Source organism: Chrysemys picta, chromosome 13 (assembly GCF_011386835.1).
Source record: "Chrysemys picta bellii isolate R12L10 chromosome 13, ASM1138683v2, whole genome shotgun sequence".
In the NCBI taxonomy this organism is placed as follows: domain Eukaryota; kingdom Metazoa; phylum Chordata; order Testudines; family Emydidae; genus Chrysemys; species Chrysemys picta.
The window spans coordinates 1,937,621-2,009,282 of record NC_088803.1 but is presented as its reverse complement, the minus strand read 5'-3'; the positions used below and the strand labels follow the sequence as shown (position 1 = coordinate 2,009,282).

Sequence of the window (71,662 nt, the reverse complement as noted above, 5' to 3'; positions counted from 1 at the left end):
AAAAACTGTAGAACCCTGTAATCTTCCTAGATTATAACTGTATGTATGTAACCAATGTTCAGGCAAGCATGTCCTGTAGTGAGTTTCTGATACCATATAAACCAGTAGTTCTCTAAATTGTGTACGGTTGGTCCCTTTCACATAGCAAGCCTCTGAGTGCGACCCCCACCCCCTTATAAATTAAAAACACTTTTAAATATATTTAGCACCATTATACATGCTGGATGCAAAGCGTGGCTGACAGCTCGTGACCCCCCGTGTAATACACTTTTGACCCCCTGAGGGGTCTCAACCCCCAGTTTGAGAACCCCTGATATAAACTTTAATTATTACTGCAATAATATCAGTTGTCTTGACTTGGTGTTGCTTATCTTTGGATAGAAGTTTATTCTCTCGTCTTTTCTAGTCGTGGCCTCCAAGATAATACTATTCGCAATCTTCTATTGGAACAATAGGCTAACCTTTCCATTTCATGTGGTAAAGAGAATGTCATTTCGGCTCCTCTCAATATCCAGAAATTCATACAAAAACACGTATAACGCACATACAGAGGCTCAAGTCTTGTTGATCTAAAACACTGATTTAGCAACACTGAAAGGTTTTGGAAATTTCATGTTGGTTTCACTGAATTGGGTCAACCACTTTTTTTTTCTTTTGAAAAAATCAAAATATTTAATTGCAGCATTTTCCACATGAAATGTTTCAGGTTTTTTGAGCAAAACAATGTTGTCTGACTTTTATTTTTTTAAAATAGAAATAATTTTAAAGGGTCAAAATGGAAACAATGCATTTCAGTTGTGTCATTTGATGCAAAAGAATTTGTTGTTTTTTTTTACTTTTGCATTCACCAAAAAAATATATTAATTTTTGGTTCAACCTCAAACCATTTTTATTTGTTTTCAATTGCAAGCTAACTGAAAGTCACTATTCACTCAGCTACACTCACAAACACACACTAATTTGCTATTCCACCTACAATCTGTTTGTTTAAGAATAGAACCAATAGAAGTGCTTTCAAAATGGGTAAAGAATTTGTGAATATTTAAGAGAAATATTTTTCAGTTTGTTTTGATAGCATCATTCCAAACTTTGATGGAAAAAATCATGAAAAAATCAAAATTTGGGAAATTCAAAAAACCTGAATTAATCACCCAGTTCTGCTTTAAAATTTTATAGTAGGATTTTCAAAGATTCCTAAGGGATTTGAGCACCTGAATCCCATGGGAGCTCTGCACCTAACTTCCTTAGGCTTTTTTGAAAATGTGAGCCATAAAAAGATGACCATTTTTGTATTCAAGTTAGGCACATATCTTATGGTGTCCTATGAGATTTCTTGCATCTGGTAATTTCCCACTGGTAATGCTGGAGCTCAGATGAAGTCGTAGCACTTTCAAAACCTTTATTTATAGAGTGGCTGAAGGCAAAGTTTATTTCCCAGATGGACGGAGGCAACATGCTGAGAAGAGCAACAGAGACAGACAGAGAGAGAACAATACAGTGAAAGAGAGAGCGAGGTGTTTATTTCATTCCTAAATGACAGCATCCATTCCTCAGCCAGTCTGAAAAGATACAGATATGTAACTGAGGTACACCTCTTCCTATTTTTTGATGTTCCACAGTTCAGAAATTCATAGATGAGAAGGGACTACTTTGATCATTTTGTCTGAAATCCTGTGTAACACGGGCCAAGAACTTCACAGGAAAAACTCCTAGAGCAGATCTTTTAGAAAAAAAAATCCAATCTTGATTTAGAAATTGTCCGTTATGAACAATCCACCACAACCCTTGGTAAATTGTTACATGGTTAAATTATCCTCACTGTTAAAATTTGCACCATATTTCCAGTTTGAATTTCAACTTCCATCCAATGGCTCATGTTATGTGCTTCTCTGCTACATAGAAGAGTCCATTTGCTCCTCATGTCGGTACTTTGGACTCCAACCAAGTCACCAGGATCTTAAATTGCTCTTTGCCAAACTGAACAGATTGAGTTCCTTGAGTCTATCACTAGAAGGTATATATAAGTGGAACTTTAGCTACTGCATTTATGTCACTGCTCTACAAAAGGGGTAAAAAAAGAATTTAGCAAGGAATATAGAGTGCTGGAGCAACACAATATAGTAGTGAAAATCAGTCTGCTTTTAGATTATTGATAAAAACGGTCAGAGATGACTTTGTGGTGTACAAGTGCCTACATGGGGAAAAGATAGTAGAAGATTCCTTAATCTGGCAGAATAAAATATCCCCTGGTTGGAAGCTGAAGTTAGACACATTCAAACAAGAAGTAAGGTGCAAATTTTTAAGGGTGAGAGCTATTAAGTATTGGGGCAATTTACCTAGAGATGTGGTGGATATTCCATCACACAAAGTCTTTAAACTGAGTTTGGATGTCTTCCTAGAAGATAGCCTCTACTTCAACCACAAGTTGTGGGCTAACTGGCGAAATTACTAGATACAATTGTATGGTTTATGGGATGCTGAGGGCAGATTAGAACTTTGTTTGGCAACTGATGAGTTGTGTGCTCTGGGGGTGGTGACATGAAAGGCAATCGGGGGTAAATGTGAGGCATTGAGTTTTTTTATTATAATTCTGACGCAAAGAAAATAAAATTTCCCAAATAAATAAGAGGTCATTAAAAGCTTAAAAGTTTCTGAGCGCAAATGTAGCAGCTGTATTAAATAGGCTTATCATTGTTATCATTGATAAATATTTTACTCTTTATAGTAAATATAATGGGGTTTCGAATAAATATAATGGTGTTGGGAACATTTTTTATTTTAAGAGTTCACCAGCTATGAAACATTGAAAAATAGTACTCCAGGTCAAGCATAAGTGTGGAGATGGGACTATATTAACTTGAAATTGCACTGTGTGAGATGCAATATAGCAGGGATCGGCAACCTTTGGAACGCGGCTGGCCAAGGTAAGCACCCTGGCCGGCAGGGCCGGTTTGTTTACCTGCTGCGTCTGCAAGTTCGGCCAATCGCGGCTCCCACTGGCCGTGGTTCGGAGCTCCAGGCAAATGGGGGGGCGGGAAGCGGCGGCCAGCACATCCCTCCGCCCGTGCCACTTCCGGCAGCCCCCATTGGCCTGGAGCAGCGAACGGCGGCCAGTGGAAGCCGCGATTGGCCAAACCTGCAGACGCGGCAGGTAAACAAACCGGCCCGGCCGGCCAGAGTGCTTACCCTGGCCAGCCGCGTTCCAAAGGTTGCCGATCCCTGTGTTATAGGATAAGACTTATGGAAAATCAACTATGAAAAAGACTCAAGGGTCATGGTGAAAAATCACCTGAACAAGTGCTCCCAGTTCGGAGCTGTGACCAAAAAGTCTAATGCCATTCTTGGGTGTAAAATCAGGGGGATACTTAAAAGGAAAAGAGATGTTCTTTTCCCTCTGTATTTGGCACTGGTGCGTCCACTGGTGGAATCCTGTGTCCCGTTTTGGATTGCACAGCTGAAGAAGATTGTTGACAAATTGGGGAGTGTACAGAGAAGAACCACAAAAATGATTGCAGCTTTGGGAAAGATTCATAGATTCATAGATTCTAGGACTGGAAGGGACCTCGAGATGTCATCGAGTCCAGTCCCCTGCCCACATGGCAGGACCAAATACTGTCTAGACCATCCCTGATAGACATTTATCTAACCTACTCTTAAATATCTCCAGAGATGGAGATTCCACAACCTCCCTAGGCAATTTATTCCAGTGTTTAACCACCCTGACAGTTAGAAACTTTTTCCTAATGTCCAACCTAGACCTCCCTTGCTGCAGTTTAAACCCATTGCTTCTGGTTCTATCCTTAGAGGCTAAGGTGAACAAGTTCTCTCCCTCCTCCTTATGACACCCTTTTAAATACCTGAAAACTGCTATCATGTCCCCTCTCAGTCTTCTCTTTTCCAAACTAAACAAACCCAATTCTTTCAGCCTTCCTTCATAGGTCATGTTCTCAAGTCCTTTAATCATTCTTGTTGCTCTTCTCTGGACCCTTTCCAATTTCTCCACATCTATTTTAAAATGCGGTGCCCAGAACTGGACACAATACTCCAGCTGAGGCCTAACCAGAGCAGAGTAGAGCGGAAGAATGACTTCTCGTGTTTTGCTCACAACACACCTGTTAATACATCCCAGAATCATGTTTGCTTTTTTTGCAACAGCATCACACTGTTGACTCATATTTAGCTTGTGGTCCACTATAACCCCTAGATCCCTTTCTGCCGTACTCCTTCCTAGACAGTCTCTTCCCATTCTGTATGTGTGAAACTGATCTTTCCTTCCTAAGTGGAGCACTTTGCATTTGTCTTTGTTAAACTTCATCCTGTTTAACTCAGACCATTTCTCCAATTTGTCCAGATCATTTTGAATTATGACCCTGTCCTGCAAAGCAGTTGCAATCCCTCCCAGTTTGGTATCATCCGCAAACTTAATAAGCCTACTTTCTATGCCAATATCTAAGTTGTTAATGAAGATATTGAACAGCGCCGGTCCCAAAACAGACCCCTGCGGTACCCCACTCGTTATGCCTTTCCAGCAGGATTGGGAACCATTAATAACAACACTCTGAGTACGGTTATCCAGCCAGTTATGCACCCACCTTATAGTAGCCCCATCTAAATTGTATTTGCCTAGTTTATCGATAAGAATAAATTCGAATAAGAATAAGATAACTAATAGTAACAGACTCAAGGAACTCTGGGTAACTTGATCACAGCCCCGGGGAACAAATAGTTCAGTCTAGCAGACAAAAGTATAACTAGAGCAAATGGCTGAAAGTTGAAGCTAGAAAAATTGAGACTGCAACTAAGGTACACATTTTTTTTTTAATAGTGAGGGGAATTAACCAGTTGAATCATTCACCAAGTGTTGTGGTTGATTCTCCATTCCTGGTAATATTTAAACCAAGATTGGATGTTTTTCTAGGTTCTAGTTCAAAAGGAATGATTTTGAGAAAGTTCAATGGCAGAAGTTATACAAGAGGTCAGACAAGATGATCATTCATGATTTTATAGATCTCTACCTGTCCTCCCATAATCCTCTCTTTTCCAAGCTGAACAGTCCCAGTCTTTTTAATCTCTCCTCATTTGGAAACTGTTCCATACACCTAACCCTTCTTTGTACCTTTTCTATGTCTAATATATATTTCTGGGATGTGTGGGCATACTATGGATTATATGGGTTTATATGGTGGCATCATGATATTTACTGTCTTATTATCTGTTCCTAACATTCTGCTAGCTTTTTTGACTGCCACTGTACAAAGATGGCAAAGTTGGCAGATGAGACAAAATTACAGAAGACAGTTAAATGCAAAGCAGAGTTACAAAAGGATCTCACAAAACAGGGTGATTGGAAAACAAAAAGGCCGATGAAATTCAGTGTTGAAAAACGCAAAGTAATGCACATTGGAAAACGTAATCCCAAGTATACATGCAAAACGTTGGGGTATAAATTAGCTGTTATCACTCAAGAAAGAGATCTTGGAGGTATTGTGGATAGTTCTCTGTAAACATCCACTCAATATGCAGCAGCAGTCAAAAAAGTGAACAATGTTAGGAACCATTAGCAAAAGAATAGATAATAAGATAGCAAATAACATAATGCAACTATATAAATACATACTATGCCCGCACGTAGAACACTGTGGGCAGTTCTGGTCACCCCATATAAGAAAAGATGTATTAGAAATGGAAAAGTTACAGAGAAAGGTAACAAAAATGATTAGAGGTATGGAACAACTTCCATATGAGGGGAGATTAAAAGGACTGGGACTCTTCATCTTGGAAAAGAGATGACTATGGGGGGAGCAAGTAATTAAGGAAATCATCTGCAAACACTTGGAAGGTGGTAAGGTGATAGGGAACAGCCAGCATGGATTTGTGAAGAACAAATCATGTCAAACCAATCTGATAGCTTTCTTTGATAGGATAACGAGCCTTGTGGATAAGGGTGAAGCGGTGGATGTGGTATACCTAGACTTTAGTAAGGCATTTGATACGGTCTCGCATGATATTCTTATCGATAAACTAGGCAAATACAACTTAGATGGGGCTACTATAAGGTGGGTGCATAACTGGCTGGATAACCGTACTGAGAGAGTTGTTATTAATGGTTCCCAATCCTGATGGAAAGGCGTAACGAGTGGGGTACCGCAGGGGTCTGTTTTGGGACCGGCTCTGTTCAATATCTTCATCAACGACTTAGATATTGGCATAGAAAGTACGCTTATTAAGTTTGCGGATGATACCAAACTGGGAGGGATTGCAACTACTTGGAGGACAGGGTCATAATTCAAAATGATCTGGACAAATTGGAGAAATGGTCTGAGTTAAACAGGATGAAGTTTAACAAAGACAAATGCAAAGTGCTCCACTTAGGAAGGAAAAATCAATTTCACACATACAGAATGGGAAAAGACTGTCTAGGAAGGAGTACGGCAGAAAGGGATCTAGGGGTTATAGTGGACCACAAGCTAAATATGAGTCAACAGTGTGATGCTGTTGCAAAAAAAGCAAACATGATTCTGGGATGTATTAACAGGTGTGTTGTGAGCAAGACACGAGAAGTCATTCTTCCGCTCTACTCTGCTCTGGTTAGGCCTCAGCTGGAGTATTGTGTCCAGTTCTGGGCGCCGCATTTTAAAAAAGATGTGGAGAAATTGGAAAGGGTCCAAAGAAGAGCAACAAGAATGATTAAAGGTCTTGAGAACATGACCTATGAAGGAAGGCTGAAAGAATTGGGTTTGTTTAGTTTGGAAAAGAGAAGACTGAGAGGGGACATGATAGCAGTTTTCAGGTATCTAAAAGGGTGTCATAAGGAGGAGGGAGAGAACTTGTTCACCTTAGCCTCTAAGGATAGAACCAGAAACAATGGGTTTAAACTGCAGCAAGGGAGGTCTAGGTTGGACATTAGGAAAAAGTTCCTAACTGTCAGGGTGGTTAAACACTGGAACAAATTGCCTAGGGAGGTTGTGGAATCTCTGTCTCTGGAGATATTTAAGAGTAGGTTAGATAAATGTCTATCGGGGATGGTCTAGACAGTATTTGGTCCTGCCATGCGGGCAGGGGACTGGACTCGATGACCTCTCGAGGTCCCTTCCAGTCCTGTGAATCTATGAATCTATGAATCTATATGAGAGAGGTCTAGAAAATCATGAATGGAGTGGAGACAGTGAATAAGGAAGTGCTATTTACCCCTTCTCACAACACAAGAATGAGGGGTCACCTGATAAAACTGATAGGCAACAGGTTTAAAACAAACAAAAGGAAATACTTCTTCACAAAACACACAGTCACCCTGTGGAGCTCATTTCCAGGGGATGCTGTGAAGGCCAAATGTATAACTGGGTTCAAAAAGAATTAGATAAGATCATGGAGGATAGATCGGTCAAGGGTTAATAAGGCAGATGGTCAGGGATACAACTCCATGCTCTGGGTGTCCGAGCCTCTGATTGCCAGAGGCCGGGAGTGAATGAAATGGTTCTGCTAACTGAGAGAAAGTTCAGCATCAGCCTAGGGCTCGTGACTGAGGTGAACCAGATTTCCAAGAAGGACAAATTGGCAATGAAAAAGTACATGGGAGAGTGGAGTCGACGATCAACACACACTATGAAAATGATGACCACATTTCCTGTTACTGTGATCAGGTAGGTGAGGAGAAGAATCAGGAACAGGAAAATCTTCAGTTTGTCACCAAGACTGGAAAATCCCAGAAGGATGAACACAGACACAGCCGTTTCATTCCTTTCCTCCATGTCCGACATCAGCCTTGTATCACCTGATAATTGCCCTGATTTGTTCATTTCCTCTGGGGCACCTAGCATTGAGCACTGTCAGAAGACAGGATACTGTGCTAGATGGACCATTGGTCTTACCTAGTTAGGCCGTTCTTATGACAACAAGTTAGGGGAGTAACAGAGTTACTAGGTAAAATCCTAAGAAGTGGGCTGTAGCTTATGCTCTAATACAGGGGTCGGCAACGTTTGGCACGCGGCTCGCCAGGGTAAGCACCCTGGCGGGCCGGGCCAGTTTATTTACCTGCTGACGCGGCAGGTTCGGCCGATCGCGGCCCCCACTGGTGGCGGTTCACCGTCCCGGGCCAATGGGGGCGGCGAGAAGCCGCGGACAGCACATCTCTCGCCCGCGCCGCTTCCCGCCGCCCCCATTGGCCAGGGACGGCGAACCGCCGCCAATGAGGGCCACGATCAGCCGAACCTGCCGCGTCAGCAGGTAAATAAACTGGCCCAGCCCGCCAGGGTGCTTACCCTGGCGAGCCGCGTGCCAAACGTTGCTGACCCCTGCTCTAATACATTTGTTAGTCTCTAAGGTGCCACAAGTACGCCTGTTCTTTTTGCGGATACAGACTAACACGGCTGCTACTCTGAAACCTAGGTAAAATCCTGTGTCAGATGTTTTGTACAAAGTGGGGCTAGAAGATCACAAGGGTTCCATCTGGCTTTAAAATCTATGAATACACAAAAATGCCATTCACTTATTTTCACTGTTACTCTTTTTACAGATAAGGCTGATGTCGGACATGGAGGAAAGGAATGAAACGGCTGTGTCTGTGTTCATCCTTCTGGGATTTTCCAGTCTTGGTTTGAAACTGAAGATTTTCCTGTTCCTGATTCTTCTTCTCACCTACCTGATCACAGTAACAGGAAATGTGGTCATCATTTTCATAGTGTGTGTTGATCGTCGACTCCACTCTCCCATGTACTTTTTCATTGCCAATTTGTCCTTCTTGGAAATCTGGTTCACCTCAGTCACGAGCCCTAGGCTGATGCTGGACTTTCTCTCAGTCAGCAGAACCATTTCATTCCACGGCTGCATGGCCCAGACCTTCTTCTATTTTGCTTTAGGGATTACAGAGTTCTGCCTCCTAGTGATCATGTCCTTTGATCGCTATGTTGCCATCTGCCACCCTTTGCAATACACCACCATCATGAATCAGAGACTCTGCATCCAACTGGTTCTTGGCTCATGGGTGGGAAGTTTCACAGTTATAAGTTTACGGATGCTCCTAATTTCGAAGTTGAGATTCTGTGGGCCGAATGTGATCAACCATTTCTTCTGTGACAATTCTCCCCTCTTCCAGCTCTCCTGCACTGACACCAGTGGGGTTAAGAGGGTGGACTCCATTTTGATCTCAACTTTAGTACTGACTTCATTATGTTTAACAATGTTGTCTTACATGAGCATCTTCTTCTCTATTCTACAAATGCCAACAGCCACAGGCAGACAGAAAGCTTTTGGTACCTGTGGCTCCCATCTCACATCTTTGGCAATTGGGTATGGAAGCTGCATTGTTTTGTACGTCAGGCCTTCAGGAAGTGCCTCCTCGGATGTCAACAAAGGGGTGGCTCTGCTGAACAACGTACTCTACCCTTTCCTCAACCCATTTATCTACAGCCTCAGAAACAAGACTGTCAAACTCGCCCTGAGAGAAACCTTTAGTCGTAGTACTGTAATGTTGTTCCCTAATCTGCGCCATGCTTCTGGATAGATATAAGAAAAGGAAAACAAACCAAAAAATACCTACCACCATAATGAATCTGTTATGATTAGAAAATTATGTGTAATAGTCCTTTCTCAATCTGTATTTTTTTTAAATTAAAGTTTAGTCAATTCTACTCTTCAAAGAAATAATTAGATTTATTCAGTCTCTCTTGAAAATGCTGATTTATCACACACTTGAGACAAATGGGTAATTATCCACTGATCAAACACTTCACTGATCGTAGCAGGGCAAGCTTCCTTTGGGCTACACAAAAGCACTTGGGTAACAGATATAAGCTAGGCAATATTTATTCTTTCTGTCTGTAGTTCGAGAGGTTCTTCAATTATTGAGCCTGGGTTTTAGGCTACATGCATGGGATGTGAAAGACACCAGTTCAACTCCCAGCTTCAAATCAGGCCATATGGTGATTGGAACCTGCATGTCCCGTGTACCAGACATAATTGAAGCCATTGGGTTGTAGGGACAGAGCTGAGCTCTCTAGAGTGACCAGTAATACCGCACTGGAAGAGAGGAACTGTTTCACACAAAATATCAAACGGTCTTGGTTTCATTCTGATGCAGAAGGAAAACACACTTTGAAATCATAAAATAGAATTCAAGATTTCCGACTAGTATCTCTCTCCTTCCCCCTCCCTTTCATTTCCATGGTAAAAGATCAACGAAGATCAGACACACTCATTTTTACAATGCTTTTCTATTTCACCTCTAGTTATAAGTGTTGAAAAAACATTCACTTTGAAAGATGGAACACAAATAGTTAATCCCAAGAAAGAATGTGCTGAAATAACAGCACGTGAGGCAGAGACTTTGCTTTTACTGTTTAAAATTAAATATTCCCCCCAACCTCCCACCCCCACCGTGTATCAGAAAACAATTTAACTGATTAATCTTCCTGAAAACATTTTCTCTGGTGTGGCGAAAAGGCCCCTGCAGGCAGCCCCACACTTCCTAGCACCACCCCGGGGCATTGGCCTCAACCTTGACTCAAAGACAACAGCAGCCTATATTGGGTCAAGCACACGGCTGCCTGATGTTCGTGGGATCAGTGCTGGCTCAGAGAGGAAATCCGCCCCCCGTTTCTTGCACCACAGTTCAACCTTTCACTTTGGCCTAACTTTCCTAGTACCCTAGACATGTAGGGCTGTTTAACCTTTATTACCTTCAGCTGTAACGCAAGGAGCCTCCAAGCCTGTATCCTGTAAGACATTAGCTTAAGCAGGTTAGCATAAGTGTAGTGACATATCATAGGCCTGTAACCTATGGCATAGATAAGTGGTCCAAAAGTTACCCTCAGATTCGGTGGAATTTGGGCTAGTTTGCTCAATGGTAGGAGTTGGAACTTAACCATACACGGCAACAGCAGGAACATGGCAGGAACAGGCAAGTAATAACCGTAAACCGGCTTAAACCAGAATCATAGAATCATAGAATCATAGAATATCAGAGTTGGAAGGGACCTCAAGAGGTCATCTAGTCCAACCCCCTGCTCAAAGCAGGACCAATTCCCAGCTAAATCATCCCAGCCAGGGCTTTGTCAAGCCGGGCCTTAAAAACCTCCAAGGAAGGAGACTCCACCACCTCCCTAGGTAACGCATTCCAGTGTTTCACCACCCTCCTAGTGAAATAGTTTTTCCTGATATCCAACCTGGACCTCCCCCACCGCAACTTGAGACCATTGCTCCTTGTTCTGTCATCTGCCACCACTGAGAACAGCCGAGCTCCATCCTCTTTGGAACCCCCCTTCAGGTAGTTGAAGGCTGCTATCAAATCCCCCCTCATTCTTCTCTTCTGGAGACTAAACAATCCCAGTTCTCTCAGCCTCTCCTCATAAGTCATGTGCTCCAGACCCCTAATCATTTTTGTTGCCCTCCGCTGGACTCTTTCCAATTTTTCCACATCCTTCTTGTAGTGTGGGGCCCAAAACTGGACACAGTATTCCAGATGAGGCCTCACCAATGTTGAATAAAGGGGAACGATCACGTTCCTCGATCTGCTGGCAATGCCCCTACTTATACAGCCCAAAATGCCGTTAGCCTTCTTGGCAACAAGAGCACACTGTTGACTCATATCCAGCTTCTCGTCCACTGTGACCCCTAGGTCCTTTTCAGCAGAACTGCTACCTAGCCATTCGGTCCCTAGTCTGTAGCAGTGCATGGGATTCTTCCGTCCTAAGTGCAGGACTCTGCACTTGTCCTTGTTGAACCTCATCAGGTTTTTTTCTGCCCAATCCTCTAATTTGTCTAGGTCACTCTGTATCCGATCCCTACCCTCTAGTGTATCTACCACGCCTCCTAGTTTAGTGTCATCTGCAAACTTGCTGAGAGTGCAGTCCACACCATCCTCCAGATCATTAATAAAGATATTAAACAAAACCGGCCCCAGGACCGACCCTTGGGGCACTCCACTTGAAACCGGCTGCCAACTAGACATGGAGCCATTGATCACTACCCGTTGAGCCCGACGATCTAGCCAGCTTTCTATCCACCTTACAGTCCATTCATCCAGCCCATACTTCTTTAACTTGGTGGCAAGAATACTGTGGGAGACAGTATCAAAAGCTTTGCTAAAGTCAAGAAATAACACATCCACTGCTTTCCCCTCATCCACAGAGCCAGTTATCTCATCATAGAAGGCAATTAGGTTAGTCAGGCACGACTTCCCCTTCGTGAATCCATGCTGACTGTTCCTGATCACTTTCTTTTCCTCTAAATGTTTCATAATTGATTCCTTGAGGACCTGCTCCATAATTTTTCCAGGGACTGAGGTGAGGCTGACTGGCCTGTAGTTCCCCGGATCCTCCTTCTTCCCTTTTTTAAAGATGGGCACTACATTAGCCTTTTTCCAGTCATCTGGGACCTCCCCCGATCGCCATGAGTTTTCAAAAATAATGGCTAATGGCTCTGCAATCTCACCCGCCAACTCCTTTAGCACCCTCGGATGCAGCGCATCCGGCCCCATGGACTTGTGCACGTCCAGTTTTTCTAAATAGTCCCGAACCACTTCTTTCTCCACAGAGGGCTGGTCACCTTCTCCCCATGCTGTACTGCCCAGTGCAGCAATCTGGGAGCTGACCTTGTGCGTGAAGACAGAGGCAAAAAAATCATTGAGTACATTAGCTTTTTCCACATCCTCGGTTACTAGGTTGCCTCCCTCATTCAGTAAGGGGCCCACACTTTCCTTGATTTTCTTCTTGTTGCTAACATACCTGAAGAAACCCTTCTTGTTACTCTTAACATCTCTTGCTAACTGCAACTCCAAGTGTGATTTGGCCTTCCTGATTTCACTCCTGCACGCCTGAGCAATATTTTTATACTCCTCCCTGGTCATTTGTCCAATCTTCCACTTCTTATAAGCCTCTTTTTTGCGTTTAAGATCAGCAAGGATTTCACTGTTTAGCCAAGCTGGTCGCCTGCCATATTTACTATTCTTTCTACACATCGGGATGGTTTGTTCCTGCAACCTCAATAAGGATTCTTTAAAATACAGCCAGCTCTCCTGGACCCCTTTGCCCTTCATGTTATTCTCCCAGGGGATCCTGCCCATCTGTTCCCTGAGGGAGTCAAAGTCTGCTTTTCTGAAGTCCAGGGTCCATATTCTGCTGCTCTCCTTTCTTCCTTGTGTCAGGATCCTGAACTCGACCATCTCATGGTCACTGCCTCCCAGGTTCCCATCCACTTTTGCTTCCCCTACTAGTTCTTCCCTGTTTGTGAGCAGCAGGTCAAGAAAAGCTTTGCCCCTAGTTGGTTCCTCCAGCACTTGCACCAGGAAATTGTCCCCTACGCTTTCCAAAAATTTCCTGGATTGCCTGTGCACCGCTGTATTGCTCTCCCAGCAGATATCAGGGTGATTAAAGTCTCCCATGAGAACCAGGGCCTGCGATCTAGCAACTTCTGCTAGTTGCCAGAAGAAAGCCTCGTCCACCTCATCCCCCTGGTCTGGTGGTCTATAGCAGACTCCAACCACGACATCACCCTTGTTGCTCCCACTTCTCAACTTTATCCAGAGACTCTCAGGTTTTTCTGCAGTATCATACCGGAGCTCTGAGCAGTCATACTCCTCTCTTACATACAACGCAACTCCCCCACCTTTTCTGCCCTGCCTGTCCTTCCTGAACAGTTTATATCCATCCATGACAGTACTCCAGTCATGTGAGTTATCCCACCAAGTCTCTGTTATTCCAATCACATCATAGTTCCCTGACTGTGCCAGGACTTCCAGTTCTCCCTGCTTGTTTCCCAGGCTTCTTGCATTTGTGTATAGGCACTTAAGATAACTCAATGATCGTCCCTCTTTCTCAGCATGAGACAGGAGTCCTCCCCTCTTGCGCTCTCCTGCTTGTGCTTCCTCCCAGGATCCCATTTCCCCACTTACCTCAGGGCTTTGGTCTCCTTCCCCCGGTGAACCTAGTTTAAAGCCCTCCTCACTAGGTTAGCCAGCCTGCTGGCAAAGATGCTCTTCCCTCTCTTCGTTAGGTGGAGCCCGTCTCTGCCTAGCACTCCTTCTTCTTGGAACACCATCCCATGGTCGAAGAATCCAAAGCCTTCTCTCCGACACCACCTGCGTAGCCATTCGTTGACTTCCACGATTCGACGGTCTCTACCCCGGCCTTTTCCTTGCACAGGGAGGATGGACGAGAACACCACTTGCGCCTCAAACTCCTTTATCCTTCTTCCCAGAGCCACGTAGTCTGCAGTGATCCGCTCAAGGTCATTCTTGGCAGTATCATTGGTGCCCACGTGGAGAAGCAGGAAGGGGTAGCGATCCGAGGGCTTGATGAGTCTCGGCAGTCTCTCCGTCACATCGTGTATCCTAGCTCCTGGCAAGCAGCAGACCTCTCGGTTTTCCCGGTCAGGGCGGCAGATAGATGACTCAGTCCCCCTGAGGAGGGAGTCCCCGACCACCACCACCCTCCTCCTCCTCTTGGGAGTGGTGGTCGTGGAACCCCCATCCCTAGGACAGTGCATCTTTTGCCTTCCAATCGGTGGAGTCTCCTTCTGCTCCCTTCCCTCAGATGGGCCATCTAGTCCACTCTCCGCATTAGCACCTGTAGAGAGAACATGGAAACGATTGCTCACCTGTATCTCCATTGCTGGTGCATGGACGCTCCTCTTTCTTCTTCTGGAGGTCACATTGCTGGTGCATGGACGCTCCTCTTTCTTCTTCTGGAGGTCAGAAGTGACAGGTATCCTAATGAGCGAACATGGCATTAATATGTATGAATATGTTAGCCTGTAGAAGAAGTACACCTCCGTGTTATGTGGCTGAGGAAGTTAGATTTGGGCATGGAAGCTTGAGCATTAGCATGAATATTCACAATGGTGCACAGGTCTGAGAATAGGGCAGACCACCGTGTGGAGAGTTAGTTTTCTGGGCTTAGCTACCATTTGACCCTTCAGCTCTATTGTTATCTACCATCAGTCTTCAGCATTGAGGAACCTGGACCATCGGACTCATTTGGCATGCCAGAGACAGGGCTGGTCCTTCGTCTCTCATCACCAGGTCCTCAACAAAGGGTGTAAATAGGCAGATTTAAGAGCTCATGCCAAGAATGATACCACAGATATCCCCAATGCTGTGCTACTCCTATCTTTTTATGTGGCTCAGAGCTTTTCTGGCTTTGTTCATTATTCTAATAAAGATCTATCATCTTTACCATACACCCCAAGGTTCCCAACAAGATATTGAACTTGGTGGTTTTAATTCTATGTAGCCTGATTCTTGGGACAAGAGCCTTATGACCTTCTGATCAACTGCCAAATATGATTAATCTTTAAAAGAGTCAGGCAACAGCTGCAAGGGGCCTAGATAGCTCATTTAATTCAGCCCCCTGCACTGAGGCAGGCCCAAATAAACATAGCCCATCCCTCACAGATGTTTGTCCAACCAGTTCTTAAAATCTCCAATGATGGGGATTCCACATCTGACCTTGGAAACTGTTCTAGTGCTTAACTGTCCTTATAGTTAGATTAGAAATTAGGGAAATCATTCTCAATCTCCCTTGCTGCACACTGAGTCCGTTACTTCTTGTCCTACCTTCCATGGACACGGAGAACGGATCTTTATTCTCTTTATACCAGCCCTGAACACATTTGCAGACTGTTAACAGGTCCCCCTTGCTCTTCTGTTCTCAAGACTAAACATGCCCCAATTGTTAACCTTTTCTCATAGGTCAGGTTTTCTAAACCGTTTTTCATTTTTGTTGCTCTCCTCTGGCCTCTATCCAATTTGTGCACATCTTTTCTAGAACTGGACGCAGTACTCCAGCTGAGGCCTCACCAGTGCCAAATAGAGTGGGACAATTACCTCCTGTGTCTTGCGTGCAACACTCCTGTTGTCCCCCCGGTATCCCCCTTGGAAAAATCTAAGCCACAGTGTGGACAGGTCCTAATAGATGTACCTGGGATTTCATTACGCAGAACAAAATTGTAGAACCCGTCATTTTCCTAGATTATTGCTCTATGTAAGCGATGAATGTTCAGGTACCGAAGCTCCTACACCACATCAAATAATTATTGCTAAAATAAAATCACTAGTCTTGACTGGTGTTGTCTGTCTTTGGATGGAAGTCTAGTCTCTGTTCTTCCTTAATCTCGGCCTCTAAAATGATACCGTTAGCAATCTTGTATGAGAAAAAGAGTCTAACTTTCCCATTTCATCTCTTAAGTGGAATGTTATTGTGGCACATCTTAACATCAAGGACTTCATACCAAAACCTGGTGTAACACACACAAATTTTCATAAATAGAAGTAGGTGAAATTTTTCTGTTGAAACTCTTTTTGGTCGAAAATGCTGATAGACGACACTGAAAGGTTTTGCAAGTCTTTGTTGGTTTCACTGAGTTGTGTCGACCATTTTTTACAAAAATCAAAACATTTTATTGCAGCGGTTTGAAAATGTAATGCTTTGGGGGGTTTTTAGTGCAAAACATCTTTTTTTGTCTGAAAATTTCCTTTGCTTTTGTTTGATTGGAAAACCTTTAAAAATGGCCCAAACATAAACAATTACATGTCAATGTTTTCATCTGACCCAACATAAAGTTACTGTTTCTCTTTAACTTTTTCATTCACTGCAAATTCTTTTAAAAAATATTTCAACCTGAAACAATGTTTAATGTTTTAAATGGTCAGCTTACTGAAATAGCTTTTATTCACACAGCCATACTAAGAAAACACACATTAATTTGCCAATCTGTCAATTTAAGAACATAATCATTAGAAGTGTTTGGGGAAAGGGTAAATAATTTTGTGACTGTTTGAGGGAGATGTTCTTGTTTCTCTTCAGAGCATGATTACAAATTATAATTAAAAATAATAAAAAAAACCAAAATTTTGAAAATTCACAAAAAGATGAATTCATCTTCCTATTCTTCCTTAAAATTTTGTGGTTGGTTTTTTAAAGATTCCTAAGTGTTTGAGCATCAGAATCCCAGGGAAAGATAATGGGAGCTCTGCACCTAACTACTGTAGACTTTTTGAAAATCTTAGCCTTCAAGAAGATGACTATTTTAGGGTTCAATTTGATCAGGTATCTCAGGGTGTCCTATGAGAGTTCTTGCCTCTGGTAATCTCCTGTTTGTGTTGCCATGGCTAAGATTAAATTATTGCACTTTCAAAACCTTATTTAATGCGTGGGTGAAAGCAAGACGTTTCCCCAGATGGACAGAGGAGGAGAGATGGCAAGAGAGCAACGGCTACTGAGAGAGAGATTCAGATAACAGAGCTGGTTTTTGTTTCTTTTCTAAATGACAGCAGCTGTTCCTCCACAGGTAAATATATCAAACTATAATACGACTGTTCATCTGCTTTGGTGTCCAATAGTTCATTTATTTGTAGAATAGGATGGAACGTTGTGATAATCTAATATGATTTTCTGTGTAACACCGGCCAGAGAACATCTCAGGAAAAAGTTCCAAGAGTATAGACAAAAGTATAACAAGATCTAATGGCTGGGAGTTGAAGATAGACAACTTCAGACTGGACTTAGTGTTTATTTTTAACAGTAAGGAGACTTGCCCATTGGAATAACTTAGCAAGGGTGGTGTGGTGGGTTCTCCATCCCTGGTCAGTTTAAAATCAAGTTTGGATGTTTTCTTAAAAGGCAGGCTCTAGTTCAAAAGGAATTATTTTGGGGAAGTTCTGTGGCCGGAGTTAGACAAGAAGTCAGACCAGATGATCACAGTGGTCCCTTCTCACCTTGGAATTTATGAATCTATGACGGTGGATGTTGTGGGACGAACACCAAAAAGAACATATGCTGCCGGGTGCTCAAAGACAGAGAAGTTTAGACTCCTGGAGGGAGGCGCCACTTAAATGGCTTATTCAGATTTTTTTCATTGAGAATGGTCATTGGTTGTCTCCAAAGGGGAGCACGAGCAGCACCACAGAGAGGATGTGGGAGCTGGACCCTGACCAGGTCATGCGTTGATAAGATTAGGGTCTCCCTCGAGATGTAGAAAGTGGAAGGGTCACTAAATGCTATATTTATGGTTATGTTTAGCTTGGTTAAATAAAAATATAATGGTTTTTCAACCCCAGAAATCAGAGGAGTAGTATCTATAGTTTTGGAAGAGACCTGTAATGTCCTTGGAATAGAGGAAGGAAAACAGCCAGGATCACCGAATATTTACCGGCAAGTGTCCAGAGAGTAATATTAAAGGAGTATAAGGCCAGTAGCACCAAACCTGAGACATCAGTGTTGAATGAGGGAGGGGCAGCTCACGACAAGTGAGAGGATTAATGGAGGAGTTACAAGGTAAAATGCTATGATGTATCTTAGGCAAAAAATCTGACTAGAAAATCAAAAAGGGTCTCATCTGGCTTTAAAGTGTATGAATCTGTGAAAATGGCATGCTCTTATTTTCACTGTCTATTTGGGCATCTGATGAAGTGGGTTATAGCCCATGCAAGCTTATGCCCAAATAGATTTGTTAGTCTCTAAGGTGCCACAGGGACTCCTTATTGTTTTTGCTGACACAGACTAACACGGCTACCACTCTGAAACTTATTTTCACTGTAACTCTTTCCAGAGTCAAGGCTGACGTTAGACATGAAGGAAAGAAATGAAACGGCTGTGTCTGAGTTCATCCTACTGGGATTTTCCAGTCTTGGTGAGAAACTGAAGATTTTCCTCTTCTTGGTTCTTCTCCTCACCTACCTGATCACAGTAACGGGCAACGTGGTCATCATTTTCATAGTGTGGGTGAATCACCGACTCCACTCTCCCATGTACTTTTTCATCGCCAATTTGTCCTTCTTGGAAACATGGTTTACTTCAGTCACAAGCCCCAAGATGATGCTGAACTTTCTCTCAATCAGCCGAACCATTTCATTCCACAGCTGCATGGCCCAGTCTTTCTTCTATTTTGCCTTAGGTGCAACAGAGTTAGCCTTCCTAGTGGTCATGTCCTTTGATCGTTATGTTGCCATCTGCCACCCTTTGCAATACACCACCATCATGAAGCAGAGGTTCTGCATCCAGTTAGTTCTCGGTACGTGGGTGGGAGGTTTTATGGTTATGAGTTTACGGATGCTCCTCATTTCGAAGTTGAGTTTCTGTGGGCCAAATGTGATCAACCATTTCTTCTGTGACAGCACACCCCTTTTCCTACTGTCCTGCACTGACACCAGTGGGGTTAGAAGGGTGGATTCTATTTTGATCTCAACTTTAGTGCTGAGCTCATTATGCCTAACGATGTTGTCATATGTGAGCATCTTATTCTCTATTCTCCGAATCCCAACAGCCACAGGCAGACAGAAAGCTTTTGCTACCTGTGGGTCCCATCTCACATCTTTGGCAATTGCCTATGGGAGCTGCATTGTGTTGTATGCCACACCTTCAGGAACTTCCTCCCTCAACCTCAACAAAGGGGTGGCTCTGCTGAACACCGTACTGTACCCTTTCCTCAACCCTTTTATCTACAGCCTCAGAAACAAGACTGTGAAACTCGCCCTGAGAGAAACCTTTAGGTTGAGCACTGCAAAGTTGCTCCCCGATCTGTGACATGCTTCCAAATAGATACAAGAAAAGCAACAGAAAGATAATGGAAGGGCATGAATCAATCCACTAATCTGTAGCCCAATTTTGTGTAATACTCCTTCCTTCACGTGTATTTTTTATGAATAAATGTTCAGCCAATTCTATTATTCAAGGAAATAATTAGAATAATTAAACCTTCCTTTAAAGTGCTGAACTGTCACCCACTTGAGATCAATGTGCAATTATCCAGAGAACAAGCACCACATCGATAGTAGTAGAGCAAGTTTCCTTCAGGCCACACCACTTTCAGTAGGACTTGGGTACCAAATATCTGTTAGGCACTTTTTTCTCTTCATTCCTATGGTTTCCGAGGACTTCACATCACCCTTGCATGGTAGGAAAACGTTATCTTTAATTTTTATAGATAGGGAACTTAGCCAATGGTTAGAATAAATGAATTGCCCAAGGTCAGACAAGAAATCTGTGGCTGTGGCTAGGATTTAAGTCAGGTTTCCCGAGTCCAAGTGTTGCTCAAAGATCCAGTGGACCAAGACCACAGGATGTATGGAGAAATATTCAATAGCCTCATATCTCTAATGCCAGATTTCAGACCTTCATCATTTCTCCCAGTCTCTGTAGAAGGTTAGTCACATTATGGAGGTTTCTCAGATACAGAACGAATTGCCAGAGAGAGATTCTTCAGCTGCAGATCCTGCTGGTTAGCAGACATGCCTGGGATGTGAAAGACACCGGATCAACTCCCAGCTTCAAATCAGGCCATATAGTGTTTGGAATCTGCATCTCCCATGTTCCAAGCCATTGGTTTTGCTGCTTAAAATTAAATATTCTCCCCTCCCTCCTACAGGACACATTTTGGCTGATGAATCTTGTGGAAATCCTTCTTTCTTTTTCGGGGGAAAACGTCCCCACTGCCTCCTAGAATCACACCTGGGCACGGGGGTCAGAATTCACTGACAGAATATAACATCCTGTACTGAGTGAGGCACACAGCTCCCTGAAGCTAATTGACCCATAGTGATGTTCTTGGAATCGAGATCTGTGCTGAATCGGAGAGGGTAGCAACCTGTCTTGAGCCCTCCTCCCTGTTCTTTGCAGCACAGCACAGCCTAAAACTATCCCCTGACACTTGTAGACTCCTAGAAATGCAGGCGTGGAAGGGACCTTGAGAGGTCATCTAATGCAGCTCCCTGCGCAGAGACAGAGCCACTCAAACCTAGACCAGTGGTTCCCAAACTGTAACAACCTGTGACCCCTTTCACTAAAATGCCAAGTCTCGCGAACCGCCTCCTAACAATGAATATTTCCAGGGATTTTCCCCTTTACCTGAGTATAAATGAGAAAATCAATGATCTTGGAAATATAAAATTTGTTTTTATGACATGCTTATTACACACTCTTTATTATTTATTATTTATCATTACAGTATTTTTATTACGTTATGAAAATGGCAACACTCTGCCAAGATCTCACTGTCGTAGCTTGTATCACTTTGCACAGGGCTCCTGTATCAGATGTGAAACAGCATGAAGGTATTTAAGAAGCCAACTCAAAGAGTTCCTCCTACACAAGCGTTCAGGTCTTGAGCAGTCCAGACAAACAACGCATGTTACAACAAAGCTTAAACTTGTTCTTCATCATAATTTTAAAAACAACATTAGCTGCCTAATTAATTTTAAAAACAGCAAAAAATATCCACCTCCTTTTCCATTTCTTATAAGGAGTCTTGAAGTTTAAATCTCCTCAATGTGATAGAGATGCTTGCTTTGATCTGCTTAGCCCTTGGAAGTCCAGGGGCTCCGGGCCGCTGGCCCCGGGCTGCCCAGGGTCCCTAGGCACAGCTCTGTCCGCCATTAGGGATTTTTTTACCCGATAACACTCTGTAACATTTTTCGAACCCCCCGGGGTTCACACACCCCAGTTTGGGAACCACTGACCTAGACCATCCCTCACATGTGTTTGTCCAACTATTCTTTAAAACCTCCAATGACAGGGATTCCAGACCCACCCTTGGACGCCAATTCTAGAATGTAACTACCATTGTAATAGGAATGTTTTTTCCAATATCTAACCTATATCTCCCTTTCTGAAAATTAAGCCCATTACTTCTTGTCCTACCTTTAGTAGACATAGAGAAGAATTCATCATGGTCCTTTTTATAACAGCCCGTAACAGATTGGAAGAGTGCTATAAGGTGTACCCCACTCTTCTCAAGACAAAACAGACCCATTTTAAAATATCTTCCCTCATAGGTCAAGTTTTCTCAACCTTTTATCGTTTTTTGTTGCTCTCCTCTGGACTCTTTCCATTTTATCCACCTCTCTCCTAACATGTGGTGGTCAGAACCGGACACGGTGCTCCAGCTGAGGCCTCACCAGTGCAAGTAGAGTGGGACAATTGCCCCCAATTTCTTACCTACGGCTCTCCTGTTATTACACCCCAGAATGATATTATCCTTTGCAGGGCCGGCTCTAGGCACCAGGCACGCAAGCACATGCTTGGGGCGGCACCCGGTAAGGGGCGGCGGGGGGAGCGCGGCGTGGCATTCCGCGGGGGGGCGCTCTGGCAGCGCGGCGTGGCGCTGGGGGGGCGGGCTCCGGTTGCGCGGGGCTCGGTGAGGGGGCAGCGCAAGCGCGGCGCTGGAGGGGGCTTCCGGCGGCGCTTGGCAGGGGGTGGGGGCAGGCTCTGGTGGTGGGGGGCGTCGCGGGGCTCAGCACTCGGGGGGGGTTCCGGTGGCGCTTGGCGCGGGGGGGGGGTGGGCTCCGGCGCACGTCGCTCAGCGGGGGGCGGCGCTCTGGGGGGGGTTCCGGCGTCGCTCGGCGGGGGGGGCGGTGCGGCGCTCAGCTGGGGGGGGCGGCGCGGCGCTCGGCTGGGGGGGGCGGCGCAGCCCAGCGCTCGGCGGGGGACCTGGGGGGCGGTGCTTTTTTTTGCTGCTTGGGGCAGCAAAAAAGCTAGAGCCGGCTCTGATCCTTTGTAACAACTGCATCACATTATTGACTCATATTCAGTTTGTGATTCACTATTAGCCCCAGATACTTTTCAGCACTTCTACCACCAGCCAGTCACTCCTCATTTTGTAGTTGTGCATTTGATTTTTCGTTCCTAACTGAAGTACTTCGCACTAGTCTTCACTGAATTTCATCTTGTTGAATTCAGACCAATTTTCTCATTTGTCAAGGTCGTTTTGAATTCTAATCCTGTCCCCTGAAGTACTTGCAAAACATCAAAGCTTGGTGTCATCTGCAAATTTTATAGATACACTTTCTACTCCATTATAAAAGTCAGTGAAAATAATCCTAGCACATCCCTCGTCCCGCGCCATTTCCCGCAGCCCTCATTGGCCTGGAGCGGCAAACCGCGGCCAGTGGGAGCCGCGATCGGCCGAACCTGCAGATGTGGCAGGTAAATAAACTGGCCCGGCCCGACAGGGTGCTTACCCTGGTGGGACACGTGCCAAAGGTTGCCGATCCCTGTTTTAGAATATGATCAATAGAAAGGTTTTCAAAAAAGGCAAAGAACTTCATGCATGTTTAAGAATAATATTTTTCAGTTTCCTTTCACAGCATGATTCCAAACTTTGATGGAAATAATCATGAAAAAAATGAAAAGTTGGGAAATTCAAAAAAGCTGAATTAATCACCCAATTATGCCTTTACAGTTTATGGTAGGATTTTCAAAGATCCCTATGGGATGTGAGCACCTAAATCCCATCGAAAGATCATGGGAACTCTGCATCCAACTGCCTTAGTCTTCTTAAAAATCTTAGAGTTAAAGTTGATCATTTTTGTGTTCAATTTGATCATGCAACTCAGGTTGTCCTAGGAAATTTCTTGCCTCTGGCAATTTCCCACTGGTGTTGCAAGGCTTCAGATGAAAACATCACACTTACAAAATGTTATTTATAGAGTGGATGAAGGCAAAGACTTTCTCCAGATGCACAGAGAAGGAGAAATTCTGAGAGAGCAACAGAGATAGAGAGACAGAGATTTTCAGAGAAAGACAGAGGTGTTTTCTTTTGCTTTTCTAAATGACAGCATCCATTGCTCAGCCAGGCTGGAAAGGCAAAGATATGAAACTATGGTATGGCTATGCCTATGCTTGTCCCATGGTTCATAATTCATAGATTAATAGGCTAGAACATTGTGATCATCTAGGCTGGTCTCCTTTATAACACAGGCCATAAAGATTCCTGGTAAAATTCCCTTGAGCAGATCTTTGAGATAAAAGCATTCAATCTTGATTTAAAAATGGTCAGCGATGGAGACTCCACCATAACCCTTGGCAAGTTGTTCCAATTGTTAATTATCCTCCCTCTTCAAAATGTCCAACTTATTTCCAGAGTGAATGTGTCTTGTTTCAACTTCCATCCAATGGATCATCTTATGCGTTTCTCTGCCAGAGGGAAGAGCCCACTTGCTTCCCACTTTGTACTTTAGACTCTAACCAAGTCACCCCTTACACTTCTCTTTCTTAAGATAAATAGATTCAACACTTTGAGTCTATAGGGCTTATTCAAATGGGTTTTTAGCTACTGCATTAGTTATGTCACTGCTGTAGAAAAGGGGTTCAAGGAAAGTTTTTGAAAGGTAGCTGTAATGGTGGAGCAATAGACGATAGCAGTGAAGTTGAGTCTATTTAGATTATTGTAGAAAAGATTCCGAGATGAACCACAGGAATGATTGAAGATTTGGGAAGCATTCCTTCTATAAGGTGCCACAGGACTCTTTGTCATTCCTTAGAGTGTTACACTTAAAGAGCATAAAATTCTCAGCTGAACAGAGAGAAACTTAAAGGGTAACTTGATCCTAGTCTGTAAGTATCTACATGGAGAACAAACATTTCAGTGTAGCAGGAAAAGCTATAACAAGGATAGATGACTGGAAGTCAAAGCTAGAGAAATTCAGAGTGGAATTGAGGTACACATGTTTGTCTAGTGAGGGGAATTAACCATCTGAAGAAGTGTGTTGGTGGATATTCCAGCGCTGTTAATATTTAAATCTAGATTAGGTGTTTATCTAATAGATGGGCTCTAATTCCAAAGGCATTATTGTGGGGAAGTTAAATGGCTGAAGTTATACAGGAGGTCAGACTAGATGACCATAGATCCCAGGGCCAGAAGAACCCACTATGATGAGTATGTTGTAAAAAACAATCTCCAAAAGAATCTATACGGCTGCATGCTCAGACTCACAGGCTTGGGCTCCTGGATGGCTGATTTGGATTTTTTGTTAATTTATTTAAAGGGTCATCGGTTGTCTCTAGAGAACAGAGGGAACTGGATCAAAGAGATTATTCAGGGAGCTGGACCCTGATCAGGAAGGGAATCGCTGTCAGACTCTGATAAAATCTGGCTTTATTAGTGGCATGAAACTAGAAGGTGACCGAATTCTATGTCTATAGTTATGTTTGGTCAGGCTAAATACAAGATTACCGGTTTTTCAAACACAGAACTCAGAGACACAGTTTGTCAGGGGGATTTAAAATGACCTGCAGAGCACTTGAAATAGAATTATGAAAAAAACCACATCCTTTATTTACCTGAAAGTGCCAGGAGAGGAACAGCAGAGGTGTAAAAGAGCTGTAGTACCAAATCTGGGATGCTGATGTTGAAAAACAGTGTGTTCCCAGGGAGGAGCAGCTTGTGTCAACAAGATAGGAGATTAATGGAAGAGTGATTAGGTAAAATCCTATGTCAGATGCTATGGACAGAGTCATAAGATTACAAGCTTCCATCTAGTTTTAATATCCAAGAATCTGTGAAAATGGCATGCTATTATTTCACTGTTACTTTTTCTGCAGACAAGGCTGATGTTGGACATGAAGGAAAGAAATGAAACGGCTGTGTCTGAATTCATCGTACTGGGATTTTCCAGCCTTGGTGAGAAACTGCAAATTTTCCTCTTCCTTGTTCTTCTCCTCACCTACCTGTTCACAGTAACAGGGAACGTGGTCATCATTTTCATAGTGTGGGTGGATCACCGACTCCACTCTCCCATGTATTTTTTCATCGCCAATTTGTCTTTCTTGGAAATCTGGTTCACCTCGGTCATGAGCCCTAAACTGATGCTGAACGTTCTGTCAGTCAGCAGAACCATTTCATTCCACGGCTGCATGGCCCAGACCTTCTTCTATTTTGCCTTGGGTTCTACAGAGTTCTGCCTCCTAGTGGTCATGTCCTTTGATCGCTATGTTGCCATCTGCCGCCCTTTGCAATACACCACCATCATGAATCAGAGATTCTGCGTCCAACTGGTCCTTGGTTCATGGGTGGAAAGCTTTGTAGTTGTCAGTGTACGTATGGTCCTGATTTCGAAGCTGAGATTCTGTGGGCCGAACGTGATCAACCATTTCTTCTGTGACAACAAACCCCTTTTCCAACTCTCCTGCGCTGACACCAGTGGGGTTAGAAAGGTGGATTCCATTATGATCTCAACTGTAGTCCTGAGTTCATTATGTTTAACCATGTTGTCTTATGGAACCATCTTCTTCTCTATTCTGCGAATGCCAACAGCCACAGGCAGACAGAAAGCATTTTCAACCTGTGGTTCCCATGTCACAGCTTTAGCAATTGTCTATGGAAGCTGCATTGTTTTGTATGCCAGGCCTTCAGGAAGTGCCTCCTCGGATGTCAACAAAGGGGTGGCTCTGCTGAACACCGTACTGTACCCTTTCCTCAACCCCTTTATCTACAGCCTCAGAAACAAGACTGTCAAACTCGCCCTGAGAGAAGCTTTTAGTCGGGGAACAGCAAAATTATTCCCCAATCTATGACATGCTTCTGTATAGACACAATCAAAGCAACCAAAAGACAATGAATGGGCGGGAGTCAATCTGCTAGACAAATTATGTGTAATGATCCTTTCTCCATCTGTATGCTCTGTAAATAAACGGTCAGTGCATTCTGTTTTTCATGGAAATAATTAGAATAATTAAGTCTTTCTTCAAAGTGCTAGCTGTCGGACAATTGAGATCAATGCAAATCATAGAACAAACACTTCATTGAGAGAAGCAGAGCGAGCTTCCTTCAGGACTCGGGTACCAAGTCTATGTCAGGCTCTAATGTTGTCAGCATCACTGTAGTTTCTGAGCCCTTCACTACACCCTGGGGGCACAGAAAAGCACTGTCCATATTTGTACACAGATAGAGAACTGAGTGTTTGAGTGGTGAAGCTTCCTGAAGTCATTTTCTATTGTGAGACAAAAAGGCCCCTGTTGTCCAGCACTTCCCAGCACCACACAGGGCCATCGAGGGCAGTGTAGACTCAAAGAAAATAGCATCATCTACTGAGTTAGGCATACTGCTTCCTGGAGCACATTGTATCTCAGAGCTGTTCATGGGTACCGGCACCAGTGCTGATTCAGAGAGGAAAGTACCCCATTCTAGGCCCCGAAACCTATTTTTTGTAGCATTTCACCCTCATGTTAATAAAAAGCAAGAAATGTGGGGCTTGAAAGAACATCGGGAGGTTGTATAACCCACCTGCCTGTGCTGTGGCACAAAGGAACAGACCATCCCACTCGTATATTTGTCCAACTAGTTATAAAACCTCGAATGATGGGAATTCCACAACCTTCCTTCAGAAGCCGATTTTTGTGCTGAACTACGCTTGCAGTCAGAATTTTTCCTAATATCTAACCTAAATCTCCCTCGCTCCAGATTAAGCCCATTACTTCACGCCCTCCTTCTATGAACATGGAGAACAAACTTACAGGTTTTGAAAATTCATGTTGGTTTCATTGACGTGTATTTGCCAATATTTTTTGGAAAAAATCAAAATGTTTCATTGCTGCATTTTCCACATTAAATGTTTCAGTTTTTGAGCGCAAAGCAACAATTTGTTTCAAAATATCCTTTACTCTTATTTTAAAAAAATAGAAAACATTTTAACAGTCACAGTTAAAAACTATACATTTCAATTTTATCCTTGACCCAAAAGTAATGCATACTATTTTTTATATTTTGCTTTCACCAAACCTTTTTTTCATTAATTTTTCGTTCAACATGAACCTATTTTTCATTTTTAAGTGCTAGCTAACCACACTGTTATACTCTCAAACAAACACTACTTTGCCATTCCACCTACAATCTTTATTTTAGAACATGATCAATAGAAAGATTTGCAAAAGGGTTAAAGAACTTTATGAGTGGTTAAGAGTGATATTTTCCATTGCCTTTCACAGCATTAATCCAAACTTTGATGGAAACTATAATTGAAAAAAAAAATCAAAATATGTGAAACTCAAAAAGCTGAATGAATCATCCAGTTCTGCTTTATCTGTTTATGGTGGGATTTTCAAAGATTCCTAAGAGATTTGAGCACCTAAATCCCATGGAAAGATCATGGGAGCTCTGCACCTCACTCCCTTAAGCTTTTTGAAAAACTTAGCCTTAAAGATGACCATTTTTGTGTTCAGTTTGAGCACGCATCTCAGGTTGTCCTAGGAGATTTCTTGCCTCTGGTAATTTCCCATTGGTGTTGTAAATTTTCAAATGAAATCAAAGCACTTTCAAAATCTTATTTATAGAGTGGCTGAAGGCAAAGACTTTTCCTCAGCTGCACAGAGAAGGAGAGATGATGAGAGAGCAACAGAGACAGAGAAAAACTCCGAGAAAGAGAGATGTATTTTCTTTTTCATTTCTGAATGACTGCATGCATTGCTCGGGCTGGTCTGGAAAGGGAAAGATATGAAAGCATGGTATGGCTGTTTCTATGCTTGTCCCATGGGACATAAATTCATAGCTTAGAAGGCCAGAAAGTCCCATTGTGATTATCTGGTCTGTCCTTCTCTATGACACAGGCCATGGAACTTCCCAGTAAAAATTCCTAGAGCAGATCGTTTAGAAAAAAAAAATCTTGATTTAAAAATTGTCAGTGATGGATACTCCATCACAACCCTCAGTAAGTTCTTCCTACTCTTAATTATCTTCAGTCTTTAAAATGTACTCCTTATTTCCAGTCTCAAATTCTTCTAGCTTCTACTTTCAGCCAATGGGTCTTGTTATGCCTGACTCTGCTAGGTGGATGAGCCCGTTTACTCGCAAAATAGGTACTCCGGACTGTACCAAATCATCCCTTAAACGTCTCTTCTTTAAAGGTAGGTACAGTGAGCTCCTCGAGTCAATCACTATAAGGTTTGTTTGTCAGTCTTCAGCTACTGCATTTCTCATGTCACTGTGGTAGCAAAGGGCTATAAAAGAAGAATGTAGCAAGGTGAACTATAGATTATAGTAGTGAAATTCAATCTATTGACCTTATTGAAGAAAAGGTTCGGAGATGTCTTGATCATGGGTTCAATTGCCTCCATGGAGAAGAGATTTCTGACAGGTGATGACTTTTTAGTGAGGCAGAAGCTGAAGATAGACAAATTCAAACTGGGAGTAAGATGCACATTTTTAAGGGTGAGAATTATTAACTATTGGGATAATTTAGGTAAGGATGTGGTGGATATTCTGTTACTTGAAGTCTTTAAATTGAGTTTAAAGGTCTTTCTGAAAGATATCCTCTATTTAACCTCAAATTGTGGGCTGAATGGAGAAATGACTAGATACAGTTCTATGACGTATGTGATGCTGAGAGCAGAATAGATCTGCGTTTCTCAATTGATGAGTCTTGTCCTCTGGGGGTGGTGCCATGCAAGGCAACAGAGAGCTTATGAAGCATTGAATTTTTTATTATAATTCTCAGCAAAGAAAATTAAATTTCCAGGATAAACTTGGAGTGGTGAAAACTTTCAAAGTTACTGAGATCAGATGTGGTAGTTGAATTCAGTAGGGTTATCATTGTTATCATTGACAGCACTTTTACTCTTTATACTTAATGGAATGGGATTGTGAACATTTTTACTTTGATTGATGGTTCACCAGAAAGACATTGCTCCAGGTCAGCCATAAGTGTGCAGATGGGATTATGTTAATTCGAAATTGCAATGTATGAGACATGGATATGGGATGTCTTTAGGAAAATTGACTCTGAAAAAGACCCAGAGTCATTCTGAATAATCAGTTGCATATCAGCTTCCAGCAAGGTGATGTGGCCAAAAAGTCTAATGCAATCCTTGGGTGTGAAAACAGGGAAACCTTGAGAACCTCCAGGGGTTATTTTTCCTTTGTATTTGCCACTGATGAAACAGCTGCTGGAATCCTCTGCCCAATTCTGGGGGAGGGATAGCTCAGTGGTTTGAACACTGGCCTGCTAAACCAGGGTTGTGAGTTCAATCCTTGAGGGGGCCACTTGGGGCTCTGGGGCAAAATCAGTACTTGGTCCTGCTAGTGAAGGCAGGGAGCTGGACTTGATGAACTTTCAGAGTCCCTTCCAGATCTATGAGATAGGTATATCTCCATATATATATATATATATATTTATATTCTAGTGTTCTCAGTTGAGGAAGGATGCTGATAAATGGGCAAGGGTTCAGAGATGAGCCAGGAGAACGATAAAAGCTTTGGAAAACATTATGTATTGTGACAGACAGAAGGAACTCAATACAATTACTTTAGCAAAGAGAAATTTAAAATGTAACTTGTTCACAGTCTATAAGTAGCTACCTGGAGAACAAATATTTCAATCAATCAGAAAAATGTATAACAATACCAAACGTCTGGAAGTGAAAGATAGAAAGATAGAAAGATTCAGATTGGACCTAAGATGCACTTTTTTTAATAGTGAGAGGAAATAACCATTTGAACAACTCGCCAAGGGCTGTGGTGGATTCTCCATCATTGGCAACATTTAAATGAAGATGGGATGTTTCCCCACAAGATAGGCTCTAGTTAAAAGGCATTTGGGGGGGGGGGGGGGGGCGAGTTGAATGGCAGGAGTTATAGAGGCAGTCAGATGAGGTGATCACAAAGGTCCCTGCTGTCCCAGGAATCCATGAATTCCTGGTGGAATTATGTGGCAAGACAAAAACATAAAAGAACATGTGCTGCTGGGTGCTCAGAGACACTGAGACTTGGACTCCTGGATACCATGCTCTTATTTTCACTGTAACTCTTTCCACAGACAACGCTGATGTTAGACATGGAGGAAAGAAACAAAACGGTGGTGTCTGTGTACATCCTCGTGGGATTTTCCAGCCTTAGAGAGCAACTGAAGATATTCCTCTTCCTGGTTCTTCTCCTCACCTACCTGATCACAGTAACGGGCAACGTGGTCATCATTTTCATAGTGTGGGTGGATCATCGACTCCACTCTCCCATGTACTTTTTCATCGCCAATTTGTCCTTCCTCGAAATCTTGTTCACCTCGGTCACAATTCCTAAGCTGATGCTGAACTTTCTCTCAGTTAGCAGAACCATTTCATTCCACGGCTGCATGGCCCAGTCCTTCTTCTATTTTGCCTTAGGTGGTACAGAGTCAGCTCTCCTAGTGGTCATGTCCTTTGATCGCTATGCTGCCATCTGCCGCCCTTTGCAATACGCCACCATCATGAATCAGAGACTCTGCATCCAACTAGTGCTTGGCTCATGGGTGGGAAGTTTCACAGCTATAAGTTTACGGATGCTCCTGTTTTTGAAGCTGAGATTCTGTGGGCCAAATGTGATCAACCATTTCTTTTGTGACAAGGAACCCGTTTTTCAACTCTCCTGCACTGACACCAGTGGGGTTAGAAGGGTGGATTCCATTTTGATCTCAACCATAGTGCTGAGCTCATTATGCCTAACGATGTTGTCATATGTGAGCATCTTCTTCTCTATTCTCCGAATCCCAACGGCCACAGGCAGACGAAAAGCTTTTGCTACCTGTGGTTCCCATCTCACATCTTTGGCAATTGGGTATGGGAGCTGCATTGTTTTGTATGTCAGGCCTTCAGGAAGTGCCTCCTCGGATGTCAACAAAGGGGTGGCTCTGCTGAACACCGTACTCTACCCTTTCCTCAACCCCTTTATCTACTGCCTCAGAAACAAGACTGTCAAACTCGCCCTGAGAGAAACCTTTAGGATGGGCACTGCAAAGTTGTTCCCCAATCTGTGACATGCTTCCAAATAGATACAAGAAAAGCAATGGAGGGATAATAGAAAAGCATGAATCTATCTACTAATGTGTAGCCAAGTTATGTGTAATGATTCACATGGTGTTTTTTTATAAATAAAGGTTCATTGAATGCTAGTGTTCAAGGAAATGGTAAGAATTATTAAGCCTTTCTTGAAAGTGCTGAATTGTCAGACCCTGGAAATCAGTGTGCAATGATCCACAGAACTCACACTTCATTGAGAGTAGCAGAGTAAACTTCCTTTTATTACACGACTTTCAATAGCACTTGGCACTAGATAGATGTACACCACTTATTTAGTTATCACTGCAGCTTCTGAAAACTTCACAACACCCTTGTGGGGTAGGACAACACTGTCTGGATTTTTTATATCTAAATAACTAAGGAAAGGATATAGGAACTGAATTGCCTAAGGTCTGGAAAAAAAATCTGTGGCTGACCTAGGCTCTGAAGTTAGGATTTTTGAGTCCAAGTCTTGCTCACCAATCCAATGGATCGATATCCTAGTCTGTAGAGATAAGCATGCAAAATCCGACTACCTCTGAGGTGAGATTTCAGATTTTCATCGTGTCTATCAGTAGCAGTAGAATGTTAGTCACAGTATAGCGGTTTCTCAGATACAGAACAAATTCTTAGAGAGAGAGATTCTTCAACTTCAGATCCTGTGAAAGACACCTGTCGAACTCCCAGCTTCAAATCAGGCCAAATAGTGATTGGAACCTGAGTCTCCCCAGTTCCAAGCCATAATCCAAGACATTGGCCTCTAGGATCAGTGCTGTTTTTCTTTCTAGAATTGACCAACAACACTGTCCTGAACAGCAAACCTGTTTCATAATAAATGACAAAAGGTCTTGGTTTCATTCTGATGCAGAAGGAGAACACATTTTGGATCCATAAAATGTAGTTCTAGATTTCCCACCAGACCCTCCCCCCCGCCTGTCTTCCATTCTCATTGCACCAGATTGACTAAGCATTTCAGATGCTCTAATTTTCACATTGTTTTTCTGTTTCACCCATAGTAATAAGTACTGTGAGGAAAAAATATTTTCACACTCACATTTGAAATCTGGAACACAAATAATTAATCCTCAAAAAAAAAAGGAGGTGCTGAAATGAAAGCACCAATTCTGTCATGTATCAAGGTCATTTTGAATTCTAATCCTGTCCTCCAAAGTACTTGCAACACCTCCCAACTTGCTGCCATCTACAAATTATATAGACCCACTTTCTACTGCATTATATCCATCTCTTTGCTAACATGTGGTGGCCAGAACTGGACACAGTACTCCAGCTGAGGCCTCACCAGTGCATGTAGAGTGGGACAATTGCCCCCATTTTTTTACCTACGGCTCTCCCGTTATTACGCCCCAGAATGCTATTATCCTTTCTAACAACTGCATCACATTATTGACTCATATCCAGTTTGTGATTCAGTATTAGCCCCAGATACTTTTCAGCACTTCTACCACCTAGCCAGTCACCAGGGCCGGCTCCAGGCACCAGCATAGCAAGCAGGTGCCTGGGGCGGCAAATGAAGAGGGGGCGGCACATCCGGCCGTTCGGCAGCAATTTGACGGCAGGGCCGTCACTCCCTCTCAGAGCAAAGGACCTTCTGCTGAATTGCCACCGATCTCGATCGCAGCTTTTTTGTGTGTGTGTGTGTGCGTGCTTGGGGCGTTTTGTGTGTGTGTGTGTGTGTGCGTGTGCTTGGGGCGTTTTGTGTGTGTGTGTGTGTGTGTGTGTGCTTGGGGCGGCAAAAATGCTAGAGCCGGCCCTGCCAGTCACCCCCCATTTTGGAATTCTGCATTTGATTTTTCCTTCCTCCATGAAGTATTTTGCATTTCTCTTTATTGAATTTCATCTTGTTGAATTCACTCCAATTTTATAATTTGCCAAGGTTGTTTTGAATTCTAACCCTCTCCTCCAAAGTACTTGCAACACATCTTGGCTTGGTGTCTTCTGCAAATGTTATAGACATACTTTCTACTCCATTATGCAAGTCATCGGTGAAAATAATGAACTGTACCAGATCCAGGTCTGACCCCCTGGAGACCCCACTAGATACTCCCTCCGAGTTTGTCAGTGAACCACTGGTCACTACTCTTTGGATATGGTCATTCAACCAATTGTGCACCCAGCTTAGGGTAATTTTACCTAGACCCCATTTCCCTAGTTTGCTTATGAGAATGTCATGTGGAGCGGTGTCAAAAACCTTACTACAATCTAGACAGATCCTGTCTACTGCTTCTCCTCTATCTACAGGGCCACTAAACCTCTCAGAGAAGGAAATTAAGTTTGTTTGACAAGATTTATTCTTGATAAATCCATGCTGGCTATTCTGTATTTCACTAGTGTCATCTCGGTGTTGGCACATTGATTGTTTAACAAGTTGTTCCAATATCTTTCCAGGTCTTGAAGTGAAGCTGACTGGTGCACAATACTCTGGGTTCACTACATTCCCTTTTTTAAAAAAGAACAGGAGTACTTGTGGCACCTTAGAGACTAACAAATTTATTAGAGCATAAGCTTTCGTAGACTACAGCCCACTTCTTAGCTATGCATCCGAAGAAGTGGGCTGTAGTCCACAAAAGCTTATGCTCTAATACATTTGTTAGTCTCTAAGGTGCCACAAGTACTCCTGTTCTTTTTGCGGATACAGACTAACACGGCTGCTACTCTGAAACCTTTTTTAAAAAAAGTAACTTATTATAGTCAGGGCCAGATTAACCTTTTGTGGGCCCGACACCAAACGTATTTGTGGGCTCCCATAGAGGCAATGGAGGATGGTGCGGGGAGGTCAGTCCGCAGAGCAAGGGGTCAGCCAGGGGCAATGGAGGATGGCACCGGGAGGTCAGTCCGCAGAGCAAGGGGCCAGCCAGGGGCAATGAAGGATGGCACCGGGAGGTCAGTCCGCAGAGCAAGGGGCCAGCCAGGGGCAATGGGGCATGGCGCGGGGAGGTCAGTCCGCAGAGCAAGGGGCCAGCCAGGGGCAATGGGGCATGGCGCGGGGAGGTCAGTCCGCAGAGCAAGGGGCCAGCCAGGGGCAATGGAGGATGGTGCGGGGAGGTCAGTCCGCAGAGCAAGGGGCCAGGCAGGGGCAATGGGGCATGGCGCGGGGAGGCCAGTCCGCAGAGCAAGGGGCCAGCCAGGGGCAATGGGGCATGGCGCGGGGAGGTCAGTCCGCAGAGCAAGGGGTCAGCCAGGGGCAATGGAGGATGGCACCGGGAGGTCAGTCCGCAGAGCAAGGGGCCAGCCAGGGGCAATGGGGCATGGCATGGCAGGGACAGCCTGCTCTGCCCAATGCGAGGGCACTATTTACAAACCGGCAGTTGCCAGATGCACAGTGGTCTGCCCAGCCCTGTGCTGCCAGCATGCCCCTTTCCCTTGGGGGGCTGGCCCATACCGCGCCACACAGCTCCCCCTGCCCAACACCCCCCCAACTCCCTATGTCCAGAGCCCCCACAGACCCACTATGCCTAGCGCCCCTCACCCCTTGACCCCTCCAAAATGCACAGCGCCCTGCACAACACCACGCCTGCCCAGTGCCCCCCACAGAACCCCCACTCCCTAGTGCCCCAACACACACAGAGACCTTCCCCACCCCCTCACAGCCCAGCACCCCCCCAGACCCCTAAGAGACCCACTCCCCCACGTCCTGCCTCCCAGCCACACTCACTGGCCCTCTGGGAGGCGACTGTATCTGCTGAGCAGAGCCGGCAGCGCAGCCAGGGCCGGTCCCAGGGCCGGGAATCGCTCCGTCCCCTCGGGAGTGACGCGATCGGTCAGGCCTGGGCCTGCCCTGGCCAGGCTCCCTCAAGACACTCTTGCCTGGAGAGGCCCAGCCAAGACTTCCCTCCCCCACACTGTCGTCCCCCTCCACCCCCCAGCTGAGACTGGCCAGGCTTCTGCACCAGTCCCAGACGGCTCAGCTCCGGGGAGCCAGGTGGGGCCCCACAGGTGGTGGGAAGCAGAGACTGCCCAGAGCCAGAGGTGCACTGGGGTCCGGCCAGGGGGCAGAGAGAAGCAGGGGGGTGGGGCCAGGCGGCGGAGAGGAGCCCTTGGCCAGCAGGCAGGCAGAGAGGAGCAAGTGGTGGGCGGGGGGAGCCAGCGGGGTCTCGGGGCGCAGTGCAAGCGGAGCAGGCCAGGGCCCCTTCTGAGCATGGGCCTGGCTCCATGGAGACACTGGCGCCAGTGTAAACCCAGCACTGAATTGACAGTCGCCCTTCTCCGGTTCTCTGGGAGACTGCACCGAACTGCCTGAGTCTTTTTGTGTATCTTTGGATAAAAATCTCTTCTCTGTTCGTGGCCTCTAAAATAATATTGTTAGCAGTCTGCTATTGGAACAGTATTCTAACTTTCCATAGGATTTGCTAAAGGGAATGTCATTCTGTCCCATCTCAATATCAAGTGATTCTCATTGAAAAATGGCACAACACACATGCAGGTGCTCAGAAGTAGAAGTGGGTGACCTTTTGTGGCTGAAACTATTTTTGGGCTCAAATGCACATTTAGCAACACATACAGGTTTTGCAAATTCATGTTGGTTTCACTGAAGGGTATTAGCCATGTGTTTAAAAAAAATCAAATGTCTCATTGCAGCATTTCCCACAGGACATGTCTCTGTTTTTCAGTGCAAAGCCACCTTTGAGTTTCAAAATTCCACTGCCTTGATTTGAAAAATAGAAAACATTTTACGGGCTCAATATTAAAAGCTATGCATTTCAATTTTGTCCTTTGACCCAAAAGAAATGTGTGGGGTTTTTTATCATTTGCATTCACCAAACTTTTTTTTCCCATTAATTTCTGAACCAAAAATTATTTTTATTTTTTTTCAGTTACCAGCTAACTGCAAAAAACATTATTCACACAATTACACTCCCAAATAAACACTACTTTCCCATTCCACCTACAATCTGTTTATTTTAGAACATGATCAATAGAAGGGTTTTTAAAAGGGATAAAGAACTTCATGCATGTTTAAGAGTAATATATTTCAGTTTCCTTTCACAGCACGATTCCAATCTCTGATGGAAATAATCATGAAAAAATGAAAAGTTGGAAAATTCAAAAAAGTTGAAAGGTTTCAGAGTAGCAGCCGTGTTAGTCTGTATCCGCAAAAAGAAGAACAGGAGGACTTGTGGCACCTTAGAGACTAACAAATTTATTAGAGCATAAGCTTTCGTGGACTACAGCCCACTTCTTCCAGCCTGGAAAGGTAAAGATATGAAACTATAGTATGGCTATCCCTATGCTGTTCCATGGCTCATAAATTCATAGATTAGAAGGCTAGCAGGGATCATTGTCATCATCCAGGCTGGTCTCCTTTTTAACACAGGCCATAGAAATTACCACTAAAAAGTCCCAGAGACTCCACCATAACTCTCGATAAGTTGTTCCAATTGTTAATTATCCACCCTCTTAAACATGCACATCTTATTTCCAGAGTGAATTTGTCTTATTCCAACTTCCATCCAATGGATCACATTATGCGTTTCTCTGCTACATGGAAGAGCCCACTTGCGTCCCAAATTGGTATGTTGACTCTAACCAAGTCACCCCTTAAACGTCTCTTGGTTAAGCTAAATAGATTGAACTTCTTCAGCCCATAGGGCTTGTTCAAGTGGGTCTTTAGCTACCACATTAGTTCTGTCACTGCTGTAGAAAAGGTGTACAAATGAAAAATTCAGGAAGGTAAATGTAGTGCTGGAGCAATAGAATATAGTAGCGAAGCTCAATCTATTTAGATTATTTAAGGAAAGTGACATACATGACTTTATCATAGCATACAAGTGCCTACCGAGGGAAAACATTTGTGATAGTAGAAGACTCTTTAACCTATCAAAAAAAGTATCCAGTGATTTGAAGCTGAGGATAGACAAATTCAAACAAGAAGAATGGTGCACATTTTTAAGGGTCAGATTTATTAATTATTGGGACAATTTACCTAGAGATTTGGTGGATATTCCATCACATGAAGACTTTAAATTGAGTTTGAATACCTTTCTAAAAGATATTCTCTACTTCAACCACAAGTTGTAGGCTTAATTGAGAAATTACTAGATACAATTTAATGGTTTGTGATGCTGAGAGCAAATTAGATCTTTTTTGGCAACTAATTGGTCGTTTGCTCTGAGGGTGGTCACATGAAAAGCAATTGGGTGATACGTGAGGGATTGACCTTTTTATTATAATTCTGACGCAAAGAAAATAAAATTTCCAGAATATATTTGGGGCCATCAAAAGCTTCAAAGTTTCTGTGCTCAAATGTAGTAGTTGTATTAAATAGGCTTATTGTTATCATTGATAAATATTTTACTCTTTATAGTAAATATAATGGGGTTGTGAATATTTTTTATTTGATTAAGGGTTCGCCCACTTTGAAAGGTTGACAAATATTGCTTCAGGTCAAGCATAAGTGTGGAGCTTGGACTATGTTAACTTGAAATTGCATTGTGTGAGATGTATTATAGAATTGACTGAGAAAACTGAGAGGTCATGGTGAATAATCAGTTGAACATGAGCTCCAAGTTCGGTCCTGTGGCCAAACAGCTGAATGCCGTCTTTGGGTATAAACACAGGGGAGTCCTGAGAAGGAGAAGAGAGGTTGTTTTTCCTTTGTATTTATCACTGACGCAACCGCTGTGGAATACTTGTGTCTAGTTTTGGAGTGCACAGTTGAAGAAGGATGTTAATAAAATGGGGAGGTTGAGAGATGAGTCACAAGAATGATTAAAGATTTGGAAAACATTCCTTAGAGTGTTATATTCAAGGAGTACAATAAACTCAGCTTAAGAAAGAAGTAACTTGATCACAGTCTGTAAGTACCTACATGAAGAAAAAATATTTCAGCATAGCAGAAAAAGGTACAACAAGGTCAAATGACTGGAAGTCAAAGCTAGAAAAATTCTGACTGCAAAAAAGGTGCACATTTTTGAATAGTGAGGGGGAATTAAGCATCTGAACAATTTACAATTCTCCAACACTGGTAGTTTTTAAATGAAGATTAGGTGTTTTTCTAAGAGATAGGCTCTATTTTGGGATGTTCAACAGCTAGAGTTATATATGTTGTCAGACTAGATGATCAGAGAGGTTCCTTCGGGCCCTGGAATCTATGATGGAGTATGTTGTAAAAAAAAAAGTCCAAAAAGAATCTATGCTGCTGAATGCCCAGACTCACAGAGGCTTGGACTCCTGGATGGCTTCTTCTTTTTTTCATTTATTTGACGGGTCATCGGTTGTCTCCAGAGGACAGAGGAAACTGGATCAAAGAGGTCATTCAGGGACCTGGACTCTGATCAGGAAGGGAAACGCTGCCAGTCTCTGATAAAATCCGACTTCACTAGCAGCGTGAAACTAGAAGGTGACTGAATTCTTTGTCTATATTGATGTTTGGTCATGTTAAATACAAGATTACTGGTTTTTCAAACACAGAGCTCGGGCACAGTTTGTTGGTGGGTTTTAAAACAACCTGCAGGACCGTTGAAATAGAATTATGAAAAAAACCTGCACCTTTTATTTACCTGAAAGCATCAGTAGAGGAAGTTTAGAGGTGTAAAAGGGCTGTAGTACCAAACTTGGGATGCTGGTGTTGAATAAGGGTGTTCCCAGGGAGAAGCAGGTCATGGCAACAAGTTAGGAGATTAACGGAGGAGATACTAGGTAAAATACTATGTCATACGATATGGACATAGATTAGACGATAACAAGGTTCCATCTGGCTTTAATATCAATGACTCTGTGAAAATGCCTTTTATTTTCACTGTTACTCTTTCTACAGCCAAGGCTGATGTCGGGCATGAAGGAAAGAAATGAAACGGCTGTGTCTGAGTTCATCCTGCTGGGATTCTCCAGCCTTGGTGAGAAACTAAAGACTTTCCTCTTCCTGGTTCTTCTCCTCACCTACCTGATCACAATAACGGGTAACGTGGTCATCATTTTCATAGTGAGGGTGGATCGCTGACTCCACTCTCCCATGTACTTTTTCATCGCCAATTTGTCCTTCTTGGAAACGTGGTTCACCTCGGTCACAAGCCCTAAAATGATACTGAACTTCGTCTCAATCAACCAAAACATTTCATTCTATGGCTGTATGGCCCAGTCATACTTCTATTTTGCCTTGGGTGGTACAGAGTTCTGCCTCCTAGTGGTCATGTCCTTTGATCGCTATGTTGCCATCTGCCGCCCTTTGCAATACGCCACCATCATGAAGCAGAGACTCTGTGTGCAACTAGTTCTTGCTTCATGGGTGGGAAGTTTCACAGTTATAAGTTTACGGATGGTCCTGATTTCGAAGCTGAGATTCTGTGGGCCGAATGTGATCAACCATTTCTTCTGTGACAATTCTCCCCTCTTCCAGCTCTCCTGCACTGACACCAGTGGGGTTAGAAGGGTGGATTCCATTCTGATCTCAACTGTAGTCCTGAGTTCATTATGTTTAACCATGTTGTCTTATGGAAGCATCTTCTTCTCTATTCTGCGAATGCCAACAGTCACAGGCAGACAGAAATCATTTTCAACCTGTGGGTCCCATCTCACAGCTTTGGCAATTGCCTATGGAAGCTGCATTGTTTTGTATGCCAGGCCTTCAGGAAATTCCTCCTCAGATGTCAACAAAGGGGTGGCTCTGCTGAACACCGTACTCTACCCTTTCCTCAACCCCTTTATCTACAGCCTCAGAAACAAGACTGTGAAACTTGCCCTGAGAGAAACCTTCAGTTGGAGCACAACAAAGTTGTTCCCCAATCTATGATGTGTTTCTGGATAGACAGAAGCAAAGCAACCAAAAGATAATGAATGGGCGGGAGTCAATCTGCTAATGTTTAGCCTAATTATGTGTAATGATCCTTTCTCCATCTGTTGTTTTATGAATAAATGGTCAGTGCTTTGTATTTTTCATGGAAATAATTAGAATAATTAAATCTTTCTTCAGAGTGCTAAACTGTCAGACAATTGAGATCAATGTGCCGTTATCCACAGAGCAAACACATCACAGATAGTAGCAGGGTGAGCTTCCTTCGAGTCACACCACTTTCAACAGGACTCGGGTATCACATACACAATCCTCCAGCTGTGGCCTCACCAGTGCTGAGTAGAGTGAGGGCAATTAGCTGCTCGGTTTTACCTACAAGACTCCTATTGTTACACCTTAGAACGATATTAACCTTTTTCTCAGCTGCCTTGCATTGTTGACTCATACTGAATTTGTGAGCTGCTATAATCCCCAGACTATTTTCAGCAGTACCTAGCATTTTATATTTCTCATTTTGTAGGAGTGCATTCTGTTTTTCTTTTCTAAGTGTAGAACCTTGTAATTGTCTTTCTTGAATTTCATCTTGTTGATTTCAGACCAGTCCTCTGCCAAAGTCATTTTGAATTCTCATCCTGTCCTCCAAAGTGCTCGGAACCCCTCACAGCTTGGCGTCATCTGCAAATTCGATAAGCACTCTGTGATCAAAGTTATTAATTAAAATAATGACTAGTACCAGACAGAGGACTGACACCTAGATAGGACCTCCCCATTTCACAGTGAACCATTAGATGGTTTAAACACAACAAATCCTGTATCTTGGCAGGGGTAGACTGGATGACCCTTGCGGGCCATTATCACCCTATGAGTCTGTGATTGATAACTACTCTTTCGTATGGTTTTCCAACCAGTTGAGTACCCACCTGATAGTAATTTCATCTAAATCACATTTCTGTAGTTTTCTTCTGAGAATGTAATGTGGGACTATGACAAAAGCATGATTAAAATCTAATATAATAATGTCCCCCATTCATTAGGCCAGTAACCTACTCAAGGATGGAAATTAGGTTGGTTTGGCCTGATTTGTTCTTGACAAATCCATTCTGGCCATGCCTTATAACTGTGTTATTACCTAGGTGCGTACGCATCAGTTGTTTAATCATTTATTTCCAGTAGCTTTCCAGGTTCTGAAGTTGGGCTGCCTGATGTCTAATTCCTTGCTCCCATTTCTTCCCCTTTTTAAAGATGGCTTCTATGGCTGCCCTTCTCCAAGTGGGACATTGCAGAGTCAGGCATCCAGATCTCTATAGTGGCTTGGAAAGTGTTAGCAATAGTGTAGATGGGGCCTAACAGACATACCTGAGATTTCTATTCTCAGAGAAAAGCCGTAGAATCTTCCTAGCTTATAATTCTGTGTGCGTAATGAATGTTGAGGTAAGCATGCCTCATAGTGAAACTCCAACCCCACATGAAACTCAAATAATTATTATGACAATAAAATCACTCGTCTTGACTGGTGTTGCCTGTCTCTGGATGGAAGTCTACTCTCTTTTTCTTCCTTGATCTTGACCTCTAAGATTACACTGTTAGCAGTTTCCTATTAGAAGAATATTCTAAACTGCCCATTTCATTTGGTAAAAGGAATTTCATTTTGGCCCGTCTCAATATCAAGAAATTCACACACAAGCCTGGTGTAATACATACAGATGCTCATAAATTGAGGTGGGTGAACCTTTTTGGCTGAAACACTCTTTGGTCTAAAATTCTGATTCAGCAACACTAAAATTTTACAAATTCATGTTAGTTTCACTGAACTGGGTCAGCCACATTTAAAAAAAAAATCAAAATATTTCATTGCAACATTTTCCAAGAGTTGTGTTTCAGTTTTTCAGTGCAAGCAACATTTTTGTCTCAAAATTTCCTTTACATTAAAAAACCCCATAAAAAATATTTGAATATGCCCAAGACTGAAACCTTTTATTTCAGTTTTGTCATTTGACCCAAAATAAATTTGTGGGTTATTTTTTACTTTTTAATTCACCAATTTATTTAAATTAATTTTTGGTCCAACCTAAATCAACATTTATTTTTTCAATTGCCAGCCACATATGAAGTTGTTAAACACGGAGCTATGCTCACAAATACTCACTGGTTTGCCATTCCATTTACAATCTGTCTATCTTAGAACATAAATCAATAGAGGTGTTTACAAAAGAGGTAAAGAATTTTGTGAATATTTAAGAGTAACATTTGTCTGTTACCTTTCACAGCATAATTCCAAACTTTGATGGAAAAATCATGAAAAAACATTAAAATTTGAGAAATGCAAAAAAGCTGAATTAATCACTGAGTTCTGCCCTAACAGTTTATGATAGGATTTCAATGTTTCCTAAGGGATTTGCGCACCTAAATCCCATGGAAAGATCATGGGAGTACTGCATCTAACTCCCTTAGTCTTTTGAAAAAGCTTAGCCTTAAAGATGACCATTTCTGTGTTCAATTTGATCATTCATCTCAGATTGTCCTAGGAGATTTCTTGCCTCTTGTAATTTCCCATTGGTGTTGGCAGGTCTCAAAGGAAATCATAGCATTTTCAAAACCTTATTTACAGAGTGTGTGAAGGCAAAGTTTTTTTCACCAGATGAACTCAGCAGGAAAGATGCTGAGAAAGCAATGGAGAGAGAACGTCAGAGAAAGCAATGCGGTTTCTGTTTCATTTCTAAATGATAGCATCCAATGTTCAGCAAGTCTGAGAAGATGAAGATATAAAATTATAGTGTCTATAGCTATGCTTTGATGTTCCATGGCTCATAAATTCATAGGTCAGATGGCCAGAAGGGACCCTTGTGATCATCTGGGCTGGCCTCCTCTCTAACACCGGCCCTGGAACTTCCCAGAAAAAATTCCTAGAGCAGATCTTTTAGGAAAAAAAATATCCAATCTTGATATAAAAATGGTCAGTGATGGAGACTCCACCACAGCCCTCGGTAAGTAATTCCAATTGTTAATTATCCTCACTTTTAAAAATATATACTTTTATTTCCAGTCCCAAATTCTTCTAGCTTCAACTTCTGGCCAAGGAGCTTTTAATACCTGTCTGCTAAAGAGAAGAGTCCATTTGCTCCCCCTGTACCTTTGGCTGTAACTGAGTCACCCCTTCAACTTCTCCTTTTTAAACTAGAGAGACTGAGCTCCTTGAGTCTATCACTAGAAGGGGTGTCTCCGTGATCTTTAGCTACTGCTTTCGCCTTGTCACTGCTGTAGAAAAGGGGAATAAGGGAAGGATTTAGCAAGGTGGATCTATAGAATACAGTAGTGAAGTTCAATCTATTTATATTATTGTAGAGAAGTTCAAAGATGACTTGATCATGATTTAGAAGTGCCTACATGGGGAAGAGATTTCTGACAGTTGAGGACTCTTTAGCCTAGCAGAAAAAAAGTATCCAATGGTTTGAAGCGGAAGAAAAACAAATTTAAACAAGAAGTAAGGAGCACATTTTTAAGGGTGAGAGTCATTAACTATTGGGACAATTTACCTAGAGATATAGTGGATATTCTGTTACTTGTAGTCTTTGTGTTGAGTTTGGAGGTCTTTCTAAAAGATATCCCCTACTTCATCCACAAGTTGTGGGCTTAATGGAGAAATTACTAGATAAACTCCTATGATTTATATGATGGCCGAGAGCACATTAGATCTGTGTTTCTAAACAGATGGGTGTTGTTTCTGGGAGCTTTGGCATTAAAGCAATGTGGGGGGGAGGAGAGGCACTGAATTTTTTATTACAATCCTGACAAATCAAATTTCCAGAACAAACTTGGGGTGGTAAAAACCTTCAAAGTTTCTGAGATCAAATGTAGTACTTGTATTTGGTAGGGTTATCACTGTTAACATTGATAGCAGTTTTACTCTTTATAGTAAATGTAATGGGATTGTGAACATTTTTACTTTGATCAATGATTCACCAACATTAAAAGCCTGAAAAACACTGCTACAGGTCACTCATGAGTGTAGAGAAGGGACTATGTTCACTTGAAATTGCATTGCATGAGATACTGTTATTGGATGTCTTAAGCAAACTTCACTCTGAAAAAGACTCAGGGGTCACAGTAAATAATTAGCCGAACATGAGCTCCCAGTTCAGTGATGTGGCCAAAAAAGTCTAATGCAATCCTGGGGTGTGAAAACAGGAATATTGAGAAGGAGAAGGGGTGTGTTTTTCCTTTCCATTTGGTGCTGGTGCAACTGCTGCTGGAATCCTGTATCCAATTCTGGGGTCCACAGTTGGAGAAGGATGCTGATAAATTGGTGAGAGTTCAGAGATGAACCACGAAACGATTAAAGCTTTGGAAAATATTACTGAATGTGATAGACTGAAGGAGTTCAATATAATTATCTTATCAAAGAGAACTTTAAAAGATAACTTGCTCACAGTCAATAAGTACCTACGTGGGGAACAAATATTTTAGTCTAGCAGAAAAAATGTAGAACAAGACCAAATGACAGAAAGTGAAGGCTAGAAAAAATTCAAATTGGAACTAAGGTGCACCTTTTTTAACAGTGAGGGGAATTAACCATTTGAACAACTCACCAAGTGTGGTGGTGGATTTTCCATCACTGGCAATATTTAAATCAAGACGGGATTTTTCCTGAAAGACAGGATCTCGTTAAAAGGAAAAAGTTCAATGGCAGGAGTTATACAGGCGATGAGACTAGATGAACTCAGTGGTCCCTTCCAGCGGAGGAATCTATAATGGAATTATGTTGCAAAACAATGACCAAAAAGAACATATGCTTCTGGGTGCTCAGTGACACAGCGGCTTGGACGCCTGGATGCCATGATCTTCTTTTCACTGTTAGCTTTTTTGACTGCCGCTGCACAAAGATGGCAAAGTTCACAATGAGTCAAGATTATATAAGATAGTTAAGTCGAAAGCAGAGTTACAAAAGGATCCGACAAAACCGGGTGATTGGGAAACAAAATCGCCGATGAAATTCAGCGTTGAGAAATGCAAAGTAATGTATATGAGAAAACATAATCACAACTTCACATGCAAAATAATAGGGTCTAAATTAGTTATCACTCAAGAAAGAGATCTTGGAGTCATTGTGGATAGTTCTCTGAAAACATCCACTCAATGTGCAGCAGTAGTCAAAAAAGCAAACAGAATGTTGGGAATGATTCCCATTACCAAAAGGATAGATAATAAGATTGCAAATAACATAATGCGATGATATAAATAGATCTTTTCTGCGATGGGGCGACCAGAACTGCCCATAGTGCTCTAGGAGTAGGCATATTATGTATTAGAAATGGAAAAGGTACAGAGAAGGGTAACAAAAATAATTAGGGGTATGGAACAGGTCCCATATGAGGAGAGATTAAAAAGACTGAGACTCTTCATCTTGGAAAAGAGATGACTGTGGAGGGATATGAGAGAGGTCTAGAAAGTCATGACTGGTGTGGAGACAGTGAATAGGGAAGTGTTATTTACCTCTCCGTGGAACGCCAGAACCAGGGGTCACCTGATGAAATTAATAGGCATCCAGTTTAAAACCAAAAAAAGGAAGTATTTCCTCACACAACACACAGTCATTCTGTGGAACTCATTCCGAGGGGATGTTGTGAAGGCCAAAAGTATAACTGGGTTCAAAAAAGGTTTAGATAAATTCCTGGAAGATAGGTCGATCAAGGGCTCTTAACCAAGATGGTCAGGGATGCAATTCCATGCTCTGTGTGTCTGAGCCTCTGATGGCCAGATGTGGGGAGTGAATGACAAGGTATGGATCACCCAATAAGTGCCCTGTTTTGTTCATTCCCTGTGAAGCACCTGGCTTTAGCCACTGTCAGAAGACAGGATATTGGGCTAGATGGACAATTGGTTTGACCCAGTATGGTTGTTCTTATGACAACAAATTACAGGATTAATGGAGGAGTTATTAGGTAAAATCATATGTCATATATTATGTACAAAGTGGGGCTAAAAGATCACCAGGGTTCCATCCGGCTTTGAAATCTATGAATACACGAAAATGCCATTCACTTATTTTCATATTTACTCTTTCTACAGAAGTTGGACATGGAGGAAAGAAATGAAACGGCTGTGTCTGAGTTCATCCTACTGGGATTTTCCAGCCTTGGTGAGAAACTGAAGATTTTTCTGTTCCTGATTCTTCTCCTCACCTACCTGATCACAGTGACGGGCAACGTGGTCATCATTTTCATAGTGTGGGTGGATCATCGACTCCACTCTCCCATGTACTTTTTCATCGCCAATTTGTCCTTCTTGGAAATCTGGTTCACCTCGGTCACAAGCCCTAAAATGATGCTGACCTTTCTCTCAGTCAGCAAAACCATTTCATTGAATGGCTGCATGGCCCAGACCTTCTTCTATTTCACTCTTGGGGCTACGGAGTTCACCCTTTTAGTAGTCATGTCCTTTGATCGCTATGTTGCCATCTGCCGCCCTTTGCAATACGCCACCATCATGAATCAGAGACTCTGCATTCAGCTAGTACTTGTTTCATGGGTGGGAAGTTTTACAGTTATAAGTGTACGGATGGTCCTGATTTCGAAGCTGAGATTCTGTGGGCCAAATGTGATCAACCATTTCTTTTGTGACAACACACCCCTTTTCCTACTGTCCTGCACTGACACCAGTGGGATTAGGAGGGCAGACTCCATTTTGAGCACAACTGTAGTGCTGAGTTCATTATGCTTGATAATGTTGTCGTATGTGAGCATCTTCTTCTCTATTCTGCGAATCCCAACACTCACAGGCAGACAGAAAGCTTTTGCTACCTGTGGGTCCCATCTCACAGCTTTGGCTGTCGTCTATGGAAGTTGTATTGTTTTGTATGCCAGGCCTTCAGGAAGTTTCTCCTTGGATGTCAACAAAGGGGTGGCTCTGCTGAACACCGTACTCTACCCTTTCCTCAACCCCTTTATCTACAGCCTCAGAAACAAGACTGTGAAGCTTGCTCTGAGAGAAGCCTTTGGTCAGAGAACAGCAAAGTTGTTCCCCAACCTGTGAAATGCTTGTGGATAACTACAAGTAAAGCAACAAAATGATAATGAGAAGGCATGAGTCAATCTGCTAATGTTTCGTACAATTCTGTGTAATAGTCCTTTCTCCATCTGTATTTTTCATAAATAAACATTTAGTCAATTCTAATTTTAATGGAAACAATTAAAATAATTTTGCATTTCTTGAAAGTGCTGAACTGTCAGACATTTGAGATCAATGTACAACTATCCACAGAACAAATGCAGCATTGACAGTAGCAGAGCAAAGTCCAAGACTAGCACACCAATCCTCTAAAACCGATTTTCCTTCCTAAGAAGATTCAGGATAGTAAGCAGAAAAGCTGAGCTTTTCATATGAGCTAAGGGTTTTAGGTGCCCAAATTCCAATAAAACTCAATGTAGTTGTGTAACTTAAGACCAAATTTTCAAAAGAATTTAGGCACCTAAAAAGCAAGTATTTATCTAGTGTGATTTTCAGAAGTGCCTGGGCACCAAACTACCATTGATTCCCAGTAGACATCTATCTACTAATCAATTATTTTTCCACTGAACATCTCTATGGGATGGAAAATAGAATTTCAACCTGGTAATTCTGCTCTGGGCACAATACTTGTGGTTGAGTTACAATATGTCATTCCGAAAGTCATCCAGTCTTTTTTATACCCTCCAAGAGTTGGAGAATTTTCTACATTGTTATGCTAGCTGTGATACCTGTGGTATCTGATCTAACTTCTCCTTGTTATGGTAGGTTCAGTTCTCTTTCTCCTTTCTAGGAACATAAGAGCAGTATCCAACAATTGGTGAAAAAGCATGAATCAGTCTCCCAATGCTAAGTTAAATTATTTGACATTATAATCTTTTCTCCACTCAGATTCTTTCTAATGACTGTTCTGTAAAACATACCCAAGAAATGAACCAGAATCTCTCTATCTCTATAACATTCTGTCAATCTGGTAGGGTAAGTAGATTTCAGGCTTTTATAAATTCCTGTCTCTTCGTCCATAGCTTTAGAGCCAGTCTTGCTCTATTGTTAAGAAGTCTGAATTGCTCTCACACAAATCACTTTAGAGAATTAAAGCCTGTTTTATTGAAAGGTTGAATATTCTTCATGACACTGAAGTTCTCCCCCATATTATTTTGGAAAAATACAAATAGGCTTAATCATGAGTTGTGGTTAAATCAAGCAATGAATGTGAAAACTGCTACCAACTATTCATATTTGTATATCAAGCTATACTATTCATTTAGGAGAGAGTTAAAACAGTACCTAGGGGATTTAGAAGCACAAGTCCCATGGAAGGTCAATGGGAGATTTTTGCTCTTAAATCCCTTAGATGCTTTTGAACTACCAGCACCCTTAAGATGCCACTATACTGAATGCTCAGAGCATGCCTATACTACAGATACACTCCTCCACTAATGTTCTCTGGTGCAAACTGGTGCAGCTTCTGTGAAGCAAATGAAGCGGTGCCAATTTACACAGGTTGAGGATCTTGCCCATTCCTAGTCAAGATCGAGAGCAGGTAAGATATGATTCTACATCTCACTGGAAAGTTCCCATTGGATCAGTACATCATCTGGTGTGACTCGTACAGCGCCATTGACTTATGTGGAACTGTGGGCAATTTACATTGTCTGGAATTGGGCCCACTGACTTGGATCAACTCCAATTGACACTGGCTGGAGATATGATCCAGTGACTCGAGGGATGAAGGGTCAGATTCCTTCACAGCGTTGAGTAAGAACAAAGGGCCAGGCTTTTACAGATACTATAGCATCTAAAGATCCACACTGGTCCTTATTTGGATTTTCAAAAGTGCCTAATTCCCAATGGGACTTAGGTGCCTAAGTACTTCTGAAAATCCCTATAGGCACCTATTTACAAATTTAGGCACCTAAATACCTTCAAAATCTAACCCCAAATCAATCTCCAAAGGTCACTGGATTCTTTCATTTGTCTAGGAAACAATAATCTGGAGCTACATGACTGAAATTGCCTTTGGTTCCATATAGGACATGTCTATTAATCTTAAGGACATGATGCAAAGATGTTGGTTCCCTGAGCTTCAGAGAAGTGCGGAAGATGCTGAGCTTGGGGCATTTGAGGGATGATAAAGTGTTTTGTTTGCATATGTTACATTTGTCTAACATACAACTGCCAAGCTATGAATGGATTTTTAAGAGTGGCATGTTTAATGCATGTGAATAGGTGCTTAGAACACAGGCCAAGTGAGTTTTAAAAAGTTATAAATCCAAAGAAATAAATATATAAACACAAAAATTATCTTGATTTTTATTTTTACATGAGAGCACCAAGGAATAGAATTTTTACTTAACTATTTGGAAAGGTATTTTTGGTTGATTGCTGTTGTTTTTTAAACAACTCATTTGTTTTCTGTTTAGAAAGAAAGAAAGAAGATTAATAGTAAGGTCTGAGGATTTGAAGTAGTCATTAGAATGAGTGGTTTCAGAGTAACAGCCGTGTTAGTCTGTATCCGCAAAAAGAAGAACAGGAGTACTTGTGGCACCTTAGAGACTAACAAATTTATTAGAGCATAAGCTTTCGTGGACTACAGCCCACTTCTTCGGATGCATCCGAAGAAGTGGGCTGTAGTCCACGAAAGCTTATGCTCTAATAAATTTGTTAGTCTCTAAGGTGCCACAAGTACTCCTGTTCTTCTTTTATTAGAATGAGTGTGAGATATACCTCCTCTGCAATGATATTATTATAAACACTTGTTGGAAAAGCAAGTTCAGTGACATGCCTAACACTTAATGACACATACTGCGAATATCCGACGAGCATCTAAAATATGGAACTTCAGATCATTTGTCCTCTGAGAATTAACAGAGGAACCCGTACAGAAAAGATGTTGAGCAAATGGAAAATGACTTTTCTTCCTCAACAACAAATACTTCCAGCAAAGAAATTGGGCAGAAAATAGAACACTCTGTGGAGATATAATAACTAGCTAGAACTAGTTGGATTCAATTCCACATCGCACATTACCTCCATGTCACTGCATATTTTACCTGGGTCTTGGCAGCATCCTGAACCGGTTACTGTGAGCAGAGAAAGGGTGCTAACATTGTTGAGTTCAGAGGGATGTTTTGCAGAGATTAAAATGTATGGAAAGTACTTTAGGACTGTTAGATCTAAAATATGCTTTCTTTATAACAAGCAAAACACACGTCTTTGAAAATAAAAAGCTGTATCCTATAATATTTCAAATGGGCAGTTTCAGTGTTCTTCACCTTCTTCTCCTTGAAGGAATTTTCTCTTAATCCTCCCATCTGTCTATTTTTCTCTTTCTATCTGACCTATCCATCAGTCTGTCTAACAAGCTAAATATCTACCCATCTATACAGGCAGGTACACCACAACCACTATGAAGATATATAAAAGCCATACATATTCATAAACTGAACACAGAGAGCACTGTAGTCCCTTCTTTCCCCTTTCCCTATTTTATCAGAGGTTGTCATTTTCTTTGTTTTGCTTCTTAAACGTCTGATTTCAGGCGGGTTACTGACAGACTGAAGAAGTGGAGATTCTATCTTTGGGAGGCTCTGAGCATCCCAACCAATTCCAGAGGCAAGGTCTACACCATGTCCCAGTTCCCGAAAAAGCTGTCTCTCCTGCTCCCGGATATCTCATTCTGGAGGGTGAATGTTCTATCACTGATGTGAGTAAGTCCTTTGTGTTCTTCCTGGAGATTGTGGGGATAGACTTATTGATAGTCTCTGGCTGTTTTGTGCCATTCTGGTGATACAGAGCAGCTGTAGGGGACAGTCTGGTCATTCACAAGTGCACCATGTCACTGGAGCGCCACTCTGTCTACACTGCAATTGGAGGTATGATTTCAGCATCAGCAGACACATTCACGCTAGCTTTGATCTGTCTAGTTCAGGTACCAGCAGCAGTGTCCTATGAGTAATTACCCAGTGTCCCAGGTGGACTTGTTAGCCCACGCTGAGGTCCATGCTGCTATTGGTACCCAAGATTGAAGCTAGTTGAGGTATGCCTACATGTGTTACAATCAGACCCCTCATTTGCAGAGCAGACATACCGGAAGTAGCTAGAGGTTACCAGCGAATATAGCACACGATTCCTAACTTGTTGTCTTAAGCTAAAGAAGTTAGTCACCTCTTCCTTTGCAATTTCAACTCGGGGTGCGAGTCACTGGATACATCCCAGATGCTTTGTGCCTCTCTGATCAGACAGAACAACAGTGAACACAATTTAACAGGGCAGTTAAGCTGAGGATACAGCAGCTGCTTTGTCTCTCTGAGCCCATGCAAAGAAGTGAGAGTGTACCCACCGCAGCGAAGGGCTGAGGGCAGAAGCATTCCAACTCATGATTCAGTCAGGGGAAGTTTGGCTACTGGTATCTAAAATGATACAGTGTTCAAAGGCTATACAAATGCCAAGGTATTTATTAGTATTATTTAATCTCTTTTGAAGTAACCCCCCAGATACTATACTTGATTAACCCTGTAGATCTAAGATCCCGTTTTATCAATCTAGATTCTTGTATCACTCCCACTGCCATAGGATCTGAGCGCCTCACAAGCATAAATTGTTACTTATCCCCCATTGACTGCAGTGATAGCAAAATTTGGTCCGTAATGCCATGATAGATAGAGCAATATGGTCAACAATTCATCAGCTTTGAGAGAGAGAGAGAGAGAGAGAGAGAGAGAGAGAGAGAGAGAGAGAGAGAGATGCACATAGAGAGAGAGAGAGATAGATGGTGTTTGGGAATTGCATATATATATTCATGAGAAAATGTTGTAGCAGAAGCCAAATGGTTTCCCAGTAGTAGTAGTCGTACTATTACTATTACTAATAATAACATGTTAATAAATCATGCCAGATTCACAAGGGGATTTAGGCATCACACTCAAAATAGGGGAGGAGGAGATAGTGAGGGCCTTCTTATAACCGTACAATCATCAGGCCAAAAAGAGTCAGTAGAAAGTTGGCTTTGTACCTTTTGTGGTTAGGTGAGTATTTAGGCTGTTGTAGACTTAAGTTCAAGTCCCTGCACCAGTGGCTGTTTAATTTGTTATACAAATTTGAACAGCATCAACGGGAAATATTAAGCACACCCCTACCCCCATCAGGCAGTACCCCGTTGTCCTGTGGTTACTCAGGAAGGGGAAGACTTAAGTTCAAATCTTTCTTCCAAAGCAGATTTTAACAGGTGTTATATCCCAGGTGAGTGCTTCTCCCCTGAGCTAAAGGACACTTAAGGAATCCTACTCTGGTATTTATAACTTGGGTATCTTCTGGTCACCTTATCTAGGCCAAGGTTTCCAAAGCAGCCTAAGAGATTTATGCCCACTAACCCCTTTGAATTAAGGTGTTTTACTCCCTTAGGTTTCTTTGAAAAATCCAGCCCTAGCAACTAGGTATTTTTCACCAGAGAAAAGCAGTCAGGCTTCAGGGAACCCGCTCCCCATTTTTTGCCCCCACTCACTGCATTCCAGAAGGCCGCCTTCACCTCCTTCTTTCTTATTGTGTAAATCAAAGGGTTCAGCAAGGGGGTCAAGACTGCATTTAGCCCGGACACCACGTTGTTCAAAGGAACAGCTTCCTTAGATGTTGTGAATCTAGCCCAAAATGTTTTACATGTAACAGAATGCTTCCTTTGATCCAAACAGGAATTTGTGACAACTTTTTAAATTCTCCACTAATTCCGAACAGGTTCAGATTTGGCCAAACCAATTTTTGCCTCTACTGACCCTGCCTGATTCTTTGGAACTACCACTGAACTGAACTCCCACCTCCAAACAACTGCGCCTTTTGCTGTCCCTGCGAGTCACGACTCAAAGGAGGAAGGAGACAACGTGCAAGAAAAATACTACAACAGTGAAGGAGTTAATTCTCTGGGGCTTCCCATTGGGCATGGTTTTCACTTTGTGTTCTTCTCGGTCATTTTACTCATGTACATCCTGACCATTGTAGGAAACGGCCTTATTGTGATCATCGGGAGGACCAGTCACAAGCTGCACTCCCCGATGTACTTTTTCCTGAGCAACCTCTCATTCCTGGAGAGCTGGTACACCACCGCCATGGTGCCCAAAATGCGAGAGACCTTTGTAGCAGTTGAGACAAAAATTTACATGTACTGATGCCTCCTTCAGACTTTCTTCCATTTCTTCCTGGGCAGCACGGAGTTCTTCATCCTGGCTGTGATGTCCTTCGACTGCTATTTGGCCATATGCAAACCCTTGCTATACGCCACAGTCATGACCAGAAAGATCTGCCTCCAGCTGTCTGTGGGGCTTGTTTCGGGGGATTCCTGGATATATTATTCCAAACTCTTCTGATCTTCCAGCTGCCCTTATGATACTCCAATATTAGCAACTATTTCTACTGTGACATTGGGCCGGTCTTAAAAATAGCCTGCACTGATACCTGCCTCATTGAGTTGCTGGGATTCTTGGCTGCAATCACAGTTATTCTCAGTTCCTTGATGTTCACCGTGGTTTCCTACATCTGTATAATATCCACCATCCTCCACATCCCCTCTGCAACAGGGTTCCAGAAGATATTTTCTATCTGCATTCCCATCTGACTGTAGTCTCGATACTCTATGGGGCTGTTCTGTTTATGTACCTGAGGCCCAGTGTGCATTCCTCGTTCAGTCTCAACGAGGTGATGTCAATGTTAAATACCATCTTGTGCCCTGCTGAACCCTTTGATTTACACAATAAGAAAGAAGGAGGAGAAGGTGGCCTTCTGAAATGCGGTGAGCAAAAAAAGGGGTTTCCTGAAGCCTGGCTGCTTTTCTCTGGTGGAAAAAAAACGAGTTGCTAGGGCTTGAGTTTTCAAAGAAGACTAAGGGAATTAAGCACATTAATTCAAAGGGGTTAGTGTGCATAAATCCCTTAGGCTGTTTTGAAAATCCCAGCCTACCTGAGGTGACCAAGAGATACCCAAGTTATAAATACCAGAATAAGATTCACTCGCTCTGCAGAAGGCCAGCAAATATTAATCAAACCAATGCATCCTCCTACACAGCCAGTGCTGAGGATTTAAGTGAGACAAAGAACGCTACAGATCAGCGGGGCAGCACAAGGCCTGTGTATCACAGTCATCAGCAGGAGTTGAACCCTCAATGCTAAAAGCCTGAACTTTTGCTACTGCCTTACCTGAAGCTGTTATCGTCGTAGGTTGACGAACCACTAGAATGGGATAAACATTAGAGTTGGTTGGAAAATTTCAATTAAACATTTCTTTTCATTGGGGAATGCCAGCTCATAAGAACCGAAACATTCTGTGACAACACCTTTGTTCCGATGAAACTTTCCCAGGAAGGTTTCTGACATCAGAAGTTCTCCCAAGCCAATGGCTCATCGGGCTGACTCAGTTAAGGCACATCAGTTTCATAGCTAACAGTACACAGGGGAGTGATCGGGCCAGCATCATGTCAACCTGCCTTTGAATGCCCTAACCAAATGGATCAGGTACCCATTTTGCAGATGGGTAAACCAGACATGGCCTTTCATTATGAGATCAATCGAGACTCAACCCCATGACCTTCAGGACTGCAATCAAACAGACTTAACGCATGTCCAGGCTGGAATTTCTGAAAGCAAGCCCACACTTTTCTGCTTGGAAAAGAAACAACTAAAGGGGGATATGATTGAGGTCTATAAAATCATGACTGGTGTGGGGAAAGTAAATAAGGAAGTGTTATTTACTCCTCATAGCACAAGAACAAGGGGTCACCCAATGAAATTAATAGGCAGTAGGTGTAAAACAAACATAATGAAGTATTTCTTCACACAACACACAGTCAACCTGTGGAACTCCTTGCCAGAGGATGCTGTGAAGGCCAAGACTATAACAGAGTTCAAAAAAGAACTAGATAAGTTCATGGTGGATAGGTCCATCAATGGCTATTAGCCAAGATGGGCAGGGATGGTGTCCCTAGCCTCTGTTTGCCAGAGGCTGGGAGTGGGCGGCAGGGGATAGATCACTTGATGATTCTGTGTTCTGTTCATTCCCTCTGGGGCACCTGGCCTTGGCCAGTGTCATACTGGTTAGAGGGACCTTTGGTCTGACCGAGTATGGCCGTTCTGATGTTCTAATGTTCTTACAGAATAGCCATTAGCCTGGCGATTAGGGTATTTACCCGCAATATGGAAGATCCTGATTCAGATCAGGGACTTGAAGCTGGAGATCCCAAATTCCAGGTGAGTGTCAAAACCACCAGACTGTAGAGTCAGTCTTTTCCTCTCTGTCCCAATGAATATTTGATTATTTACACAAAGTGGAACAGCTCCATCTACGTCAAAGGATTAAGAATTTCGTAGCCCTTGTGCTGGCCCTATACATCAAGGGGAATTTCACCTTGGGAACTCTCTTTACGTTGGTAACTTGGGTGTATTTTTCAATGAAATCACCAGTGTTACTGTGAGAAAGCTACTGAAACCTACCTGGTGACCCCCATGACATTGCTCAGTCAAGATTTTTATTTGCTTATTTGATTTTAATTGGGGGATGGGGGTAGACTCAAGTCCAAGGTTTGCTCACAGCTTGCTAGACTCATAAGCCCATTGTGCATCTTCTGGTAACTGCACAGCACTCCAGCTATGCTTCCTGGAGGTAGAAGTTGCACTTTCATGGTAATACTCCTCTAGGAAGGTCACTGAGGTTTGAAAGAAGGACTATCATCAGCTCTAAACCCAGGCACCTAGTGGGTCACTGTTTTAGCACTCAGGTGTCGTAGATTCTGAGGTGATGTCTACACTTAGGACTACATGTGGGGTACAGGCACTGCATGTGTAGCAACCTGCAAGTGTAAAAGTCAGGCTGTGTCTAGATTTGCCACACCACAGTGACAGGCTCCAGCGGGGCGGTGGGGGAGGCAGCGGGACACGACACTGCTACCAATAGCAGCGTAGAGGTGGAAGGCACTGCCTGAGTGTGTGGAGAGCCTAGCGTGACCAGATGTCCTGATTTTATAGGGAAAGTCCCGATTTTTGGGTCTTTTTCTTATATAGCAGGGGTTGGCAACCTTTGGCATGTGGCTCGCCACGGTAAGCACCCTAGCGGGCCGGGCCAGTTTATTTACCTGCTGACGAGGCAGGTTCGGCCGATCGCGGCCCCCACTGGCGGCGGTTCACCGTCCCGGGCCAATGGGGGCGGTGAGAAGCCACGGCCAGCACATCCCTCACCCGCACCACTTCCCGCCGCCCCCATTGGCCAGGGACGGCGAACCGCTGCCAGTGGGACCGCGATCGGCCGAACCTGCCGCGTCAGCAGGTACATAAACTGGCCCGGCCCGCCAGTGTGCTTACCCCCTATTACTCCCCAGCCCTGTCCCGATTTTTCACACTTGCTGTCTAGTCACCCTAGGAGAGCCCACGTAGGGTATATGCCTTGGGGGTGAAGGTATGTGGGGCACTTTCTTCTTCTCTGCCTGCCAGCGCTGGGCCTCACCATCTACACTGCTGCTTACAGCTGTGCCAGCTGGCATGCGGTGTGAGTATGCTGCACGCTGCTGTAAGGGTAAACGTTCACTTCGGCTGAGATATTCAAAGCTGTGAAAGGGGATCTGGACACCCAATTTCTATTAAATTAATCAAATCTATCTATCTATCTATCTATCTATCTATCTATCTATCTATCCCCATCCACCCCATCTATCTATCTATCTATCTATCTATCTATCTATCTATCTATCTATCTATCCCCATACACCCCATCATCTATCTATCTATCTATCTATCTATCTATCTATCTATCTATCTATCTATCTATCTATCTATCTATCTATCTATTTATCTATCTATCTATCTATCCCCATCCACCCCCTCTATCTATCTATCTATCTATCTATCCCCATCCACCCCATCTATCTATCTATCTATCTATCTATCTATCTATCTATCCCCATCCACCCCCTCTACCTATCTATCCCCCACACAAACCCTCTCTTTCTCTCTGTTGTACCTGAATTCTTCCCATGTAACTTTAAACAAAATTCTCTTTCTCTTCTCTAATTCCTGCAATAACTTGAGATTTTTCACTTTTTCTCTCTTCTCCAAAACTGTCTCTTCCTATACATAGCCATTGATAGAATACAGAGACATAGTCCTTATTACTGTTTGTTAGTTGTCCAATACGTGTATAATTGCCTTGTTGGTATTCCCTTGCAATGCTCATAATCCTAAATTTCTTAATCAGTATTAAAAAACAATCAAACTATAGGACAAGCCCCTGAATTAATATAAACCCAACTAAAATGTATCTGTGTCTACGGGATGAGTCTACACTGCACCCTAGTGGGGATGGAATAGAAATAACCCTAAGAGATTTTCATAGGCCAGAAGTATATGAAATAGTGCTGCCCTCACACTGAGAGTTTTTGCAGGGCTAGAACTAGTTGTCTCTCACTGTGTCTCTTGCACAGTAATACACAGCCGTGTCTTCCGTTCTCAGGCTGCGGAGTTGCAGATACACGGTGCTGATGGAGTTATCAGTCGAGATGGTGACGCTGTCTTTTACAGAGTCGTCATAGATAGTAGCACCATCTTCAGGGTCAATTCTCCCAAGCCAAACCAGTCCTTTCCCAGGAGTCTGCCTGATCCAGCTCATATAGTAGTCAGTGAGAGTGAAGCCTGAGGTTTTACAGGATATTTTCACAGACTCGCCGGGCTTCTTAATTTCTGCCCCAGATTGGACCAGCTGAACCTCCGATTGGACACCTGTAGGGAAGGCATATAATGAATATCGGAACACCAGATTTATCCCCATTGTCCCAGCATCCTCTGAATTCTCCATGTTCCCAATTTACCTGGATAAGCTGCCATCAAGCAAAGATACATTAAAATATGCCTCATATTTATTATCCTCTGCAGCCAAACCAAACACCGATATTCTGAGCAGTAAAAGCAGGTCACAGCCTCGCTGTTTCGATGTGGTTACTCTAGAGGGGAAAAGAGTTTGGCTTTTTAAACAGGAAGCTCCCCACAGACTTTGCATAAACCCTCATCGCCTTCAGAAGCAGAGGGGGATAAAAGCAGCAGGACCCTTGGGCCCAGATTCTGATCCGCCTGCTCGTGTGGGGGAGTCGCTCACCCCTCCAGTGGTGCCTCTGATAACAATGAGTCAGGCTTTTATTTTAGGCACAACCCGGAAAGGATCTGCACTAGCCCAGGGCTAACCCTAGGAGGTGTTGTGCCCAGGGGCGGTGAGTTGTATGGGCCCATGGTGCCTGGGCTCCAGCAATATTCAAAGCCAGGGGGCTTGGCTCCACCAATGTTTGGGGTCGAGTCTCCCCCCTGGCCCTGCCGGCCACCCCGTGCCTCCCCTGTGTCCCAGAATGTCCCTGCCTCTCCCCTGCAGCGCCGCTGCCTCCGCTCTGCAGGGTCCCAGCATCAACTGTCACCGCAGGGTCCTAGCGCCTCCACCCACTAGTGCCAGGGCAGGCTGCCCGTACCCTGCCCTTCCACCTCAGACCCCTCCCTTTTCCGGCGGGACCTCCACCAGCACAGGGCCCGCTGCCCGCAGTCACCACGCTGGACAAGGGGCAGCCCCATCCCCCACCCCCAGTGAGGCTACAGTGAGGGGCAGCAGTAGGAGAGGAGGCACACATGTGATAGCAGCCCCCCGCCCAGCACCCACCACAGGGGAAGCGAGGGGGCTTCCTGGACCTGAGAGAGGCCCTAGGAGCACGTGCAGTGACAGTGGTGTGAGGCAAGTGTGGTGTGTGGAGGGGTGAGGGGGGGCCCCTTCCCCAGAGCTCACTGCTGCCAGTGGGGAGAGGGCTGGGGGGGAGTGCTCCTCTCTGGCCCCACCCCAGGGCAGCCTGCCTGCACCCCAAATTCATCCCCAGCCCTGTCCCACCCCAGAGCCCGCACCGCCAGCCAGAGCCCTTACGCCCTCCCCACACTTCAACCCTCTGCCCTAGCCCTGAGCCCCTCCAGCACACCAAACACTTCATTTCCAGTCCCAGCCAGAGCCCTCACCCCCCACACCCCAACTCTCTGCCCTAACCCTGATCCTCCTCCACACCCCAAACCCCTCATCCCCAGCCCCACCCCAGAGCCCTCACATTTTTACACTATTTTAAAAAATATATATTGGATTACAAGGCAGGTGTGGGAGGACGGAACTTGGACCTGTTCTAGGCACCACCAAAAAGTATACAAACCTGCCGCTCCTGGTTGTGCCTCAGAGATACGGTTCTGAGTCACACCTCTTCCTTTGCTCCCTTCATCTTCCCAGGGTGTAATCCAATTCCTCTTAGGCCAGTTGTGGACGGATTCTCATTGACTTCAGCGGGGTTTGCTCAGGCCTTTATTGCTGGAAATTACCGACACTAAATAACTCCCTGTCCCTAATATCAGCTACAGTAACCTTTGAGTAGGGGAGTGGAGCCAAGACTCTGCCAATCCCCAGTCCTGCTTTTCCACCTCCTCCCGGGAGAAGGAGTAAACAGCTGATTAGCCCTGTCTCATACCTCTGCACCCAGATCAGCCCACAGGAGACCTATTTTCTGTTGCCTAGATTCATCATTTCCAGGGCCACGCTGGACCACTGGGATCATCTAGTCTGACCTCCTGAGTAACACAGGCTGGAGAATTTCCTCCAGTTGCTCCTGCATTTGGCCCAGTTCCTTGTCTTTGATTAAAACACATCTTCTAGAAAGGCATCCAGGTGTAACTTGACCTGAGATTTCCAAAACTCCCTTAAGGATTTGGCTCTTCAACTCCTCTGAATCAGGGCAGATCCCTTAGGAATGTTCAATATATCAGCTGTGGAGTCTGTTTATGAAAATCATGACTGGTGAGACAGTCTATCATTTTAAAGCAATATAAACCAGCACAGCTATCTTTATGTAAGCAGAGTCAGGATGAGCTCTCCCCTGACATGTGGTGGTGAGCTTTGGAAAAGGACGTCAGGGGCTGATCTCGTTTGCATGGGCACACCCACCCTACCTAGCACAATGGACTGCTTGCCCAAATGGTCACTTTGGCTGCTTTGGGATCCCCAGTCTCTTTGTTATTGGGGCAGGAGTAATAAAGGGTTATTATCCTGGTTATGTGAATCAAGGACAGGAGAACTGTACTTGGCGTTTTATGATGGAGGGACTCGCCCTCACCTAAGTAGCACTCGCTAGGCAAAGGACATGGGTTACAAAGCCCAGTGAATTGAGGAGGCTGGGATTAAGTATTTGTGTCTTGCTATGCTATTGTGTAATAATAAAGCTAATTTTGATTCTATTAGGAGTCTTGTTACATGCTGTAGAGCTGAAATCATTAACATTAAACCTACTTTGGGCAAGTGGTGCACCAGCACTGAGGTTCTCCTAATACCAGCTAAACTCACTGAGAGCTGAGATTGCTGAGAAGTGTGTTAAGTGTGTGTGTGTATGTATGGGGGTGGGGTGCTGAATACAAGTTGGTGAGTGGCTAGCAGGATGGCTAGAGGAGAGGGGTGTTTAGTGGAAAGGCATGGCTAGTAAAGTGGAGTGGATAGCAGAGTGGCTGATGGGGAAGACTGCAGCAGAGCCCCATGGAGAGGTGTGGCAATTGGCTGTCAACCCAAGCAGCAGAGCATGTAAGATGTCCCCCATACCTCCCCCCACTTCCACCCAGGCTGGGATGTAAACTCTGCAGAGGAACTTCTGAACTCTGGGAGCTGCACTGACCCAGGACAGAAACTGTGGGTGGGGGTGACTGTTGGGTTGCTGGACTTAGACCCTGAGGGGAAAAGGACACTGCCAAACTTACTTGGGGGGTGGGTCTTTTGCTCATGGTTTGTGTTATGAATCCTGTTTGTGGTGTTTCCCCAACATAATGCTGCATTGCTTCCCTCCTTTATTAAAGGGGTTTTGCTGCCCTCAGACTCTGTGCTTGCGAGAGGGGAAGTATTGCCTCCTAGAGGCGCCTGGGGGGTGTTATGTAATTGTCCCAGGTCACTGGGTGGGGGCTCGAGCCAGTTTTGCATTGCGTTATTGAAACTGAACCCCTAGATACTGAACCTGGCGCTTGTGGCTGCAAAGTCTGATGGGCAGAAGGGTTACATTGAAATGACGCTAATTTTATTTTTTTTGATGATGGACGGACTTTAAGTAAAATGTTTTCCTCACATAAAAGAATGTTGTGGGAAAACTTTAAAAGTATGTTAATCTTTCTGTGACATTCCCTTAGTTTCATACTGATTTATCTTTTCATTCTGTCTTTTTCAGTGCACTCAAGGAAAAACGTCTTATTTCTGAGATGTTTTAAAGGTGGAATGTTCTTCCAAGGAAAGTGATGGATTCCACATAATTACGAAAGGAATGAACAGATAAGAACAGAACAGACTAGACTAGAGTGATGTAGAGTCGATAACCCTCCACTGCCCTACAAGGGATAAGCAGTAGATATGACTTGGCAAGGCTGTGCAGATGTTCAGTCTACAATACAGGGTTTCCTCTCTACTGAGAGTTTTTGCACAGCTTTAAATAAGCTTCTTCTCAGTGTGTCTCTAGCACAGTAATACACAGCGGTGTCTTCTAGCCTCAGGCTGCGGAGTTGCAGATACGCGGTGCTGATGGAATTATCTGTGGTGATGGTGAACCTCCCTTTAAAGGACTCGGAATATTTTGTTTCACTATCTGCAGGGTCAATTCTTCCTACCCAATCCAGACCTTTCCCGGGAGCCTGTCTGATCCAATGCATGAAGACAGAAGTGAAAGTGAACCCTGAGGTTTTACAGGATAGCTTCACAGACTCGCCGGGCTTCTTAATTTCTGCCCCAGATTGGACCAGCTGAACCTCCGACTGGACACCTGTGGAAAAGAACATCATAAATATTGACACTCCAGATTCATCTCTAATACCCTAGAATCACACGAATCCCCTATGTTTTCCATTTACCTGGGCAAACTGCCATCAAGCAAAGATAAATTAAAATATGCCTCATATTTACTGTCCTCTGCAGCCAAACCAAACGCCGATATTCTGAGCTGTAAAAGCAGGTGACAGCCCCGCTGTTTTGACAGGATTATTCCAGAGGGGGAAAGAGGTTGGCTTTTAAACAGGAAGCGCCCCACAGACTTTGCATAAACACTCAACACAATCAGAAGCAGAGGGGGATAAAAGGTAGCAAGACACTTAGGCCCAGATTCTCATTTGCTTGCTCACAGGGCAGAGTCTCTAACCCTCCAGCCGTACCTTCAGGGCAATGGGTTGGGTCCTTATGCAAGGCATGGTGTGGAGCAAGACTGTCCTGATTCAGCAATACACCTGGAAGGTGGTGTGTCTCAGAGATAGGCCTCTTTATCCACATGCTTCCACTTCTTCCTTCTTCCCATGGTGAGGCATAAAGGATTCGATCCATTTCTCATTCAGTTCTATGGAGGGAATCCATTGACTAGAATGGAATTTGGATTGGGTTTTTACAGATTAAATAATCTAGTGGTAAGCAGCAGATTTTCAAAGGCATGCATGTGCTGGTAAATTGCATGTAGGCAGCTAGGGGGGTTTTCCAAAAGGCCTAGGGCTGTGATCCTCCAAGGTATTTAGGGGCCTAACTCCCATTGACATCAATGGGACTTAGGCACCTAGACCTAGATTTTTTAAGGTATTTAGGCATTGCTGTGCTCAGCATTGGAACACCTACCTGATTGAGGATCCTAAATCTCACTTTCAAAAGGGATTTAAGCACTTAGGAATCTAGCTCCCTAAATCCCTTTTGAAAATGAGACAGGCTCCTGAATCAGTTGGACGTTGTGGTGCTGAGTGCAGAAACACCTAAATATCTTTTAAAACCTGGCCTTAACTCGCTACTTACCCCCAATCTGTTCTGACTCAACTACTCTGATCATTGACTCTAAAGAGGAAAAAGCCAAAGTGATGCCTATTCTATAACCCTCCCTCCCAATCCGCTCCTGGGCGAGCGTATAAGCAAGTAAATATTCCCATTTACTCCGGTACACCCAAATCTAACATATAGTCAAGATCCCCTTAGGGCTGGCTATTAAGTAGATTTAGACACCTGGTGGAATTTTCAAAAACGTCTAGGTGCCCAACACCCATTGATATCCATGAGTTTTAGGATCCCAGGAACTTCTGAGCATTCCACTGGGTGCCTAAATACCTTACAAAAATCTGGCCCTTTAGTGATTCAGATGCCAGTTCCTATGACGGGGACATGAAAATCCTTTTGGTCCCTCTGAAAATATCAGTCATGGATTCTGTTTATGGGGTGAAGATAAGCCATTACATAATTTAAAACGAGTGTTTAAACCATCACCATGCTTTGAATTGCAGCAATTTTCATTTCTTTGATGACAACCAAACTTTAATTTAAATGCTTAACTGGAAGAAAGGAAGGTGGTGGAAAACTTTTAAAAATATATTTCTCTGACTCTGACATTCCTGCAAGTTTTTGTTAAATATGATGAAGGGAATTCTACTTAGAGTTTAAACTTCCAAGGGAAGGGGTGGATTGTCCAAAATTAAAGAGACATAAAGCGGGAAGGGGGAAAGTTCTGGATCTGTCAGAATCTGACTAATTAGAATAGAACAGAATTTTGTGTAAGCGACAATCCTACATTGCCCCCAAGTGGATATAGAGTAGACATTGCTGGACAGGTTTTTGCATGGCTAGAAGGAGGTTTCTTCTCACTGTGTCTCTTGCACAGTAATACACAGCCGTGTCTTCCGTTCTCAGGCTGTGGAGTTGCAGATACACGGTGCTGATGGAGTTATCAGTCGAGATGGTGACGCTGTTTTTCACAGAGTCGTCATAGATAGTAGCACCATCTTCAGGGTCAATTCTCCCAAGCCAAACCAGTCCTTTCCCAGGAGTCTGCCTGATCCAGCTCATATAGTAGTCAGTGAGAGTGAACCCTGAGGTTTTACAGGATATTTTCACAGACTCGCCGGGCTTCTTAATTTCTGCCCCAGATTGGACCAGCTGAACCTCCGATTGGACACCTGTAGGGAAGGCATATAATGAATATCGGAACACCAGATTTATCCCCATTGTTCCAGCATCCTCCGAATTCTCCATGTTCCCAATTTACCTGGATAAGCTGCCATCAAGCAAAGATATATTAAAATATGCCTCATATTTATTATCCTCTGCACTGATATTCTGAGCTGGAAAAGGCGGTGACAGCTTTGCCGTTCCGATGTGGTTACTCTAGAGGGGAAAAGAGTTTGGCTTTTTAAACAGGAAGCTCCCCACAGACTTTGCATAAACCCTCATCGCCTTCTGAAGCAGAGGGGGATAAAAGCAGCAGGACACTTGGGCCCAGATTCTGATCCGCCTGCTCGTGTGGGGGAGTCGCTCACCCCTCCAGTGGTGCCTCTGATAACAATGAGTCAGGCTTTTATTTTAGGCACAACCCGGAAAGGATCTGCACTAGCCCAGGGCTAACCCTAGGAGACGTTGTGCCTCAGTGATACGGTTCTGAGTCACACCTCTTCCTTTGCTCCCTTCCTCTTCCCAGGGCGTAGCGACACAGGCTCTAATCCAGTTCCTCTTCCCAGGGCGTAGCGACACAGGCTCTAATCCACTTCCTCTTCCCAGGGCGTAGCGACACAGGCTCTAATCCACTTCCTCTTCCCAGGGCGTAGCGACACAGGCTCTAATCCACTTCCTCTTCCCAGGGCGTAGCGACACAGGCTCTAATCCAGTTCCTCTTCCCAGGGCGTAGCGACACAGGCTCTAATCCAGTTCCTCTTCCCAGGGCGTAGCGACACAGGCTCTAATCCACTTCCTCTTCCCAGGGCGTAGCGACACAGGCTCTAATCCACTTCCTCTTCCCAGGGCGTAGCGACACAGGCTCTAATCCACTTCCTCTTCCCAGGGCGTAGCGACACAGGCTCTAATCCACTTCCTCTTCCCAGGGCGTAGCGACACAGGCTCTAATCCACTTCCTCTTCCCAGGGCGTAGCGACACAGGCTCTAATCCACTTCCTCTTCCCAGGGCGTAGCGACACAGGCTCTAATCCACTTCCTCTTCCCAGGGCGTAGCGACACAGGCTCTAATCCACTTCCTCTTCCCAGGGCGTAGCGACACAGGCTCTAATCCACTTCCTCTTCCCAGGGCGTAGCGACACAGGCTCTAATCCACTTCCTCTTCCCAGGGCGTAGCGACACAGGCTCTAATCCAGTTCCTCTTCCCAGGGCGTAGCGACACAGGCTCTAATCCAGTTCCTCTTCCCAGGGCGTAGCGACACTGGCTCTAATCCAGTTCTCTTCCCAGGGCGTAGTGACACAGGCTCTAATCCACTTCCTCTTCCCAGGGCGTAGCGACACAGGCTCTAATCCAGTTCCTCTTCCCAGGGCGTAGCGACACAGGCTCTAATCCAGTTCTCTTCCCAGGGCGTAGTGACACAGGCTCTAATCCACTTCCTCTTCCCAGGGCGTAGTGACACAGGCTCTAATCCAGTTCTCTTCCCAGGGCGTAGTGACACAGGCTCTAATCCAGTTCTCTTCCCAGGGCGTAGTGACACAGGCTCTAATCCAGTTCCTCTTCTGACAGTTCCAGAAGGAGTCTCACTGACTTGAGTGAGTTTGGATCAGGCCTTTACGGCTGGAAATTACCAGCACTAAATAACGCCCTGTCCCTAACCTCAGTTACAGTGACCTTTGAGCAGGGGAGTGGAGGCAGGACTCTGCCACTCCCCAGTCCTGCTTTTCCACCACTTCCCGGGGGAAGGAGTATGCAATTGAGTAGCCCTGGCTCCATACCGCTGCACCCAGATCGGCCGGCAGGAGATTGTGAAATGGAAAATATATGTCCAAGGCCACAATGGACCTCTCTGATCATCTCGTCTCACCTCCTGTGTAACTAGGTAAATGTCGACAAATGTCCTTTTGACCCCACACACGGAAACCAACCAGAAACATTTCCCTCAATAAAAACTGAAATTTGCTGAGAGGCAAAGTAAAAAAAACACCGCTTAAGAACTGCTTAGAGTTTATTTTAAAGATATTTCCTTTGCATACATTGACAATTCATGTTTTAACAGTTATAAAGCTTTACGTTTTTGAATCTCGACGTCTACTGTTATTCAATAGTGATTCTCACCTTCTCGTTAGCTGACGACTTATAATCTCTCACAACTGTGAAAATATAAATGGATGAAAATCATAAAAAAATACTTAAAATCCAATTTTTTTCAACTGAAAGTTTAAATCTATCTCTATACTTTAAAATGCTTAAAAATAAATACTGATATCCACCATCAATATAATCAAAAAGTAAAAACTGAATTCAGCCGAGCCTATGTATTATACCGGCCACAGATTTTCATCCACTGCTCCTGCATCAGTGTCTCCCAGAGGATTCAGGGGGCCTGGGGCAAAGCAATTTTGGGGGCCCCTTCCATAAAAAAAAGTTGCGATACTATAGAATGCTATATTCTCGTGGGGGCCCCTGAGGGGCCCAGGGCCTGGGGCAAATTGCCCCACTAGCTCCCCCCTCTGGGCGGCCCTGTCCTGCATTGAGCCCAGTAACCTGTGTTTGATTAAAACACACCTTCCAGAAAGGCCTCCAGTCTTATCGTGACTTTCACACGTGTGCCGAGATTTCCAGAACTCACAAAGTGAGCGGATGGCCGACTCCTAAGAAGGGGGGCAGATCCTTTAGGGAAGTTTCAGTTTATCGGTTGTGGATTTTGTTTGAGACTCATGACATGAGTTGATACATAATTTTATATTGGGTAAATCAACCCCTGTCTGCACGCTGGGGCCATCTTTGTCTCCCCCCGTCTGTGTTCCTCGGGCTGTATTTTCTGGGTAACCTCAGGGTAGGTCTAAGGGGGATCCTCCAACACACAGAGGAACTATTTCACTAGACACCAGTACAAAGGGAGGTCCCTTCCCCTGCCTCCTCGCTGGGGCGGGGCATCCTCCTCTGGTTTGCCCGGGGGAGTCAGTCCTTCCCCTAGCAGGGACTGGGGTGTGTCTGTTTCCTCTCTGGGAAGGAGCACGGAGCCTCTCCTCCTAGAGACGCTTATTTCCCTGCTGCCAGTAGCCTGGGAGCAGCTTGTCTCCCCCACTCTCTCTCCTCCTTTCTCTCCACAGAGGAGAGAACCCTCTCTTTAAAGGGTCGCAGGCAGCCCTTAATTGGATTCAGGTGTTCCTAATTGAGCCAAGGTAACCCCTCCTCAGCTGATCCTAACTGACCTGTGGGAACCCCTTCTCTGCTGATAGGGAAGAGGACCTTTATCATTCTAGATCAGAGATTGGCAACCTTTGGCATGCGGCTCGCCAGGGTAAGCACCCTGGTGGCCGGGCCGGTTTGTTTACCTGCCACGTCGGCAGGTTCGGCCGATCGCGGCTCCCACTGGCTGCGGTTCCCCGCTCCAGGCCAAATGGGGGCTATGGGAAGCGGCAGCCAGCACATCCCTCGTCCTGCGCCACTTCCCGCAGCCCCCATTGGCCTGGAGCAGCGAACCGCGGCCACTGGGAGCCGCGATCGGCCGAACCTGACGACGCAGAAGGTAAACAAACCACCCTGGCCTGCCACAGGGTGCTTACCTTGGCGAGCCGTGTACCAAAGGTTGCTGATCCCTGTTCTAGAGCTTACATATCTGCCGTCCCACAACCTCTTGCAGCTGGCCGGCCTGACTTTGTCACTATATGTATATAAACTACTTACAAAAATATTGAATTGACCCTAATTTTCTTTCTTTTTCTTTTTCTGATAAGAGGCAGACTCTGATTGAGCCAGCATGTAGTCATGGCAAAGGGAGGAGGGAGGAGGGACTAGCTGCCTCAGATATTTGCCTAGCGTTTTGGACAGGTACGTACTCAGCGCGGTTAGCGCATCCCACGACTCGTCCCGCACCGTGGCTACAAATTATGTCAGTCAGAACTAGCGAGGATACATCCCCTCTACCTTGGAATGCAGATGTACAGCTCAAAATGTGGACATACCTTAAATATTCCTTCAGTTTTTCTTTCTTTCATTCATTTTGTCGTGTTCAGTAGAATTTTGTAAAATCTTCCAGGTGAGATGTTTCTCTCTGTGCGATGATATGTTGGCATGTTTCTCGAGTGCAGGGATATTTCAGGGGAAGTGGTGCATACCACATAATTAGGAACAAGTAACATTTTGAGATACGAAGTCTTGACCACATAAGAATGTGAATAGAACAGAACAGAATAGAAATATGGATAGCAGCTATCCCTGCAGTGCCCTACAATGGCAATAGAGTAGACATGGCCTGGAAGGGTGGCATCGGACGTACAGTCTGTGATCCAGTGCTGCCCTCGCACTGGGAGTTTTGGCACGGCTATGAATTGGATTCTGCTCACTGTGTGACTAGCACAGTAGTACACAGCCGCGTCTTCTGCTCTCAGGCTGCGGAGTTGCAGATACACGGTGCTGATGGAATTATCTGCGGTGATGGAGATTCTGTCTTTAAATGACTGGGAATAGCTGGTAGAGCCATCTTCAGGGTCAATCCATCCTAACCAAAGCAGGCCTTCCCGGGAGCCTGCCTGACCCAATGCATGTACACAAAAGTGAACCCTGAGGTTTTACAGGATAGCTTCACAGACTCGCCGGGTTTCTTCATTTCTGCACCAGATTGGACCAGCTGAACCTCTGACTAGACACCTGTAGGAAAGCTAAATAATAAATATTGACAATCCAGATTCATCCCCATTAACCCAGTTTCCAATAAATTCCCCATGTTTTCAGTTTACCGGCATAAGCCGCCATCAAGCAAAGGTAAATTAAAAAATGCCTCATAATTATCCTCTGCCGTGAAGCCAGGCGCTAATATTCTCCACTGTAAAAGGAGGTGACAGGCCTGGTTTTTCAATGCGATTATCACAGAGCGGACAAGGGCTTGGCTTTTTAAACAAGAAGCTCCCCGCTGACTTTGCATAAACACTCCGAACCTTCAGAAGCAGGTAGGGATAAAAAGTAGCAAGACACTGGCTCGGATTCTGTTCGGCTCGCTCATGGGGTGGATTCACTCATCCCCTCAGCAGCGCCTTTTAGGGCAAAGGGCAGGATCCCTAATTTAGACAGTGCTTGAAAAGAGGCTTCTACCACAGAGGAATAGCCCCAGAGGTCATTGTGTCTCAGAGATAGGCTTCTCGATCAACATTTTTCACATTTATCCTTCCCAGGTTGTGGCATAAAAAGACTGATCAAACTCCCTTTGGGGTCAGTGGAAGGACTCCCTTTGACTTTACTTGGGGTTGGATGGGCTTTTTTCTGCTGAAATATTAGAGCAGTAAATCATTCCCTTCCCTGGCCTGAGCTGGCTCAAATTGAGTTCAAGGGGTATGAAATTAAGATTCTTGGATGCAAGGTCTTGGGAGCACAAATGGAGTCGTAAGTGAGTTCTCACTCTCTTTTACTGAGTGACGTGCCTGGGGGAGGGGGTTAAGGAACAATCTAGCACAACAGGACAAGTTATGGCGTAAGATACACTTCTCAGAGTCAGGGATTATAAGACTAGAAGTGATCATCTTGTGACCACCTACATAACACAGGCCGAAGAACCTCAGACCAGTAATCTTGGCAGGAAGCCCATCACTTCTTTTTGGTTTAGAGCCGTGTCATTTAGAAAACATCCAGTGCTGACTTCAAGCGATGGAGAATCTACTCCAGGCCTTGGTAGGTTGTTCCAATGGTTAAGTACGTCGCTGTTCCAATTTTGCACTATAATCCTAATCTGAATTTGTGTAGCTTCACCTGGCACTCGCTGGCTCTAGTTAGGCCTTTTTCTATTAGATTAAAAAGGCTATCGACACCAGAAATAGCTTCCCCATCTTGGCAGTTGTAGCCCATGATGAATGTACCTCTTCACCTTCGCTTGGATAAACTACATCGATTGAGCTGCTTCAGTCTCTTCATATAAGGCATGTTTTCCAGGCACCAGATCATTCTCATAGCTCTTTTCTGAAGCCTTTCCATTTTTTCAATGTACTCGTTGAGGTGCAGACACCAGAAGTGGGCACAGTATTTTAGCTGGGGGGTCTCATAACATTCAGAATCAGCCATTTGGAAAATAAGGGGCAGAGGGATATGTGCCCCCCTGATGGGCCAACCATTCCTCACATTGGGTGGTATATTGTAATGTTCGCTTCTAGAATCACAAGGATTCATTGGAACAATGTAATTACCAACTCAAGCACACATAGGCAGGACTGAACTTCCTACTAACACACAACTCCCACCGCAACCTCAAATATGACAACATAACAACATACAAGGCAACAGCTTAACACTAAAATTCAGATACAGCACCATTCATTGGTGGAAGTGCTTTCTTGTGCTAAGCACTACAATATAACTCTTTACCTCAGTGGGAATATTTGCAGTATAAAGTACTACTTAGTAAGTAAAAGTGTGGAAGATTCTGACCTTTTAAGCATGAATGTGAGTTTTGATTAAGTGCTATTGAAATATTTGGTCTCTCAGCTAATGCAGTTTTAGGGCTATTAGGTTTATGTTTCATTGTTGTTTTTCTCATGTTTTACTATATTTGTGGTTTTTAGCTGAGATTTTCAAAACTACCTAATATATTTGAACACCCAAGTCCAATTAAAATGAGTGGGAATTGGACAGCCACATACCCTAGGCTGCTATGAAATTCTTATCTTTGTTGCACTTGGAAGAGAAGAGAGTATTTTAAGATTGACACTTGACAAACCAAGGATAGATTATGACCTTTGTTTGTTTCACTTCAGCGTCCAATGTCCATTGACTTGAAGTGGGTATTCCTTGAAAATCCCAGGATTAGTATCACTGTATTGCATTAGCAGTTCTATTCTCTTTCACAGACCCACCCATGGAATGAGGTATTACTCAATCAGAGTATGAGTATCAGAACCTGCTCCTAACAGTTCTGCACATTAGGTATCCTTGACGCCTCCCATGAATGTTCTGTTGATGAAAAGTGTGAAATCTGAGGTATTGTGAACATTTAAAAAGATTGAAAAGAAGATCAGTTCTTGAACTACACTGATACTATGTGTTTAAGGACACACAGGTTGTAATAAAACACAACCTAAAGGAAGGATCATCCCGTGGTTAGGGTCGGGTGCTTGCCAAGATCTTGGGAGACAAAGGTACAATTCTCTGTTCCCCCACAGACTTCATGTGTGACTTTGGGCACGTCACTTAGCTTCTCTGTCTGTAAAAGGGGGATGACAACAATTCTCTACCTCACAGGAGGCCCGAGAGGTTAAATACATTAAACATTGTTTAGTGATTTGTGATCTCAGCTGAAAAGTGCTCTTTACGAGTTAGGGATTCTTATTAAAGATTTTCTTCTTTGGAAGGAAGTTTGTGGCAGCCTTTCACATCATATGGCTTTATTCTGTTATGTTCTCTCCACATATCTGAATTTCTTCTTGCTCACTTCAATTAAAAAAAAAAGGTCTTCAAGTTACT

General features: G+C 43.8%; 5 protein-coding genes and 2 pseudogenes across 5 annotated transcripts; all 7 read left to right on the top strand.

The window, feature by feature from the left end:
* The first annotated feature begins 8,521 nt into the window (after positions 1-8,521).
* On the top strand, positions 8,522-9,499 carry LOC101951672 (olfactory receptor 6M1-like). Its single transcript, XM_005312271.2, has one exon. It carries the CDS (start codon positions 8,522-8,524, stop codon positions 9,497-9,499), a length of 978 nt encoding a protein of 325 aa, XP_005312328.2.
* Positions 9,500-18,548: 9,049 nt separating this feature from the next.
* Positions 18,549-19,514, top strand: LOC101951943 (olfactory receptor 6M1-like). The gene has a single exon (XM_005312272.4). It carries the CDS (start codon positions 18,561-18,563, stop codon positions 19,512-19,514), a length of 954 nt encoding a protein of 317 aa, XP_005312329.3. The 5' UTR covers positions 18,549-18,560.
* Positions 19,515-25,316: 5,802 nt separating this feature from the next.
* Positions 25,317-26,279, top strand: LOC101952210 (olfactory receptor 6M1-like). The gene has a single exon (XM_005312273.2). The coding sequence runs from the start codon at positions 25,317-25,319 to the stop codon at positions 26,277-26,279; it is 963 nt and encodes a 320-aa protein (XP_005312330.2).
* A 4,241-nt stretch (positions 26,280-30,520) lies between these two features.
* On the top strand, positions 30,521-31,483 carry LOC101952476 (olfactory receptor 6M1-like). The gene has a single exon (XM_065566623.1). It carries the CDS (start codon positions 30,521-30,523, stop codon positions 31,481-31,483), a length of 963 nt encoding a protein of 320 aa, XP_065422695.1.
* Positions 31,484-39,288: 7,805 nt separating this feature from the next.
* On the top strand, positions 39,289-40,251 carry LOC101952732 (olfactory receptor 6E1-like; annotated as a pseudogene).
* Positions 40,252-46,326: 6,075 nt separating this feature from the next.
* On the top strand, positions 46,327-47,280 carry LOC101953009 (olfactory receptor 6M1-like). The gene has a single exon (XM_005312274.3). It carries the CDS (start codon positions 46,327-46,329, stop codon positions 47,278-47,280), a length of 954 nt encoding a protein of 317 aa, XP_005312331.3.
* A 5,942-nt stretch (positions 47,281-53,222) lies between these two features.
* Positions 53,223-54,025, top strand: LOC103306839 (olfactory receptor 6X1-like; annotated as a pseudogene).
* The last annotated feature ends 17,637 nt before the right edge of the window (positions 54,026-71,662 follow it).

Excerpts from the sequence above, each read along its gene's own strand:
- LOC101953009 (XM_005312274.3), top strand. The coding sequence starts at position 46,327 with ATGGAGGAAAGAAATGAAACGGCTGTGTCTGAGTTCATCCTACTGGGA.
- LOC101952210 (XM_005312273.2), top strand. The coding sequence starts at position 25,317 with ATGTTGGACATGAAGGAAAGAAATGAAACGGCTGTGTCTGAATTCATC.
- LOC101952476 (XM_065566623.1), top strand. The coding sequence starts at position 30,521 with ATGTTAGACATGGAGGAAAGAAACAAAACGGTGGTGTCTGTGTACATC.
- LOC101951672 (XM_005312271.2), top strand. The coding sequence starts at position 8,522 with ATGTCGGACATGGAGGAAAGGAATGAAACGGCTGTGTCTGTGTTCATC.
- LOC101951943 (XM_005312272.4), top strand. The coding sequence starts at position 18,561 with ATGAAGGAAAGAAATGAAACGGCTGTGTCTGAGTTCATCCTACTGGGA.